This window comes from Mus musculus, chromosome 10, assembly GCF_000001635.26.
Source record: "Mus musculus strain C57BL/6J chromosome 10, GRCm38.p6 C57BL/6J".
NCBI lineage: Eukaryota > Metazoa > Chordata > Mammalia > Rodentia > Muridae > Mus > Mus musculus.
The window spans coordinates 119,193,612-119,265,700 of NC_000076.6; the positions used below are offsets into that span (position 1 = coordinate 119,193,612).

The following is a 72,089-nucleotide window of genomic DNA, read 5'->3' on the forward strand; positions in this document are numbered from 1 at the left end:
TACAGGTTGGAGAAGTGGCTCAGTTGTTAAGAGCACTGACTGCTCTTCCAAAGGTCCTGCGTTCAATACTCAGCAGCCACATGGTGGCTCAAAAACATCTATAATAGAATCCGATGCTGCCTTCTGGTGTGTTTGAAGACAGCTACAATGTACTCATATAAATAAAATAAATAAATCTTTTTTAAAAAGATTAAATTACTATGCTTAAGAGATCTGTCAGACAATAAATGTCTCTAACTCTAATTCAGTTCTGTGTCATCAGGCTGGAGATGCTTTGTAAGACATCAAAATGATGGTGCCAACTAGGCACTTGGTTCTACATGGCTCAGATTCAGGGGAAAAGAAACAAATGGAGAAATAAGTAGTGGAGACATTAATTTCAGAGTTATAGGTATACAGGCAATATGTAAATTACTAGGAGTTGACTGGCCCACAAAGGGAGTATGAGTCCCAAAGTCTTAGTCCTGGTATGTACTCACCACCGAGACAAAGTGGTGAGCAACAAGGACCAAGCAGAGAGCTGATTAGTGATCTTTTCTGACCTGAATGATGGTCCCATGAATGTATTCTCTTTTTGATAATTCATTGAGCCATAACTCATACTTAGCCCTATGTATGCTATTCTTGAATAAAGTTTTAGCCCTCCTTTCTATTCCTTTGCTTTTTCTGCTCCCCACTATTCTCTCTGGAATCATAGAGACATTAACCACCTCAAAAAATTTTTTGACATCCCTACAGTTTCACTTTCTTTCAAGTCTGATTGACTCTTCTTCCGAAAATGTGGCTAGCTTCAGAACTAAGGCACCGTAATTTTTCCTTTTTAAATTTAAACTTAAAATTTTTTTTATCTGTGGTGTTTTGTTTGCATGTATCTGTATCCAGCACGTGTGCCTCATGCCCAGAGAAGCCAGAAGAGGAGAGCATCAGCTATGCTAGGACTAGAGTTATAAATGGTTGGGAGCCACCACGTGGGTGCTGGGGATTGAACCCAGGTCCTCTGGAAGAAAAGCAATGACTCTCGCCCATTGAACCTCCTCTCTAGGTATAAATACTGAATACTAAAAGCAGCTTATCTGAGACCCCACTATTTAAGCTGACATGGAATTCAGTCTCATTGTTATTAATGGTGGCGGACAAGGAGTGCTCCTTCTCTCTGTCCAGGCTCATTATTTTCAGTCTTCTGAGGAGCTAAGGGGCCTTTCCTCAAAGTTTGGAAGCCATAGGACTCACAAAGACTAGCCAGAAATCCCATCCAGAGGCTTAGCCATTGGGTAGAAGCAATGAGCTACCTATCAGCTGTGGGCAACTATCTGTGACGGTTAGATGTGGTTTGCCAACTGATTGGATCTAGAGTCAACTAAGAGGCAAGCATCTTGGCACACCTGTGAGGGATTTCCTACAGTTCTGATGTAACTCAGTGGGGAGTGGGGGTTGTCCTTGTGTCATTAATACACACTCATTCAGGACATCCCACTGGCCCAGTGTAGTTTCATCCGAATCTCTGAGAAAATCTTGGGTTGGTCTGGCTTCCCACAGCCCAGGCATAAGGAGGTCCAAGGGAAAAGCTTGTGCTCTTTGCCTGTTCTCTCCCCATCTTGTTGGCAAGTTCATCTGTGCCTGCCACCGCTACACTCCTTTGCTGACATCAGAAATGAGCTTCTTTGGCTTCTCTCCCGCATAGACCGAAGCCTAGCGGCTCTTCAGGACTCTTCTGGGCCTTCAGCACCACATTGGAAATGCTGAGGAGACCAGCCTCATGGACGGAGCCGCTCCTGGGTTCTCAGCCTCTCCTCCAGGGTAAGGAACACCAGTGTTAGACTACCCAGATTACACCGTGTAAGCTGACCTCAAATGCTTTTCATATATGTTCACTCCACTGGTTCTGTTCCTCTAGAACAGATTAAGACAGCAAACCATGGTCTGCTAAGATGGCTCAGAGGTTAAGGACCTAGGTTCTGTTCCTAGCACCCACATGAAGGCTCACAACCATCCTTAACTCCAGTCCCAGGGCAACCAGTACACTCTTCTGGCTCTGTGGGCACCAGGCACACATGTTACACATACATGCAGATAAAATACAGAGACAAATACAATAAATTATTTTTAAAAATGAACACATAAACCTTAAGAATGGAGAACTCTGCGAAGCCCAAGTAGGTAGCCATCAATCAGTAATCAATCACGATCAAAGTAGGCAGTAATCAAAGCAATCAATCAAAATCAAATAGGTAGTAAATCAACAACATGATGAGTTTAAAAACAGCACAAAAACCTGACCAAAGGTCATGACCAGGTGCCACACTTCAGCAGCAGAAAGTCACTTTGTTGTTCCATGAACAAATTTGTTATAGGCTAGGGGTGGCTGTCACGGGGTTTCCGCCCATCTTTCAATTCCTTTAGTCTCCTTATGGTAGATTTGGCTGTGGGTAGCAGAACTGATAATGAAGATTTAGATCCATAAGGCAGCTCTCCAGCAAGAACCAGTGCCAAACCCCCATACCTGGAAACTCAGTACTTTTGCTAGGTTCAGCACAGGAGAGGGCTAGTAAGTCTTGGTGGGACCTCTAGGTTAGAAGGAAGGTGGAAGCGGCAGTTGTAATACACGCGCTCACACAGGAAAGGAAGGCTTTGGCAATGCCCGGACTCTGCCCTGGGGGAGGCTTTGCCAGTTTCTGTGGATCTGAGGTACCAGGATCCTTTGTCATTGATACTCAACAGCTCCTTATACACACTCCCAAGGTTTCCTTCAAACCCCACAGTAATGGAAATAAAGGCTGCAGTTTCATTGGTGAAGTGAGGCTGGGTTTGGAGGGGAACGGTTAAATGGTAACACTTAGAGGAGGCATCTGCAACCCAGTGAGAGAACAAATAACTGATTTATGACACCAGGAAGACGCCAGGCAGGACCAAGAGGATGGACTGCAGGCCTCTGAGTTTCCGAGGAGCTAAAGCAATGGCAGAACCTGACGGATAGAACAGTGCATTAGTTACTTCTATAAACACGCTATAAAACATGGCGGTAAACGTTCTGAGGACGAGCCCTGTTAAGAGGGGGAAGCATGGCGGCAGGCAGGCAAGATGGCCGGAGCAGGAAACTGAAAGCTTACATCTTCAACCACAGCAGGAAGCAGAGAGCAAACTAGAAGTGGCTCGAGGTTTTGAATTTTCAAAGCCCTATCCAACTGGCAGAACTTTCTCCAGTGAGGCCAAATCTCCTAAACTTCCCAAAATAGCACCAACTGGGGACTAAGTCTTCAAATGACTAAGCCTCTAGGAGACACTCTCACTCAGATTACCACAGGAAGGTCTTGGAGTTTAAGTAACTTCACATTCCCAGAGTGGAATGTCCGATATAGCTTGCAGAGGTTGGCTTGAAACCTACTGCATAACATGACTGTAGTTAATAATTGGTGCACGCCTTTAATCCCAGCACTTGGGAGGCAGAGGCAGGCAGATTTCTGAGTTCGAGGCCAGCCTGGTTCACAGAGTGAGTTCCAGGACAGCCAGGGATACACAGAGAAATCTTGTCTTGAAAAACCAAAAAAAAAAAAAAAAAAAAAAAAAGAAAGAAAGAAAAATTGTTAAGTTTCAAAATTGCTAAGACTGAATTTCCACAAAGAAGTGTTAGAGGCAATGATGTGCAAGCTTTAATCACTTTATATGTATATACTACAGAGTGCCAGGTGCCTATTAAAAGTCACCCTGCTCATCAGCACATACTTTGCCTCATCTCCCTCCCTTTATCTCTCCATCGCTTAGTATACACGTGTATATACGTGCATTATGTACATATACTGTGACCATACATATGTCATTCTAACTTGTCAATTTATGATATTTACAAAATCAGGACAAAAGAAATAAGGTAAAGGTTAAAACCACTCATGGGTATGGGATGTATGTACCCTAAGCATGTTAGAAAACATCCAAAGCGCTGGTCCTCTCAGGGGGACCATTGTTTTGTTTACTTAAAAAAAAAAAAGGTACCCTTGAAACACACTGGCGAAGAAGTATTTGATGTAGACAATCAATTTCCACACTTGTGTTACTGGTTTAAAAGAATGAACGAAACTGGTAAGGGGTACCTTGGAAGGCAAGGTGGTTTAGGCTACAGTGGTGGTAAAGGGAGGCGGGAGATGTGGCCAAGTAGGAGCTGCCTATCAGGAGGGGGATGGAGGGTCTGTAGTAAGGAAGCTGGCACTCTGGAGTAGAGTGTCCACGTTTAACCATTCTCACGGCGCAATGGCAGGCAAGCTGTTCTCCTCAACCTTCAGAATTAGCTACTGGATGGCACAGACCTGGCACTCTGCAGGAGTGTGTCCACATCTAGCCATTCTCACGGCGAAACACAGCAGACTGCTCTCCCCAACCTTCGGAATTAGCTACTGGATGGCGCAGGATTAGCTCACCACCAAAACCGTGGTCGGCTGCGGTGTGATTAATCTGATGGGACTCACTTCTCATTGGCCTCTACTGCAGTAGCCAACATGTCTCAAAATGGTGTGTTTTGACTATCCTGGGTCCCAAGTGCGATGGGAACAGATCTCCCCCGCCAACCCCCCACCCCAAACTGTCTTGGTTTAGTTACCCGCTCCCTGTGGTACTCCGGCAATTTCCTGCCTCTTTAGACTCGCTCTGCAGCCTTTTCCTAGTTTGCTAGTGTCCCTGCAGTCAGACTCAAGGACTCCATCATCTACCACCCCAGACTCACTACTCCAGTTAGCTACACTGGGCTCCGGAACTTACCATGCAGATGGTTGTGCCTTTATGCTTTGGCTGATAAGGTCCTGTTACATGCAGTCTCTCTTATGCTTGCCCTGATCCTCAGGCTAGAGCCTCTCTGCCCTAAGCCCACACTTTGCCTTCCCCACTACCCTGCTTTTACTACTATCTGTATGTGGCAGAGCCTTTCAACTGATGGCCCCTAACAGCAACAGCAGGAGTTCCTTTCAGAACAGCCATTTCTTTAATGCTCAGTCACTTTGTGTTGACTGTATTTATGTATGTACAGATGTTCGAGCATATGTGCACCACACCCCGAGCATATGTGCACCACACCCCAGAGCTCTCTCTCCGGCTTTCTTTTGACTCTCAGTGTAGGCTGTGTGAGAGCCATGGCAGCATACATGGCAGAGTGGTGCTCATCTGAGCTTCTGGGTTTTTATTTTGTAGAGATCTCATATTGGAATGAAGCAGTAAACATGGTTTAAATGTAGATTTTATTTTTAAAATGTATTTATATTTAGGGGGTGCGGCTGCCACGAACACTACGATATGCTATGATAGTATTCCTGTGGAGATTAGAAGACAACCTGCCAGAATTGTGTGTCTTTCCACTATGTGGATCCCAAAGACCAAACTTGGGTTCAAGCAGTCCTGGGAGGGAGGGGCAAGTGCCGAGCTATCTGGAAGCCCTACATGTAGATTTTAAAAGCAGAAAACCACTACGCAAGAAAGTGTTCAAAGTTACCAAGGCCAGTCACCGATCTATGGCTAAAATCCTGAAAAATTAACCTTATTGATCTCATTAATGAGCAAAAGGCAACTGAGTGATCAGAGCTGCTTATGCCATCCAAAATCCTTATCTAAAGTAACATTTTTTACTTACTGCAGTATAAATTCTGAAGGAAAACATGGATTTTATTTCTAGAATAAGGAACCAGGAGTTTATTTCCACATCTCTTAAGAAAGCCTCGCTTAGTTTACATATGGCAATGATTGCAAGCAGATACACGTCTTAACACTAGTACAGGTACATACACATTTAGCTGCCCTCATCTAAGCAAGCAGTTGCAGTTTTGTTTAAATGTGAAAAAAAAAAATCTATGAAACAAGCAAAGTAACTTTCCAGAGTAATAGCTTATCACAGACTAGTAAGACACGGGACCGCCATCGTATGATACAGAGTACAGCTCTATAGCTTTTCGTTCACATGTGTGAGCATTCCCAAGTCCCTCATGGAGCACCCACTGTTACCAAGTGCCTAGATAGGCTAATTCCAGCACTTCCGGTGCCTCATTGGTAAAGGGAAAAGAATTTTGTTTCAAGTAAGTTTTTCCTTGTCTCTCTCTTCTGAAGACCTGAGCAAAATAACATTACCGAACCACCCCGAGATTTGTTCCTAGAATTTAAAGGGCCGAAGACTCCATCACAGAACCTTAACCTACTAAATAAAATCTGACTCTGACTCACTGATGCCCAACAGCACCTTCACTGGTTATTAAAATGCCCTAAGAAAACCAAATCCTTCGGGGGAAGCCAAGCCACCTTTCTAACATACAAAGAACAAAACCATGTTACTAAAACCCCACAACATGGCACAGGTCTTCCCAGAATCTTCACTGGTATTACTAGGAAACCAAGCTACTCACACGCATATGTGGTTTCACTTTTGTGTTCCTCCTAAAAAAAAAAAAAAAACAGCTTTATCTGGTGAGCTTTGGACAGCTGCTGGCACTGGTCCACTGTGGTCCATTTTATAACCAAATGTCAATTCCCCGCCCCACAGAGATTAAAGACCATAGCTTAAGTTAAGATGAAACATCAAGTAAACGCTACAATCCCAATTTTACTTGTTGCAACTTTTAACTTTCGCATCCAAATATCAAAAACGTAACTCTGGACAACTTAGACTCACACACATGCACACAAACACGCCATTTTGAGAAAGGGTCTTGCTATGCAGTTCAAGCTGACCTTGAACTCATCTCCTGCCTCAGCTTCCTGAAGAGCAGCAGTCAAATTTGATGTGGGCAGAAAATATTACTCCAATTACAAAGCATTCCTATACACTTTATCATGTAGCTAACACGGCTCTGAAGACATAGGAACAAATTAGGTGAAATTAAATAACCTCAGCAGTTGAGGGTTTTCTATACTTCAATATTTTGAACTTCAATCATGGCTTCATGTCTGAGGCTGAGCTAGATACAAAAATATCAAAACATCCCATAGAATTATTTCCCTGTGTTATTGTTTACCCAAGGAATGTAAAGACTAAGGAGGACTCATTTGGTTGTTTAATTATGATTAAATTATGTAAATATACAAACATTTAACAAAACCATCATATTCCAATCTTTTAAGAATTCTAACTGCTAGCAGTTAAGCAGCCTTTAGATATCACTAATAAAATATACAATTAAAATAGTTGCATTCAATCCTACTAACTTTATAAATAACTTCTTAGGTTAGACTTCTTCATGTCTAAGTTTAATAAGACAGTCTAAACCCCAAACGCAATGTATACTGAGCTTTCTTTTTAAAAACTCCATATAGTTCTAAAGTAATCTCAGCACATTCCTAAGAATCGCCACCAGCTTGCTCCCTCGCACTACTGACTTCTAGGAACCGCCTGGGAGAACTGGCAGGCAGGCAGAAGCTCGACCTTCCTAGCATGTGTGGTGGTGGGTCTGCTGCTTCCAGTCCAGATGTGGACCACATCACCACAGCATCAGTGTGGCTCAGCACTGGAGCCCCTGAGCCTTCTTCTGATGGCCTGTGTATAGACGTGTCTAGTTCCTCGGCTCTGTATGTATAGGTAGTGTGATACTTTAACCACTAAAGCAGGATTTTCTTCGTACAAGAATTTAGTGACGTAGGAAAATGAGTTGACTTGCAAGACTCAGAAAAACAAAGTGTAACATGTAACCATGGGGTAACCAATGAAAGTTTAGGGGCTTAACTGTAGGTAATTAACTAAGACAGTCATGGAACACAACAATGTCAAAATCTGTTCAGTCCCAGAGCTTGTGCTGTAACCACTGTGAGAGCACATCACATAACCCCAAGCCGAACTTTATCCACATCTATACCATAGCAATGCATAGTGCAGAATATACTAAAATAAATTCCTATTAGTTTTGTGCAAACTATGGTATAAAATTATCACCTGCCTTATTTTGCCATGGCACCGATTTCATAGAATAAGCCAGTGCATAATCCAAAGCCTCACCAGCACCAGTCAATGCCCTTGGTTGGCATCACTGTACAATCAAAGCCAACAGCCACAGTCTGCTCTGACCGGAACAAGCAATTGTGCATTCGACCTTACGGCAGTCCAACGGTGCAGCTTTCAAGCTGAGTTCTTGAAACCGACCACTCAATTTAACAACTGCCTCCCTCCAATACATGTAAACTACGTTGTGTGCACAGAAAGAAGAGTGCTCTTATTTTTGGAATAGCTAGCTCTTCCAGGAACACCTCAAAGATGGAGGCAGTATGCAAGGAGCTCACAGAATGTTGGATACAATTTCAACTACAAGGGAAACAATTGCAAAAGCTTTGCTGGCCCAGCAAATACTCAACACTTACCAAAGACAATAGGTAAGTTAGCTCGCCAATGGGCTGGGGGAGGTGAGCTGTGACTCAATTCTAAGAAAGCTTTAGCTAACAAAACCAGTGATGAGCAACTTGAGAAATTTCTTAAAAACAAAAACTTAAACGCACAGGTGAGGTTTTTGTCCTCCAGTAACAACTGCAGATACTCAACAAGAATAAAACAGTCTGGCTTTGAGAACACGCACGGACACTGTGGAACAGAGGAAAACCATAAATGTGTGAGGTAATTTATAATAGTAAGAAGTTGCGAATTGCTGTGACTTGATTTGCTGGAAACATCCGTAAATTCACACTGGCAGTTAGAAAACCAGATTCAACATTAACTCCTCTTTCACCAGATAATATTTGGTGTGCAAAAGTATCTGAAAAATTGCACTACTGCTTATTTTAATGTGTATTGTGAAGAATCTGTACATGCTGTTACAGACAAGACATAGTTGTAAACCTGTTCATGCAAAAGTCAGTGTGCACAGGGATATTGTTAGGCCGTATACTTAGGTGGTGCTTCAGCATCTTGGCTAAGATGCCAATCTCTCTGAAATATAACATATCTTAAATGAATACTCTATCTGCCAGGTAAAAATCATTTTATGTCGCTGAAAGAAGAGGTTGTACAAGGAAAGAAACATGGTCTTCGTGTTGCAGAATTGATTTTAAATGAGAGAATTTACAAAACCAAGAAATCCATGGTCATAAAGTTTTAACATTTTAATCCTACACATTACAGGGCAAACAGATACTGGACCCTATTTCCACATTTCATAAATCCAAGCTTTAAGTTCCCATTTCAAATGTTGCCCTAACCACTAAAAACATCAGTGGCTTTACAACCTCTGGCTTATGGAAATACAGACTTCTGAAGTAAAAGCTACAAAAACAACAATGGAAGAAAGCCAAACAAACTTCCCGGGAAGGAAAGTAAAGTGGAACATCGTGAAGCTCTGGACACTTCTCTCCCGTGGCTGTGGTCAACCTGTCGTTCAGTGCATTGTGCGGTCACATGGAATGGTCCTCACGGGGCGCACACATCTAACTCGTGTCCATTGATTCCAAGTTGGTGGACGAAGAATCTTTCTGGATACTTTCAAAGATGGCTGCCAGCTCCGGGTTGGAGCTGATCTGTGACTGGAATTCACTCATAAGAGGGCTCTTCTCTGCCTCTGGAATGGTTAACAAAGCCGCCACTGCCCTCATGGCAGACCGCTTTAGCTCATCTTGCTTTTCAAACTCCTGCTTTACAGAGTTTGCCTTTACCTGCAATACAAAGAAAACTCAGGTTACATGCTATAACAGAACAAAGTGCATGAAGAGAAAGTTCCTAGTGAGTAGGAATTTTGCTACTCCCTCACAGGCCCAGAAAGCACACGACACTTCAAGTGCGGGTATATCAAACTTCAAGACACCAGTTGTCTCCTAGTAAGGGACTAGTTCACACAAGTCTTACTATATATAAAAAGACTGAAAATCCAGGCCTACTTAGTTGAATCAAGTTGACCCTACCAAGAATCCAAGTACTTAGATTAAATGTATCTCCTCTGAACACCAAACACTATTCCCATGTATGCCTTCATATAGTTACACTGATTAAAGCACAATTAAACAGGTTTCGTTTTTAAGGTCCAAAGTCCGTTCCCAAGACTCACTTCAAGCACTTCCCCTATTGAGCCAGCTAGGATCCTCTCAAAAAGAATAGAACGTTTCATTGTTGAAGCTTTTATTGTTGAATCTTACCCACATTACTACAGACTTCAGGCTACTTTTTACTTTCATGTCTTCTGTTTTTAATCCTGTAGATTTTTATTTGTTTTGCCTGAGTTCACACGAGGGAGGAAAACAAGTTTATCTGAGTCTGACTTATTTTGCTTATCACAATTATTCCAGGTCTACTCATTTTCCTAAAAATAATTTCACATTTTTAATAGTTAATTTCATTCTGTATGTATGCTTATATATACACACACATACACACATATTACATATCACACTTTTTATAAATCCATTCATCACATGAACACCTAGGTTGACTTGATACTTGACTACTGTGAACAGTGTTGCAATAAACATGGTTCCATGCATCTCCACTTCCTAGAAGCAGGGCGTGTCCTATGTCATGGTAGGTAGTTCATGCTGTTAACTGTTTCTGAGGATTAGCCATGTGGGACTGTGAAAGGCAGTCTGTGTTTTGGTCAAGCGAGGCTTACTCCGGAGACCCAGTAGAAAACTCTACAAGGGTCAGAACAGTGATCTACATACCCAGACACAGGTGCCTGACATCACAAGTCCTCAACTCCATAACCCTGTGACTATTAGTCACGTAGACAATGTCCCAAGCTCCTGGTATTCTGGGACCCGCGCCTTGTTCTCCACTCTGCTTCCAAGCGACAGTCTCGCCTCCTCCAAAACCCGAAGTTGGTACTTTGCTCCCCCAGCCCCACAGTGACTGCCCCCATAGAGCTACTCCTCAGACAGCAAGGCCTGCCCTAAACTCTGCTTCCGCAGACGGCAATGCGTGCTCTGAGCTCTCTGCTTCCTCTGTCTGCCAGCCAACACACGGTTTCCTGAGGTCCCTGCAGGTCAAAAGGCAAGATTCGAGTTCTCACACTGGCTAGCAGGCTACCACCGGTTTGGCTAGAAAGCCTTTCACTCAACCCTCTATGCTTATTATATTCCTTTGAGCTTTTCTTCAAGATTGGACTTTCATCTCCTGCTTTCCAAGAAAAAACAAACGGGGAAAAAAGGAACCTGTTTGCTAAGAGCACCACAGGCTCGTGGCACAGCAGGCCCCTCCCCCTCCACCAAAGCCTGCCAACGCTGCCCCCAGGGCTTTGCTTGCTTGCCCCCTACAGGAACACCTAAACTGTGCTTTTCAACACAAAAGTTTCTTGCTTCTTTATTTAAATGCTTATTTTCCCCCTAGCATTCGAGATATATGTCCAAAAAAATCTTTCAACTTGTTTAAGATTTCCTTTCAAAAGTCATCTAATCTACTTCCACAGGTCAAATCAACTATGCTGATTACCATCATTCAATCCTTAATTAATATCCAGTTTCCTCTTACAGACAATCTGCTACAGCCTATCCCAGATACACAATTAACATGGTATTTTCTTCCTCAGCCATCCAAAGCAAACTTAAAGGATGCCTTCCAGGACTGAATTCCTTAAACAACCTCCCTTTTCTAGGATCCTAACAATGACCCATGCCCATGCCGTGGTCCCAAGCAAACCATTGCAGGCTTGATGCTTGCTCTCCACCAGATGAAGACACCCCTGCTGGCCCTCTACTGTTGTAATTACCCTGCAGGCTTATCCCCACAAAAGACAAGGACAGTGCCTGCAGCCACAGATCCAGAGACAAGTCTACCTGTAAAATTGAACCAAGATGTACATGGTAGTGAGTTTTAGCTAGAGTCCTGCTCAAACAGAGGAGCTCAGCTGAGTAACTGCAGGTCAGCCTGTGGTGCACTTTCTTAACTGATGACCGGCGTGGAAGGCCCTGCCCACTGTGGGCGGTGCTGTCCCTGGGCAGGTGTGCTAGAGTATCTAAGCAAGCAACGTGGGCAAGGCAGGGAAGCAGCCAGTAAAAGCAGCATCCTTCCGTGCCTTTCCATTAGCCTTAAGAGCTCCTGTCCTAATTCCCTCCATGGTGGTCTATAAGCAATAACATGAAATAAAAACCCTTGTCGCCTCCGCTTGGTTTTGGTCATGCTCTGTTATCACAGCAATAGAAGCAAACTAAAACAGGATGGGATTGAAGCAGTAAGAATTTCCCAACAAAGAAAACCCACGACTTTAAGATACACTTCTGAATTCTGGCAGACCTTTGAAGAAACATCAATGTTTCTTAAAGCACCAAAAAGGGAAGATACTAACAAAATTAATTTGAAAAGTCTAGAGAAGGACTGGGGAGATGGCTCAGCGGTTAAGAGCACTGACTGCTCTTCCAGAGGTCCTGAGTTCAAATCCCAGCAACCACATGGTGACTCACAACCATCTGTAGTCAGATCTGATGCCCTCTTCTGGTGTGTCTGAAGTCAGCTACAGTGTATTTATGTATAATAATAAATAAATCTTAGGGCTGGAGCAAGCAGGGAAAAAATTCAATTCCCAACAACCACTTGAAGGCTCACAACCATCTGTACAGCCACAGTGTATGCATACAAATAAAATAAATCGAAAGAAAGAAAGAAAGAAAGAAAGAAAGAAAGAAAGAAAGAAAGAAAGAAAGAAAGAAAGAAAGACAAGAAGGGGAGGGGAGGGGGGGGAGGGGAAAGAATACACTAGGAACTCAGAATCATAAAGCACCAGAAGAAGGAAGTTTTCACCTTTTCTTCTTGTCAGTTTTTTCTTTGGTTTGTTTTTTTTTTTTTGAGACAGGTTTCTCTGACCCGGAACTCACTCTGTAGAGCAGGAGGACTTTGAACTCACTAAGTGTAGACCCACTTAGCTCTGCCTCCAGGGCCTGGGATTAAAATGAGCACCACCACTGCTTGGCTTTGTTCTTATCTATATGGAAGTTAACTTAATGAAACAAAACCAAAGCCAAACTTCCAGTTGGTAGACATGGTGGCATAAGCCTATAGTCTCAGCATTTCAGAGACAAGGCGGAGAGTTCAAAGTCAGCCTATCTAAAGAACAAGATACTGCCTCAACACTCCCTTCCCTGGACTCAGTCATAAATATTTTAACATCTTATCTGAGTCCATTTCCACGCCCTCTAATTCCTATGCCAATGTAGCCTAAATTGATGCCGAGCAACAATTACCTTAGTTGTACACGTAGCACGCAGTGGCTCAACAAGTCGGTCCAGCCTTTGTAGTACTGCACTTGGACAGAGGGTAGACAGTCGTACCAACATTAAAAATGTTAGCATCTATTGGAATAAAAAAAAAAAAAAAGCACATATTTTTTTTTTTCCTAATGACAAAACCCCACATTCTGGCACACTTCTCTTAAATAGAAAAAGTGGTTACTATGCCAATTAGAGTACTATCTCAATTTAATCTGCCGCTCAGAATCTGACTCATTCCAACCCTGAAGTGAGTGCCAGGGAAAGCCCAGCCTACCCTACAAAACTAGTAAGGCTGACTGCACATCACAACACCCAGGTGGGAAGAATTTTAAAATTCCCATTCTTTGGCCCCATCCGTCAGACATGTTATTTCATCTGCAGGGAGAAGACAGTAAACTTGGGATTTCTGAAAAAGCTAAAGGACTCAACGCATTAGAAACGTGACGAACTGGAAGGAAAACTTTATAGAAATTTCCTTCTCAGCAAAGTTTGGGAGAGCATATGATTATCATTACTCAAATTCGTACAAGACCCCCCAAAAATGTTTTCAAAATTCTTTCTCCTTGGACTATAAATATGTAGGATTGCACCATAAACAGTGGAATTAGGGTGCATGGCTCAGGTAACTGTGCAGCAGCCACTTTCCCTCTGCTCGGCCACAGACCCCATTACAGAGGATCAGGAAGGGATAGAGCTCATTTCCTTGTTCTCAAGTCTCTCATTTACTGACCTATTTGCTCAAACATAACTAAATAGGATAAACAGGAAAACAAGACATAGCTCTAAACCTAGGAAGCAACATGACTCTGTTCTAAGGCCTCTGCAGACTGCAGTGTATCTGAAAGGACAGGGCTCCAGGTTGGCCTCTGACACAACTCCTGCTTAACAGGGCTCGTCTTGTATTGAGCAGGTAAACAAAGGTTAATACTCAGCCCAAGAGATTTCATGACATCAAAGGGAAAGTAAGAAAACTGGTGGCTAGCTACTCATCAAAATGGGCCTGAAAGGATGTGTGTGATTCCAAGGCAAAGAATATGGGTAAGCACTATTCATGAAGGAGGCTGGAAACGAATCTTAAACATTTGGGATCTACATCCCTTCCTTAGGTAAAAAGAGGTTTTGGCTTTCTCTTGTGTATTAACCAATGCAACTGCTTTTGTCTGCTTCTGCACATACATTTTGTAAGATGAATTAATTTTTCTTATACAGCTAAGTAAATTACAAGCATAAAAGTTGTTTCATCAAAGTTTTAAATCATTTTACCAACATTCACAAACATCTTACCTTAATATCATAATGGTCCTTCAAACCATCTTCAACATGATTTAGAAATTCAAAGATATCCAGTCTATCAAGACAGCTGTCTAGAAGTGTATACATACACTCAAAAGCTGCCTTTCTAATGTCTAGACCGTCATCAACCGTGTGTTTAAATGGACCCATTTCTACCTGTTAAAACAAGAAGGGACATGCAAGCGTGTGGCAAGGAAAAGGTAAGTGCGGGGGAGTGATGCAATCTAGCACACTCACCTCTCTTATAAGTTCCTTCCTAACTTTTGTCTCATTGTAAAGATGTGGAAGAACTGAGTCCAGAAGGTCCCGTATCAGTGATGGCTTGTTATGGGCCGCAGAATTGAATGTGACCAAGGCCACTCTTCTTACGTTCAAATCTGGGTCTTCCAAAGTTTTTAGAAAGTCACCTGAAAAATTGTAAGAGAAACAACCCAGTCATGCCAAGTTTAAAACACAATCACAAAGTGTTCTTCTCTAAACTGTCTTAGTTATTGTGGGTATCGCAGTTATTTCTTCAAGGAAAATGAAAAGGGGGGGGGGTGTCACTGAAAAATCAGACAAGATTAAATGAGGCCAAAAAATATATTTCAACAGCATGGAAATAAACTACCGGTGTTGAATGTGTGCACATTTTTCATTGATAGTCACTCTAGGCACCAATAATGCAGAGGATAGAGAGCAGGACCTAAGGCTGAGTTCACTATTTTTATAATAGTTAATAAATACATGAGTTGCCCAGAAGTGATGGAGTCAGTAGCCGACAAACCTAACACCTCAAAATTCCTTATAGTTCTCTAAGAGCAGCAAGAAGCAGAGCTCAATACAGACTTGGCAGGGATACAGTTCAAAGGATGGAGAATCACATCCTAACATTATTTGTGTCTTCACTAAGGAACATGGGAATTAGTAAGAAAATGGGAGTGTAATGAGGAGTCTACAACCCAACAGGACAAATGACAAATACAGTATCCAGCTACTGTAAAACCAGAATTTTAAGTCTGCTATTTTGCAAATGTGCAAGAAAAAATGAGAATGTAAAATTCCGTAAGGCCACAGAGTCAGATCATTCCCTGTGTTAACAGTAAAGCCTTGGACAGGTACTTTATTCCAGTCCCTTCGTTGTTTCCCAGTCAGCATAGGAAGACACCCCGACCACTCAGCAGAGGAGGAGCATGCGCTCTGTTGAGCAGCACAGAGGCTGCAGGGCACTAACTAGTCGGGCAATAACTAGTCCTCGTTAGAGGATCCCATCTCATCACCAACCTCTTCAGAATCTCAGGGAAAGGAGGGGGCTACAGGGAGCTGACAAACAGGATTAGATGAGGAACACAGACCCCAAGGACCGCACGTTGGTAAACTGAATGCCGAAACCCTGACAACTTCTGCAGGTCTTTCCCCATCCTGACTTTCATAATACAAAAGTTTAAGTATATCTATGCAGACAGTAAGGAGGGACTAGACATCTGCTCACATAAACTATTTCTAGGTCCTAGTACGACCACTCATCTGTATCTCTGCTGCCTAGCTCTGAACTTTTATGCAGTTCAAAATGTTCACTACCTCTGGCCCCATTTCCTGCTGAAGAAGGCATGGATCTACGTAGCTATATCCCTATAGTCTCCTCCCTTGTACCAACACCGTCCTTAAGAAAACACAACTTCTGCCTGGCAGGCCTTTAATCCCAGCACTCAGGAGGCAGAGGCAGAGGCAGGCGGATTTCTGAGTTAGAGGCCAGCCTGATCTACAAAGTGAGTTCCAGGACAGCCAGGACTATACAGAGAAACCCTGTCTCGAAAAACCAAAAAAAGAAAAAAGAAACCACATCTTCCACCTGGAGGGGTTTGGATTAGCACTGATACTAGGGTAAGCAACGCTGAGAACCTTAACAAAGCTTTACACTTTTCCAAAGGCACAGGCCTAAGTGTCATTGCCACTCACCTATGCAGTTCTTCAACAGTGGATCAATAGGCTGAGGATGATCAGAAATCGTGAACTTCACAGCTGTAACCACCGAGCTCCTGGCATATGATGACCCTAATCAAAACATATTGCAATTGCAAGTCCATTGCTATGCACTCCCCAGTGACCAGGAAATGTCTTCAACAGTGTAAAACCATCATTGTCCCAACCTGCTGTCTTCTAACTCTCAGGAAACAGGACCTAGCCCTCACAAAATGTTAAATACACTATTTTAACTCTTTTATTATGAATTATTACCTATTTATTCTAATTGGCTAAACACTGACAAGTCAAAAGTATTTTTTTTGCCTTTAAACTCAATAATTTTTGCAATTTCGATATAAGTATATCCAAGATCTTCATATTAAATTCAAGAGTTGTCTTTTCTATATTTTAAATAAAAAAACCAGCAACATTAAAATGCAGCTAGCATAAAGAACTAGATAGCACTTATTTAGACATTACCCAATTAGACTTCATTGCTCTGAGGAACAAAGTACCTCCAAATATCACTCCATATTATAACACATGTAAGTGCTTTCTCATCACACACATGGCTTTAAACATGTTTTAAAAAAGCAGATGGTAATTCCTCATTAGGCATCTTTCAAGGCAACTAACTATCAAGAAACTTAGAGATGACCAATTCTTGTTACTCACCTGATATCAAATACCCTTTAAGCCGTGGGAGGAGAGTTTCAGGATCAATAAGAGTGAGCTTCCCTAGACATTCAGCCACGACATTCCTGGTGCCTTCCTCCGCACACTCACAGTGCTTTAGCAGCAAGGCCCAGATGTTCTCAACATATGGCTTAAGGCCTGCCACCGATGCAGAGCTAATGATCTCCTTCAAAGAGTGAAGCAGAAGATACTGCCTTTTGGGCTGGCTGGTTATTTCTTGCAGTACAAAGGGCAGATACTCAGGAAGGTTGCCTACACTAATGCTGCCTAATGCATAGGACGCAGCTGATTTGACTTCTTCACTAGGGGATGAGAAAGCCTCTAATATTACAGATTTTAATTCCAACTGCCCACTTAAGTCAATATGGTGTCCAACTTCTCCAAGAGAAAGGAGTGCTAAGAGACGAATGGAATCTGTAGACCTTGAGTTCTTGACATCTTGAATAAACTGACCTACTACGGCGGGTCCCTCTTTAGGGCAAGCTCGAGTAAGGGCAGCTACACATTTGGCAATGGAATAATAAGACTGCTTATGAGTGAGAGCAGTGCTCTGAGAATAAACTGGACCCGTTAGCATGCGCAGCAAGTCCATGTACCCTAGATTGTTTGTTCCAGTGACAACCAGAGCTTGGAAAAAGTCTAGCATGGCACTGAGCGCTCCTCCCTGCAGTAGAGGCGATCTCACAAGTCCAATCAGTTCATTGAGGATAGATCCGCTTATCTTGGACAGGGAGGAGGGATAGACCTTGGCCAGGGTGGTGAGGAAGCTGATAGCCATCTGCGACACGTGCATATCGCTCTCGCTGATGAGGGGGGGGAGCTCATCCAGAACTGCGTCAATCATGGCGGCCGTCAGGCTGTCACTGTAGTTCTTAATGAGAATATCCAGGGCAGAGAGGGTCCCCAGTTTCAAAGCTCTCTGATTTTTCCTGAGGAATGAAGCAAGGATGGGGACTCCCTCTCCCAGCACAGGCCTCAGATCTATCTTCAAAGGTGACCCAGCAATCAGGGTCAGCGCTTTGACGGTCGTTAGCCGGGTAATCTCATTCTTGAGTCTCTCCAAGAAAATCTGTAGGGTATTTGATAAATCAGGACCCAAATTGTCTCCAAGATTGCAAATAATCTGTCCCATACAGGAAATAGCCCTTTCCTTGACTTCTTGATCAATGTCAGCTGCTTTTAAGCGCTTAATTGTGCAGGTGAAGAGATCTTTGATGTAAGGCGTTGCATCGAACGAAGAGGGCTGGTCTAGAGGACGGATCACTTTGACAAGCTGCTGAGTGACAAGAAGGGCTTCTGAAGTGATCTTGTAAAACGGGTCTCCCACACAGGCCACCACCGGAGGGACCAGAGCCTGAACATGAGGATGGAAAACTTGAGGAGAGTGGTTACAGAGGATGACATACAGACACGACAGCGCATCAATCTTCAGGTTTGATGAGCTGGACTTATCATTCAGTGAGAAAATGATTCCTGAAAAGCCAATAAAACATCTAATCATTTCTATGCACTTTTCACAAAGAATTAAAAGCCACCCTTCAAAGACTTAAATTTTCTATCTGTATTTTATTTCTAACGTGGGAGAAGCATAAAAATCTATAGAAAATATTAAATCCCTTTTCTTACAAGGATCTAACTTCATGTGTTCAAAATGGTCAAAATAAGGTACAAATTATCACAAACTTCTCTTGTAAGTGAAACATTTATTCAAGCTTCTGTAAGTGCCACAAACAAACAATGAATAATAAGTACCCAAAGACGCACCTGGTACCAGTACAGGAATGTGCTGGGTTAGTGCTCCCGGCAGCACATTTACCAGCTCAGTTAACATGTTAAAGCAACACTGTCGGGTCTTCACACTCTTCTCTTTCATCTGCTTGTGCAGGGCTTTAACAATGTTGGGAACCTGCAATCATAATACCGTCACGTCATTAGTGTGCTGACCCAAAGGGACTTCCTCCACACACCTGCAACGCCTCAGAGAAACTGAGCACAGGAACTGACCTTTGACCACATTTCCAGCTCAGCTATCCACACTACTCAGACAGGCACAAGTACATGGGAACCAAGTTTCAATCTTGCACACACTGTATACATTCAGTTGCTGTATATACATTTGCTTGACAGCTTCAAGAAAGTACAGAAAAACTTCCTAACAAGCACAAGTCTCCACTGATTACAATAATTTCCAACCAAAAATTTAAGCAAAATAATTTATAAATACAAAAAGAGTAGAGAGCAAATTGTGGGAAAACAAACAATCAGCAAACAGGGTATTTTTTTTCTTCCTTTTTTAGTTTGCTATTGCAATAAATGACACCATACCTCAAAGGTACAAACAGCAGGGGTAAAATTCAGATATCTGATCTACATGTTCTTATGTCTAGCAAACCTAAGGTATAGTCTTTACTAACAAGTCATAGATACAAGGCTATTAACAGGGACCCTAAAAAAACTAATCACGCAGTAACAAAGTAGAAGATAAACACTCTTTCCCCAACACAGATAACTCTTACAAAGAAAACTGATCTGAGAAATAGATAGCAAAGACTCCTCAGGCTTCCTCATGGTTCTACTAAGCAACTTCTCTATGCTCAATCAGTGCTTCTATATCTGTCTATTTGTCCTCCATGTTCTATTATCATCTATCAGTCTATATCTGTCTTCCTTCCTTCCACCCACCATCCATCTACTTTAATACCATCCTATAGTTTATAAGTAATGGTTTACAACAGCCAATGGTTTCCAAATAATATGAAACCCATTAGCTTTGAGTTTCCCTAAATGACCCTGCACTCTCGTTTCTCCCTGAGAACAAGTTGTAGAGCATCGCTGCTGGTGGCGGCTTTCAGCGCATGAGCACACACTGACCTGACTCTGCAGCATTGTTAGGGGCGTGTCTCCCTGCTCCATTGCGTCAGGGTCACACAGCCAACTTTGCACTGGACGAGTTTGTTTCAGAAGAGACAGGTATGCATGAAAAACATCTGCCTTTACATTTTCTTCCCGCTCTTTAAATCTGGCTATCAGCGCAGGAGAGACAGTCTTGTAGAACTCCGGGAGCATCTCATGCCGTGTGCTAACTACAGCGTCCAGGCACTTAGCAGCCGCGCGTCTCACTTTCCAACTCATGTCGTCATCGTCACTATATTCATCGTCACTCCCTAAAGGGAAGGTTCAATGTGGGACAGGCTATTAACGGTATACAGAGTACATAACTCAGCACACATTGAGCTGGTATTCCTAACCAAGACACTTAGTTAAAACACCTTTGCATCTGCAGCGTTTGTGACAGCCATGACTGTTTTAATAATGAGCTGTGGCTTGCTTACAATCTTCTCAATGAATCTGTTTAAACTCATAAATTCCTCAAGCACTGAACCCAAGTCAAGACTCAGTGGAGAAAAGAAAAAAAAAAAAAAATCAACCAATGGGCATTTATATAAGAAAACCGACTACTTATAGACCTAGTAAAGACAATAGTTAGGATTAATTCTTTGTGAGAAGAATCCTGTCACTAGCTTCATACATAGCTTTTCATTGAATCTTTTATGTGCTACTGGAACAAAAACTTTTTTTTCAACTTTTTAATCAATCTGTGTGGAGATCCATTCTTCATTAAGAAAATTAACATTAACAACAACATCTAACAACAATCCTATTGAGATGACATCCAAAGAAAAATGAAGCATTACAGGTAAGATTTAGTAGTTAGAGATTAATAAGAAGCAGACCAGAAGACGGACAGCGGAGAAGTATGGTACACGAGAGCACTAACAGCTAAACACCTGCAATCATTTGCGACCTTGTCCATTACTGCACTGCATTCAAGACAGAAGGGTAAGAAATGACTTTAATAATGAGCGAGTGTCTGTGTGAGATCTACTGTGGAGAGAATGGGAAACACTTGCTGGAGTAGACTGAGGTGGCTTAAACTACAGATTTTATAAGTTATTGCATAAATTTACACAATCAAATTTAAAACATAATAACAGCATTTGGGAGGCAGAGGCAGGCGGATTTCTGAGTTTGAGGCCAGCGTGGTCTACAGAGTGAGTTCCAGGACAGCCAGGGCTACACAGAGAAACCCTGTCTCGAAAAACCAAAAAAAGAATAACAGGCATCCTACCAACCCATATACTCGTTAATCTACCCATTTAGATATAGAATTCCTCCAAACCAAACAGTGTAGCCATCCCCTTGAAGCATTCCTACCAGGCAGTCTGACTTTAACCACATGTTTACATTATTCGTGAGCATTAATCAGGGCCTCAATGCAGGATCTATCAATACTAAGCAAACTGCTCTGAGTAGGTACCTTTAGATCATTTTTTAAAAAACCAAATGCTTTATAAGAAATATAAAGAGTAGAATGGTTGCCCACTACCATGTCCAAGATTCTAGGCTTGAGCATCACAAACAAGACAACCCCTAAGGAACAAAACCAAGGTACAATGGGCATCCTCCCTACCCTAAGCCTGACTTCGCTCAGGACACAGGGCAGCTCCCGTGTTCCATCTGAATACCTTGGTCATCGTCGTCCCCACCGTCAGCATCCATAGCATTCTCATCTTCATCTTCATCATCGTAATTGTAATTTGGATCATAGGTAAGGTATTTTAGACAAATGTTTATAATGGTAGAAACATGAGGATAAACTTCTTTAGGGCATCTAAATATAAAGATAAGAACGGCTTTAAAGGACACATGCAAACTGTGCTTCCCTGCCTGCCTCAGTTATTAGCAGTAATAGCAAAGTGGTATCTCACCACAACTTCTGTCCCACGAGCTTCATCTTTGAAAAGATTTATCTTTCAAAAAATATTTAATTTTAGGATATGCATTCCACACATGTACCATACACCTATTTTAACTATATTGTTCAAGTGGGAATAGTAAAATTTTTACTGAGCATTCATTTAGCATGGTCTTCTCTCACAATATGCTGAGAATCAATGAAAATTCATATATGCCCACAGAGTCAAAATTAAAGGAGTAATTTGTAGTTCTTCATAAACTGGACAGAAATAAATGTCAACATTTACAATTTTCAAAAGCTGGCATGACAGCTTGTGACGCTTTCTGCTGACTCCATGAGTGCCCATGATGCATACACACACATAGCACAAATATTTACATCTATTTTTAAAATGGCTTGTCTATAAAAATGCTTCTTTAAACCATGACGTAAAGGACAAAGTCCAGCCAAAACCACTGAGGATCATCAAGACAAACTATCACGGTTCTGGCATTTCGCCCCAGAGGTAAAAGTGAAGGAAAATGTATGACTGTTAAGTTCTAACAATGCCAAATGCTTTCAAAGTAAATGAGGCTACTATATAGGCTACTACTATTTAATGAGAAAAACACACATACATGAAACCGTATATGCTATTTCTCTTTGCTTACTTAATCTTAGTAACTAGTCTATTCTTAAGAAATAAATAAAGAGATCTTAAAAACTTACCTTCTCACAAATGATTCAAAAGCTTGAATGCAGTATTCTCTTAATTCATCATCATCTACATTACAAAATTTTACCACCAAAGGAATTATCTTTTCAAGGTATTCACCTAGGAAAAACATACTGCCTCTTAAAACTACACACTTAAAACAAAACAAAACAAAACCCAGTTTAGTACAAAACAATTTTAGGGGCCAGAGGGCACAGGTGCCTGCACAAGCCCAGAGGCCTGAGTGTGAATCTGGAAACCCATGTACGACATACACAGAATTGAAACAGAGACACCTTTGAAGCACTTGACAATGGCTTACCTATTCTATGGCCAGCTTGCCTACTAATAGCAGCAATACACTGTATGTAGGTCCTTGTTGTTGACATGGAGTCATTTTTGGACAACTCTGACAACAGATGTTCAATAAGGTCTACAAAAACTATATTTCCGCAGCTCATAACTAGGTGGCCAAGAGCAATAATTGTTCTTTTCCTCACTGCAAGTCTAGGGCTGGTCAGCTGGGGAAGCAGACAGGTCAGAATTGAAGGGTGGAAATTAACAAGCAGTCCTCCTTGCCTTAAAGGAAAAGAAACAAACAAAAACAAGTAAGTGTAACATGCCAGAGCACTAGCAGTATGTCTAGACTCTAAACAAACTGGGGAGAGAAATCAGAACTCACAATGAAAGAGAAAAGCCAAATTCTCACTATCCCCTGCAAAATCCTAAGCTAAATGGATAGATCTGAGGTGTGTTTCCCCAAATAACCCCTAGGAGTGAGGCCCAGATTACTACTACAGGCCAGCTAACCAAATGGCTGGCAAAACACCAAATAAAACCAAACACACAATGATCTTGTCACTTTCCTCCTTCCAAGACTTCAATGTGTTTTGTCTAGAGTCTTGTTTCCGAATGCCTACACGTCCAAAAGCCTAGCATCCCTTCTCCCTTCTTCTCTCTGGTTCTTTCTGTCCATCTCATACCCAGTTTTACTGGTTCACCACGGCCAGCTTCACTTAGTCTTGATTCTGGCCTTTCCATTATTATCTCCTAGAGCAGAAATCTACTAAGTACTCTATACTATATGACAGGGTACTGAGAGCCCCTCACTGCAGATATTTAATATACACACATTTTTCTATATCAAAGTGCTTAGCTATTTTTCAACTTAAATTAACTTTAAATACTACCCACAAGGACTCATCATTATTAGAAACAAGGATACACTGAAAGCGAAGAGCCCTAAAAGGTTTATTTTCTCAGGAGTAGCTCAAATCTATTCCTCAGCTTGCTGCCATAGAAAGCAGAAGAGCAACAAATGAACAGAATCCAGCCCTCCTACCCCAAACACACAGCATAAACCTGACTTCTAAAGGGTGGCATGTGCTTAGCTGCAGACTTGTGACTTCCAGTAAGGCACCTCTTCACTTAAGCAGGTGAATGGATGGAACAATAATAAACAAACTGCTAAAAGAAAAAAAGATAAATCACAACATTTTTCAGAATCAAAAAATGTCTGTGATGGGCTGGAGAGATGGCTCAGCTCTTCCAGAGGTCCTGAGTTCAATGCCCAGCAACCACATGATGGCTCACAACCATCTGTAATGGGATCTGATTCCCTCTTCTGGTGTGTCTGAAGAGAGCAATGGTGTACTCATATATATTAAATAAATCTTAAAAAAGAAAAAAAAATCTGTGATGCATCTTACATTTTCTTTACCTCCAACCACGGATATCTAGACCAAAGAAAAATGTCAATAATGACCATAATATTTGTAATACACCCACTACAAAAACACCATGTACACTTACCTGCTCAACATGTCAGCCATGATATCCAAGGCTTCGAGCTGAACAGAAACATCTTCCTGCTTTGCTATTGCACTGGTAAGGCGTCCAGTAATCTTTTTACATACATTAGCAGCTAATGCAGAGCCTGCAAGAGTAAATAAAAATTTCAAGTGTGTTAAAATTCATATACACATTAGTTGCCAAATATTCAACAGGCTAAAATTCAAAGGCATTTAAGAGATCCTTGCTAAGAAAAAGAGTTGAAAACCTCATTAAACCTGACCACGAATCAGAAATTAATAGCTGTGAAGGGGTCCAGGAAATGTGACAAATAGCACTATTCAAGTCTTGCCAGGAAGTCCTGAGTGGCCACTGGCTAGGAAGCCTGCAGTGTTTGGCAAACAAATGTCTACACTGAAAGCATCACAACTGTTCTGTTCTTGAGTTCTCTCTAGCACAGCCTGAAGCTCTGTTGAGTTTGCACTCCAATACTTACGCAGTTGCTTTAAAAGAAGGAAAAAAATAGGTTTACGCTTCAGTCAGTCACGTGACCAAAGGGTAAGCTGTTGTGTGCGCGCAGGCTGCACCCCTCACTTTAAAGTAGGTCATGTTTTACAAAAGCCAGGAAAGGGGGAAGAGGTAACTCACTGAGAAAGTTAGAATCTCAATAGTTAAAAAAACTATTTAACTATCTTGTAGAAACCAACTAAATGCATCTTGCATGAGGGAAAAAATGAAGACCGTGTGCAACAACAGGAAGGGAGAGCACTACCCGTCGTTACTCAGCCTGCCTGGATGCTTCAACAGAGTCAAGCAACACTGGTATGCTCTGGCACAAACAGCACACCAGTATGAGATGGAGAGAACTGTTTTTCCTCTTGTGGTGCTAGGGATGGGACCCAGGGTCTCATCCGCGGTGGGCGTGCTTTATCACCGAGTCACATTCAGAGCACCCTCCAAACTGCTTCAAACTTTAACCAAACAGGAAGTCAAAGCTCTGGGTGGTGACTTAATCTCTGCACATTTCAACTGTATGATTTTTAGACTAAAAGAAGCAACGGAGAACAGAACTGATCATAATGATCGACAATCATTAGTATTTATTAATGAGTGAGACAACACTCACGTGATGTTACCAATTTAAAATCCTCCCACAGTAGGGATAGGACCATTTCCCTCATTCACAGTTAGGACAGTAATTTTCAGACTTCTAAATTAAATGCAGGTGTTAAGTCCAATCGCACATTCACACGGCCTAGGTGATTCTGGCAGAGGCCCGAAGTCAAAATAGTTAATGAATTATCAAATTTATAGAATATATATATATATATATCTCAAACTTCTATATATCAAATTTGATAATTCATTAATTATTAAATTATCGAGTAACTGGAAAGGACTGAAACTGAATTAAAGCTACTAGTAAACTGAACAGTTTCAGAGCTAGGCCTTAACTTTTAGAATTTTATACAATAAGCTTTTATAAACCAAATCAAACCTAGAATTACAAACTCATCAGAAATTGGTATTTGCTTATCCTTTCCCTCACTGCAGAGGCTACACAGCGAACACCCTGCGAATTCCTTCAGAACCGACACACAGTACACTTAATAAGTGGAGAGGACGTATCTCCACGTGGAAAGGAAACAAGAGAATCCACTCTTGCTCACCACTGGAAGCTGGCGGAAGTTCTCCAATTACTGTTTTCAGGCCGATGCTGGAAATGTCTCGCAGCTGCTCCTTGTCAGAAAGCATGTTGGTGCAGAGGGTGTCCACGATCGTCTCCACTTGGTACTCTTTCACTTTACTCACCAAAGGGCCAAGGCTGTGAGACAGACAGACAGACAGACAGACAGACAAGGGAACACTCTTAACGTCTGGATAACCACAAAGCAAAAAGTACAGCTATCAATCTCATCTAGTAACAACTGTCACTGTGGCTCCCTGTCTGTCATAATGACACATAAAGAAGCATGAAGGGTAAGTGACTGGCGCAGCTCCTTGTGGTTAGTTTCCAATGGTTCCCTACTGATTTCTAGCAGAGTAACTTAAGACAATTTCTAGCCTGCTCACCAACCCTTCACAGACACACACACACACACACACACCTCAGCTCTAATCATCAAGGTCTGCTCCCAAAAGCATTCTCCTATAAGGAAAGGTCCATTCACTGTTGCACTGCCAACTCTGACCTTTCCTGTTCTAGTTGCTTTTAATTTCCCATCTAGAATTTAAAAGCATAGTGAAAACTTCTAGACCTATTATGTGCTCAGAAAGCATGTTGCACAACTCTGTTTTATTCTGTTGATGTTTCTATATCACTCCTGCTATCCAAACCCCTCCTCAAGGATACAAGTCCTGCCCAACACTCTAACACACAGCAGGCATCGTTGGGATATGAATAGTCCTCAAGAAACCACTGTTATTCAAGATTCATGATGAAGAAGGTACAAACGGTATAACTGAAGATTAAGCCGGGGAGGTAAAAACTCATCTAAGTATGGAATATAAAGGCACTATTTTACAATTTCCTAAAACTTACACATTCAATATTACCTTTCACCAGGGCAGACTTAACACATTATAAGTCAGTTTTCTCTGGTAGCAGGCCTTCCAGAGATAATTAGGAAAGAAGACCACTTCAATAGCTCAACCATACTCGGCAAGCAACCCAAGCAAACGAAAGGCCAGCAAAGGCCCTGAGCCTTGGTGGGAACAGGGCCTGGTATGAGGATGGGAAGGGCAGCGATGGAGGGCAATGAAGGGCAGAAATGTGTCCCTGTTTACAAAAGGACAACGCTTCTAATGGAGGCCAGAGAGATGGCTCAGCTAAGAAAATGCTTGCTCTATGCATGCGTGTGTACACATGCACACACACATCACACATAGAAAATAAATCCATTTCATGTCAGCAATAAACACTAACAAACCGTATCTCCTTAAGAACAGTAAATACTACTTTATATTTTTAAAAACTTCCTTTCAGTATGCTGAGGAAGCGTGCCAAAGTGTATACACGTGGTGTTACCGGCTAAATGGAGATCCATATTGCCGCTGATATTGTTTACATCTGTATCGTCTCTGGTGCTCTGGTCTGAGTCACCTACTGCCTGAGGGGGTCTAAGATTTCCAAGCGGGGTGATGGTTTGGCACTTCTCTTTAGTAACACCAATTTTCTTTGCATGAATTTTAAAGGTATATGCTGTTAAAGATGAAATTACTGATATTTGTTTAAACAGTGAGGAAGCCTTTATTCAAACTCAGCAGTCAGTTGTGGTAAGTGTCAAGATCATTACAGCAGGGGAGAGAGCTTGGATTCACATGTGAATAAAGTCCAGGTGAGGATTAGAGCTAACAAGCAGAAGGAGGAATTAGGAGATGGGAAATAACATGGGAGGAGACATGAGGAAGGGAATTCTTACTCACTGATTGGCCACGAATGCATGCCCAGAAGAAAGGGGGCAGGAGGAGGCACTTATTGAAAAGAGGACCCTAGGGGCCTGGGTAAAATTGGGACACCTTAGTCAGTGATTAGGCATAATGGAATGGAATGGAATCTGATGACTTCTGGTGTGTCTAAAGACAGCTACAGTATACTCATATAAATAATAAATTCTTCAAAATAAAAAAAAAAAAACCCCACTGTAAAGATGTGTTTAAAGCAAAATTTATGACTATGTGTGTTTAGGTTAGATAGAAAGTTAAAAGGTAAAAAAGAAAATTCCAAAGAAGCCCTAACAAACAATAGAGAAAAATCAGCAAAACCTAAAATCCTCTCTCTGATGAGAGCTCAAATATAATTAAAGAATTGCAGAGGAGATGAAGCCGTTGGTCCGAGCGTGAACAATGGACTTTGGATCCTTGACAACCATACAGCCCAGCAGAGGACAGGGCTGCCCTGCTGGCCATCTGCAGTGGAGCCTCTCAGAGGAAGGGTGAACAGGCTAGCAGGACGGGCAGCTCCAGGGTCAACTAAGAAACTCTGCTTCAGTGGAGAGTGATCTAGAAGGCAGGTGATGACAACCCTGACCAAGCCCAGCAACAACCAGGATTTAAGGAGAGATGCAGCACTTAGTAACTATTAAACACAAAACCCAAGGACGTAACAGAGCTAATGCATCAGCTATGGGCGGGAAGCTGGGTTCTTCTCAAACATCCCCAGCTTCAGCATAATCGGCTCCCAAAGGAACACTCTGGCATTTTAAAGACAGAAACTGACAACTGACTAAAAACAGCAACAAGGGCTTTTATATAAATACTCAGAAAAAAGTCCTGATAAGAATTTATTATACATCACAGTACCAAAAGGCAAGCCTTGCTCTCAAGAGGCATTTGACAACATCTGTAGACATCACTGTCATCTGGGAGAGCAGACGTGGTCCTGGTAAACAATAAAAATGGCCATGGATGCTCTCCCCCTGGCCCCCATTCAGACTGATGTGGTCTGAGAGTGAGCAGCAGGTAGAAAGCCTTCAGCAATGACAAGACGACAGCATAACACTTTTGTAAGAACGGACAGATGGACCATAGAGCACGGACGCCGGAAACACACACTTCTATACTCGGTTCATTTCTTTCAAAGATGCCAGGTAAATTCTGCATTCAACTCAGTGGGGAAAGGATGCCATTTCCCACCCACAGTGAGGCAGCAGCAGCCTACCACATAGGAGGAAGGGGACAGTTCCGACTTCATACTTTCCACAAAATTAGTTCCACACAGATCACAGAACTAAATATAGAAACAAAAACTGTAATGACTAGGAGAGATCTTTGTAAACCAAACCAAGTATTTCTTAGGACACAAAACAATAACTAGAAAATGAACACTTTATAAGTTAAATCAAACAAAAAACAAAGGATCAAAATTAACAGTCATCAAATTAGAAAATATTTTCATAATAAATGTGTTAACGGATTAATATAAAAACGTTTTAAAAACCCTACAATTTGATAATAAAGATAAGCCCCATTCCAAAAGCTGGAAAAGCCCATAACCAGAGGGTCTGCACAGGCCTGCACTGGGCCTTCTGCATACTTACCACAGTTTTCTGTTTAGTATTTGCATGGGACTCCTGAATGGATAAATGAGTGGGTTCCTGGTTCTCGAGCCTATTCTCAGGGCTTTTATTTTTCTGTCTCGTCTAACTTTGATATGATGGTTTTCATTTTTTATTATACTTTATTGTTAAAAAAATTACATATTAAAAAAAATAGCTGTACCAGCATAGAAAGAAAACCCCATTACCTTAGTGAAAGTGGAGCCACACACGCAGCTGTGATAAGTTTCACTAAAACTCAGAGAACACCCTGCCTCTGACGCCTCCTGAAGGGCTTAAAGGCAGCAATATCACTGTTCAGTCATGCCCAGTGTGGGATGTCAGCAATGTCTTCACAATTAACGAGGTTATCTGTTCCTGTGACCAGCTAACTGGGCAGAATAGCTATGCAAGCACTAATAGCACTACTCACCCTAACATTCTTGGGGAAATCCCTGATATGTGGTACCCTAGTCTCAATAGTAACGTGATGTAGTTTGAGTCAGTCTGAGCCTCATTTCTTTTTAGTGTTATATTTAGTCAAAATGCATTATCAGGCCGGGCAGTGGTGGCGCACGCCTTTAATCCCAGCACTTGGGGGGTAGAGGCAGGTGGATTTCTGACTTTGAGGCCAGCCTGGTCTACAGAGTGAGTTCCAGGACAGCCAGGGCTACACAGAGAAACCCTGTCTCAAAAAAAAAAAAAAAAATGCTATCAGTAATTAGACTATCAGGATTAAGTCTGATACGTTTTCAGATTTAGTTAATGTTCTAGAATGGTACTACAACTATCTACTAAAACTACCCACTCTTTCAGATTTCAGGAGTGGTGGATTGAATATGCTTGGCTCAGGGAATGTAACTATTTAAAGGTGTGGCCTTGTTGGAGGAAGTATGTCACTGTGGGGGTGGGCAACAAGCCTCCTCCTAAACACGTGGGAGACTTCTAGCAGCCTATAGAACTCTCGGCTCCTCCTCCACAATGCCTGCCTGGACGCAGTCACATTCCTGCCTTGATGATAATGGTCTGAACCTTAAATTGAAAGCCAGCCCCAATGTTTTACTTTTAAAGAGTTGCCTTGGTCATGGTGTCTCTTCACAGCAGTAAAAGCCTAAGATAGAAGTTGGTACCAGGGACTGGGGTATTGCTGTGATAGGCCTGACCATGGATGGTTTGATAGGCCTGACCATGGATGGTTTTGTTTGGATGAATGGGAATTTGGGGACTTTCTTTTTTTTCCTTTCTCAGCTCACTCCTTTTCATTAAAATGTTCTTCTTAAGAGTGAATTTTAGCCGGGTGTGGTGGCACACACCTTTAATCCCAGCACTTGGGAGGCAGAGGCAGGTGGATCTCTGATTTAGAGGCCAGCCTGGTCTACAAAGTGAGTTCCAGGACAGCCAAGGCTATACAGAGAAACCCTGTCTCGAAAAAGAGAGTGAATTTTAGTAACTACATAACTGAATTTATACCAGGCTGTTCTGAGACTTCCTTTATCAAAGTAATTAATCTAAATCTCTTCACCATGCCAGCCTTCTGTTTGCCTTTGGAACAAGATGTAGAACTCTCATCTCCTCCTGTATCATGTCTGCCTGGATGCTACCATGCATGCTCTTGCCTTGATGATACTGGACTGAACCTCTGAACCTGTAAGCCCCAATTAAATATTGTCCTTTATAAGAGTTGCCTTGGTTGTGACGTCTCTTCACAGCAGTAAAACACTAAGTCTTTAAAAGGGATTTGTGGAAGACTTTTTAACCTTTCTTTTGGGTGGCAATCAAGTTCTGACATTTTTTCTTCATAAAGTGCTCAGCCACTCATGGATAAACCATTTTTCTCCAAGAATCAGTTATTATTTAGTCATGACCATGATTTTTGTTCTAGCATTTCCCTGATGATTAAGGATGTTGGACATAATTATGTGTGACCTTGTGAACTTGATAGAATGAAGAAGGAACCTCAACTGACGACCTGCCTTCATTTGAACTGGCCTGTGGGCAGGCAGCGCTATGGGCATCTTCTTGTCACCTGACGTCAAGGGTTGGCCCATGGTGGGCAGCAGCATCGCTAAGCAGATCATCCGCAAGCAACTGCCTGGCTGAATGAGGGAAGAAGCCGAATGTGACCTAAGAGAAAGCCAGCCTTCAATGGAGCTTCATCTGACCTTTCCTCCTTAAGCTCCTGCCTTGAGTCCTATCTTAGCTTTGCTCCACGATGGACTGTAACCTATACGGAGAAATTAAAACCTTCCAAGTTGCCTTTGGCTGGTGACTTATCTGCTTGTATCCTAAGTCCTTATGGGCATAAGGTTTTTACAGTGTTAGGGATGGCTAGTGACACACATGCTAAGCAAGAACTGGACCACCAAGTAGCCTTCTCAGCTCCCCTAATCTCTTCAATGTAAATACAAACACAAGAGATTATCAAAAGATAAAAAGATTACCAGGCACAGTGGTGTACACTTTTAATCCCAGCATTTAAGAGTGAGAAGCAGGTGGATCAAGTTCGAGGCCAGCCTGGTCTACAAATCAAGTTCCAGGACAGCCAAGGATACACAGAGAAACCCTGTCTCGAAAAAATGATTCAGGTTCCTATACCAATCATTTGTATATCCTCTATCATTTTAAATGTTTTTATAATATATATATATGGAAGTGTGTGTGTGTGTGTGTGTGTGTGTGTGTGTGTGTGTGAGAGAGAGAGAGAGAGAGAGACAGAAAACAAACTGTGGGAGTTGGCTCTCTTCTTCCACTATGTGGGATCTAGTGATTTCATTCAAATCTTCAAGCTTGACAGCAAGCACTTCTACCTGCTGAGCCATCCTGCCAAGCACACAGCACCTGTTACAGACCTGTCTTAAACTCACAATAAGTCTCAGGGTGGAAGTCCCTACATCAGCCAATGATCTCTCACCTTTTACAGGCCTTTCTTATAGACAGAAATGTAAACAGCTAGATGAAAACAAACTTGAAAGTTGTATACAAACCCAGTAAGGTAATAACGGAACAATGCTTTAAATCAATTCCAAATGATGTATACAGTGACAAAGAATTCCACAAAGGAACCATCAGTTTCTAAAACTTAGCACCCGCACATTAAAATGACTTAACTTGTTCATTGTTTGACTGCAATACTGGGGAAGGAGCTAGGATGTGGCATGTTAGGCAAACCTCCAACCTCTGGGCAATTCTTCTAGCTAGCAGTCCACTTCCTTACTAAATTGCCTGGGTAGGCCTTGAGTCTGGCCATCCAGTCTCATTCTTTGGCCTCCTGAGTACCTGGGAACACACGCACGGCTGAAATTGGTTCAAAAGGAATTTGCTAAGAACTCAAACTAAAACAGCCAAGATCCTATCTCGCAACAGTGCCTATGAGATGAACACTGAGAGACAACTGCAAATCCTGCGACTTGAGGTAGATTCTTTACAATCCCAATATCATCCTGAATTCACTGATTTCAACTGCTGTCTGCCATTTACTCCCGTGGCTCCCGTCTGTCTGTCTCTCCCTGAACCCTCTTTAAGAAAGGAGCTTCCTAACTAACCTCTTGCTAGTTTGCAGCATGTGATCCTCCTGCCTCCTGTGATTTCAGGGATGCACACAGTCTTTACTGCTGCCATCTTTAAGATTTAAGTGTTGTTTTTCAAACACAGACCAAAAATCATGCACTGCGCAGTTTCTTCATTTCTCTCACGGCCTTGTTAGAGGAAGAGCTAAATAACCAATCTCAGGAAAGGCTACACTAACAATTTAGATTCTGCTATGGAAACATCCTGTATTAATCATATGGAACCAGTCAACATTTACTAGTAATTTAAAAATTCCAGGAAAGGATCTTTACCAATCCTAAATCTGATAGGGGACTAATATCTAATATATACAAAGAGCTCAAGAAGGTGGACTCCAGAAATTCAAATAACCCCATTAAAAAGTGGGACTCGGAGCTAAACAAACAATTCTCAACTGAGGAATACCCCCAATGGCTGAGAAGCACCTGAAAAAATGTTCAACATCCTTAATCATCAGGGAAATGCAAATCAAAACAACCCCGAGATTCTACCTCACACCAGTCAGAATGTCTAAGATCAAAAATTCAGGTGACAGCAGATTCTGGCAAGGATATGGAGAAAGAGGAACACTCCCCCATTGCAGGTGAGATTGCAAGCTTGTACAACCACTCTGGAAATCAGTCTAGCGGTTCCTCAGAAAATTGGACATAGTACTACCGGAGGATCCCGCAATACCTCTCCTGGGCATATATCCAGAAGACCGGGGAGGGGGGGGGGCGGGGGGGGGAATAGGGAACTTTCAGGATAGCATTTGAAATGTAAATAAAGAAAATAACTAATTAAAAAAATTTTCCAAAAGCAGCTTTCTAGAAAAGGAAGCGTGTATCAGCCTTAGAATACTACCAGCTTGTAAGGCATGAGCAAGGAGAGCACGGCTTACCATTTGACAGCTAAGTTCTGCACTTCGCCATTTTTATCCTCCAGCAACCTGAGAATCATCTTCACAACTTTCCTCTCGCTGTCATCGTCCAGCTTGATAGAGTCTTTCTGCAGCTCTGTCATCAGGTCGTTGGTCGCCATGAACCTACCAACAGTTAACAGTTGCAATTTAAAGCATTGAAACACCAATCTTTCATATTTAGTGATGTTTTATTTTGCAAAATGAACATAGTATATTATAAAAACTCAACCGCTACAAAGAAAAGGGTAAAAGAATATACTTAAAAATAGACAGGCACTTCAAACTTTTATTTGTACTTTTATGTGTATGAATGGCTTTCCTGCTTGCACGTGTGCCTGTTGGATCTTCTGAAACTAGGGTTACAGATGTCTGTGAGCCATCTTGTGGGTGCTGGTCCTTTGCAAGAGCCACACACATTCTCAACCTCTAATACACTTCCCTCCTCAGCCCCTCCCTCCGACAGGCGCTTGAAAGTTCTAACAGGCTCTCACATCAGGCACTAACCAAAATTATTATCCCCAGATCAATCTTAATTTCAAATCTCCTAAGACTTGACTGAATGTTCTTCATTCTCATTACCTATAGTACTTTTGTGAGGTGCTGGAGAAAGCGCCATACTCTTTGCATGGGATTTTGATGTTATTTACAATAACCTTAACCACAAATATTAAGAATACCTTCCCTGGATATGATGAATGTTGAAATGGGGGATTACTACACTACAAATAACTGTAACTATATATAAAAATTACTAGTTACCAAAGTATATTATCAAAATGGTGAAGAAGTATTCTAGAAAGTTGCTCCACCTGAAGTATTCCTCCTTCCCCTCGAGTCCAAGGGCAGGGGCTGGAGATAAGACTCAGTAGTAAAGAGTACTTCCTGGACCTGGGTTTGGTTCCTGGAAGTTACTTGGCAGCTCACAACTGTCCCCAAGTCCAGTTCCATAGGATCGGACACCCTTTTCTGACCTCTGAGGGCATCACGCACAAATGTAGTACAGACATACATGTAGGCAAACAGTCATACACTCATACACCCCCCCACACACACACACAGAATCAAAATACAAAAACTTTACAAAAGAACCACAGACAAAGGAAAGTTTAAAACCAAACAGACTGAGAACAGTGATGTATCATTTGATCTCAGACTTAAAAGGGTTGAATATTCCGTAAAGGAAAAGTGTTAGGATTCCTCCCCTTCCCCATCCAGGTTAAGGAAAATTTGATTGTTTAAAATGAATGTCCCTGGATATGGTATAATCACATTTAAAGAAAGCACTAAGAACTGCCTAAAGCCAAATCAAGTTTCTCTACTTCCTGATTCTCAACCATGAAAATAGTCTGAAATAGCACATACTTAACATCCTTTTTCTTTTCATATGAACAAGATCCACTTAAAAAACAAATACCTTTTTCACACAGAAATACCAAAATCTCTTTTAACCTAAGAAAGCCAACTATAACTGTAAAGAACTAGAACGATAATCAGACAACATGGTCAATAAGCTATGTGGTAATGGTGGCAAGACAATTTGGTAAGTGGTTAGTAAGTTCATTTTAAGGATAATTTTAATAATTAGTAATAAAGAGGGCTGGTGTGATGGGTCAGTGGGTAAGAGCACTTCTGGAAGGTCCTGAGTTCAAATCCCAGCAATCACATGGTGGCTCACAACCACCCGTAGTGAGATCTGACGCCTTCTTCTGGTGTGTCTGAAGACAGCTACAGTGTACTTACATATAATAATAAATAAATCTTTAAAAAATAATAATTAGGAATCAATATTCATTTAACAATGTCAGTTTTAAACTACATAAAAGCATGTAATTCAATTTTTGTCAAGTTCCATCAAACTGCTAAAACAAACCCTTACGTTCACACTGAGACAACAGGAGGTAAGTTAGACAGGTAAATTTTGAAGCTCTTCCCAGGATAAAATAAAAGAACAAAACAATATTAAAATCAAAGTTTCGATTAATATTCTGAAGTGGGAAACTGCATTACACATTCTAATATAGGTATAAAACTGTCCTAGTCACTGTTCTCCTGCTGGGAAGAGACACCCCGTCCAAGGCAACTCTAAGAAAAGCATTAACTAGGGGCTTCAGTTTCAGAGTGTGAGTCACTATTACAGAGGGAACATGGCAGCATGCACGCAGTTTTACATCCTGATCCACACAGGCAGAGAGAAAGAGACTGGATCTGGCTTTTGAAACCTCAAAGCTACCCAGTGTGACACACCTGCTTCAACACGGCCACACCCCTGATCAGCGAGGTCCTTTCCAACAGTTCCACATCCTGGCGACTGAGCAGGATTCACATAGAAAGAAGCTCATGGGTGTCATCCTAAGTCAAACCACACCAAGCCTCACAAAGATACAGTTACTGCCGCCGTGTATACAATACCAACTGCCCAGCTCAGTAACGATCACCATCAACCTAAGCTAAACAAAGTAGACAATCCGAATAACAAGGTGTTTGCCATGCTGGGTGCCACTGGATACAAGAATGGATACAGTCAAATAACAAGGTGTCTGTCTGTTCTGATGATTCTACTAGATAAAAGAATAGATACACTCTTTTAATCAAAGGCAAAGATGACACAGTCTTCTCACAATTTTTTTCAAGAGTTTATTAGTTTTATCTAAAGTTCCAAATATACTCATCTTACTAAAAATAGAAAGCAGCCCAGCATGTCAATGCACAGCTACAGTTACTAATTTCACAGGCGAGGCGAGTTCCCAGGTGTAAGCCTAAGGACTGTGCTTAGCCCGTCCCGTTTCTGTTAGTCACTCACTCAGTCTACTTCATCTTCTGCATGCTTCAGTAGCTCTGTCAATTGGGAGGTGTGCTCAGAAGGAGCAGGGTCAAAGTCACACTCAGCTCAATGAGTTTGAGACTAGACAAAGCTACTTGAGATCCTGTCTTTCTTAACAAAACAACTCTTACTCTGACTATCCAAACAATCACATCAAACAAGGTCTCTGCTAGTTGAGATGTGAGATCTCAAGAGCACACGGGGAAGAGGGGAAGTACTTCTGGAACTTTCTCTTTCCCTTTGGGAAGGGTGGAGGAGGGAAGTGTAGAGCACCTCTTGGAAAGGGACTGCCTGGCTGTTTAGGCTGTTCAATGTGCTGGAGCACAGAAACAAGTGGAGAAAAAAAATTCATGAGAGATAATGGAAATGCAGGCTAATGCTGGAAATGGTCCCAAGTAGTCAGTAATCATGCACTGAGAAATCAACATACCAGGCATTCTACAAACTGGGATAGGGCACATAGGCGCAAATCCCTGTTGTTTCAGAATTTACTGCACAATCTAGTAAGGGAAATTAAGTTGTAAAGCTCCATATATGAACAAGCATTTGCATAATTATGAACTGACATAAATACTACAGAGTAAAGCAAGAATACTGAAGATGGAGAGATGGTTAGGTGGCCAAGAGCGCTTAGCCATCAGGACAGAGTCTGGATGCCAGCACTCACCCACAGCGGGTGCCTCACAACTGTTAACTCCGGCTCCAAGAGATCTAATTCCTTTTTCTGGCCTGTACAGGACACCCCCACCCCCAGACACATGCTTATGCATATCCCCCCCCTCTCTCTTACACACACACACACACACACACACACACACACTCACTCTCACACACACATTTAAAAATTTGGAAGAAAGGACCACATCCAGATAAGATGTCCAGAAACAGGAATAAGGATTTCACAAGAAAAACTGACACATAATGAGAAGACAAAATTATTCTAGAAAGGGGGAAAATGATGCCAGGTAAGCAAGAGACACGAACTTAAAAGATCTGTGTAACAGTAGGGCTTCAGGTTCTAGACTAAGTGCAATGGGAAACTGCCAAAAGGCATATGGCTAGCCGTGCCCTCGAGAAGAACCATCACAACAAACGCTTTGGAAAGAGCCAATCATTAGTTAGCTGGACGAGAGACAGGTTCTGACAACTCCTGAAGCTCACTGAGTGACTGACAGAAAGGGAAGGGGAAACAGCCAGCCCTGATTCCTGAGGCTCGCTCCTTACACAAGTGAATCCACTTGTTTTGATTGGTTTTTTTCTTTGTTTGTTTGTTTGTTTTTCTGGTTTTTTTTGTTCTGTTTTGTTTTGTTTTTTCGAGACAGGGTTTCTCCGTATCTCCCTGGCTGTCCTGGAACTCACTCTGTAGACCTGTAGACCAGGCTCAGAAATCCGCCTGCCTCTGCTGGGATTAAAGACGTGCCACCACGCAGGCTGTGAATCCACTAGTTACTTAATAACTAATACTTAATCCACTAGTTACTTAATAACAAGTACATAAGTACCCCCTTGCTTTGCAACAGACAGCTGGAAAGTGATCCAGCACACACCCTCCACTGCAAGGGTCCAACTCCTCCTGGTTTCAACTCCATACCACTAACAGCTCTCTTCCCACACTAGAGTCTTGTGGTTCACAGTTACACTTTCTGTTGATGGTTTGCTGTTTAATATAGCCCCCATGCATAACTGGAAGCATATCTAACATTTCTATATACAAAAGGGTGTGGGGTGCCTCCTGGGAAAGTGTGCTAAAAAATAAGCTTCATTCAGGCATATATTGAAAGTGCTATTGACCACGCGTTCAATGTTTAATCAACTATGGAAAATATTCTTAAACTTAAGTAGACATAAAATTATTAATATTTTAACTAATGAAAGCACAGGAACCAAACTTCATAGTCTCCTTATAAGCAGTTGGATCAGGGTAGCATCCATCTGTTGATTCAGACCTGAGGGACTCTCCCAGAGCATGTCATACAGACCGGCCAGCTCCTTGAACTTGAACTTAAGAGGTGAGATTAACAGTTGTTCAGACTCGATTACGTACAGGAATAAAGGACATGCTACAGGAGAGAAAGAAAGAGGACCAGGACTTAAGACTTGAACGCGAGAGCAACTGATCACATATGCGTCCCTGGTCTATTCTTTATTCCAGGGAGGAAGAACAAAAGTTAAGGGCCGTGTCAGTCACAGTGCAGCCAGTGGTAACATCAGGCGACTTAAGCACGCACCTCACACCCCCATGACAAAGGAGCAGCTGCTTAACTCTCCTGACTGGACGCGTGTCCAGTCTTAAGCAACGGTAGTGGACAACTATGAAGTTAGCACAAACTGAGCGGATGCTTCCGTCACCTAAAGCATATTGTTTTCTTGGACTTAAACAATTTCTAAGAACATTCAGTGCAGATGAGGCTATACAATAAAACTATGAGATTCTCCCTCTTGTTAAAGAGTGGATACCTCCTAGCAATTCAGCTTCCCATTGGTTAGGAGTGGTCTCCCCCAAAGGTTTACTGAGATGCAATCACAGAAATGTCCTCACTTTCTGACAACACCCAATTTAAAACTTCCTCAAATAAATAAGTCCCTTCCAGCCGCCTCTTACTGAAGACCCCACAGCTTTAGAGAGGGTAGATGACAGCAGGGATGTCATTAGAAACGTTCAACTGTGCTAACAGTACTTAATATAAACCAGAAGAATGAAGAAAACGTATACTAAACCCATTACATGAGGAGACTTGGGACTTTTCAAAGAGTGACTGTAATAAGCTCAGATATCAAATAAGAAGTTTGGAGTTCAGTGTAGTCAATCAGAGTAAAAAAGAAGCAGCTATGATTTGTAGGGGATTCTATTAGATAGAAAGTGAATGAAGCGCTAGAGGGATGAAGACCAAGAGACTAATTTGAGAAGTATTTCCCACAGGACTACAGGAAGGCTGGAGAAGAGCTGCATCCAGGTGCTATTCTACTTGCAATCTCCAGCAAACATTAATTTAATAAGCCAAAATGAGGATAAACGTTGCTCAGCTGTTAAGAGCACTGACTGCTCTTCCAGAGGTCCTGAGTTCAATTCCCAGCAACCACATGGTGACTCACAACCATCTGTAATGAGAACTGATGCCCTCTTCAGGTGTGACTGAAGACAACTACAGTGTTCTTATATATAATAAATAAATCTTTAAAAAAACGAACAAACAAAAACCCTGGTTGCCTCTAGGGCACACACACACAAGATGGGAGGGCAAAGATAAAATACTCAGCATAGTACTATGCAATTACCAAGTGAACAGAATCTACCGGCAAGACAGTTTACTCATGTGGTCACTAAGTACTTAGGGGTGAGGTGGGGTAGGGTGTGTGTGTCTATGTGTGCACACACGACAGTGTGAACACTCGCACCAGCATGAAGAACTCACATCAAGCTCTTTTCACTGAAAGCTTCTTGAAGAGAATGTACTCGTTCCAGGTAACAGCACAGAGAAGCAGAATCCTGACGTTCAATGAGTAACTGGACCCTTAACTACAGCAGCAATCTAGGTGCCTTAGCTGGAATGCGTGATCTAGCAATCAAGTAGCTTTCAAAGATTTTTCTCATACATTACTACAGAGCTATGAATGAAGCTGGAATAATCTGTCTACATGAGCCAAACTAATATTTGCCAATTTTGTCAGTTGCCTATACATGACATTCCTTTCTCTCCCTTCCAGTACTGACCTCCAGTCACAGCAGATCAACATCAACATACAGGAAAGGCAAGGAAACTGTAACCATCACCTGCCTTAGAACTCACAAGGCAACCAAGATGGTGATTCTTTATTTATTATTATTATTATTATTATTTGGTTTTTCTTTTGAGACAGGGTTTCTCTGTGTAGCCCTGGCTGTCCTCCAGCTCAGAAATCCTCCTGCCTCTGCTTCCGAAGTACTGGGATTAAAGGCGTGTGCCACCACTGCCCGGCTATTTCTTGTTATTTTAAGGTGCAAACTCACCTTTCAGCTCTGCAATAAACCCTCAAGTCCCTCTTACACTCTTGAGAGCCTAGGAGTTTACTAACCTTAAAGTTTCCAAACAGAAACATCTGCTAATATTCAAAACACCTTAACAAACTTTGTAACAAATCACTATCAGCATCATAAATCATTTTTAAATTCCATCAAGCAGCATGAAATTAGTTTTATAATGGTTTCTTGACGGGATTTCTCAACCTTCTTCCGTCTCTAACCTTGGAACTTACAGCCATTTAAGCATTACAAGCTCTCAAAGGAGCCAGCTGTCAGATGAACTAAGAGTGCTCAGGTAAGATCAGGATTCCCTGGGCTGCTTTTGCTGTAGCAGATGTAGGCTCAGTCCCCAGCACCTACACAGTATATCTATACTCAAACACCTGCAACTCTAGTTCCAGGGGATCCCGTATTCTCTTTTGAGGTATGAGGGCACCAGGCACACACATGGTGCACATACACACATGCAGGCAAAACATTCACACACGCAAAATAGTCTAAACAATTAAAAAGGGCTGGAGAGATGGCTCAGTGGTTAAAGAGCACCCACTGCTCTTCCAGAGGTCCTGAGTTCAATTCCCAGCAACCACATGGTGGCTCACAACCATCTGTAATGGGATCTGATGCCCTCTTCTGGTGTGTCTGAAGACAGCTAGTGTAGTCATATACATAAAATAAATAAATGAAAAAATTTAAAACAATTGTAGGCCCCTATTCTTAAGGATTCCATGAACCAATGACTATCCAGCTATAGGGCAAAATATCCCATGTTTTGTGTCATGTGTTTTCTTTTCTCTATCAAATAATTTAACTAGCAAGACCTCACTGAAAGCCCTCCACACACATGGAATCTCTTTGTTTTAATGTTCTCTGTCACTTACTACCTACACCTACATACTGCAGAGATGATTTAACTCTTAAATAAGCTTTTAACCACTCTACAAGCAGATTTTCTGGGACTAAGCAATAACAGCCCAAACTTCTCAGAGCTCTGCTAAAGGATTTCAACATCTCATCAACATGAATTTAGAAGCAATTGAAATTTAAGACCTGACTCAATATCCCTAAGTCACACCCCCAGCACAGAGCAGTCACCAGGAACTCAGGCAGAGACATCCCAGCTCTACTTAGCTGACCTCCTGCAGCAGATCCTTAACCCGATCTCAGTTGCCGTACGGTACCAGGTCATTATCCACTACACCAGAGAGAAGGATAAATAAAACCAAGCAGCTAAAGCTCATAAGAACCGTAAATATTATTATGCAAACAATAAGAGCATTTTCTCTTTTGTTTGGGGTTTTTATTTTTGTTTGTTTGTTTGTTTGTTTTGGTTTTTCGAGACAGGATTTCTCTGTGTAGCCCTGGCTGTCCTGGAACTCATTCTGTAGACCGAGCTGGCCTAGAACTCAGAAATCTGCCGAGTGCTGGGATTAAAGGTGTGCGCCACCACCGCCCAGCTAAGACCATTTTCTTAACCTCTTCGTTCTGTGCAATAGTCTGATCCACTTATAGTAAGGTATATGAAAATGCGTTGTCACAACCAGTATAATCAGTGCGCTTATAAGCCAAGTACCGAGCTTATCCATACCCGAGCTTCCACTGTTTTATCTACAGAATCAGATGATGGCCAACTCTATCGGCCCATTTGTATCCTGGGTTCTTGAACAAACTCCCAATGGTCTACAGACCTACATAACTAGTTTCTATGGACACATCGACTCTAGCTTCTATGGAGGAGTGGTGTCTGAGAAGTAATGAGAGCTGCTCCAAAGCACGCTGACAATGAGGGATGACTTATCTTCTAGAGGTTCACCTGAATTAGCACTCATTATTTTAAAACATCCTTTCCCCAAATCAAAGCAAGTACAGGTGCTATCCACCTTAGACACGGGACACACAAATGTCACCTCGTTCACTGGGTCCCTTTGCTTCATTTAGTCACAACATCAGCAATAGCTTTCAGAACACTAAAATTAAATAGATTTTTTCTTCTTTCTTCCTTTCTTTTCTTGTTTTTTCTTTTGTTTTGCTTTGGTTTTTTGTTTTTTCAAGACAGGTGTATTAGTCAGGGTTCTCTAGAGTCACAGAACTTATGGATAGTTTCTAGATAGTAAAGGAATTTATTGATGACTTACAGTCGGCAGCCCAATTCCCAACAATGGTTCAGTCGCAGCTGTGAATGGAAGTCCAAGGATCTAGCAGTTACTCAGTCTCACGCAGCAAGCAGGCGAAGGAGCAAGAGCTAGAGCTAGACTCCCTTCTTCCAATGTCCTTATATTGTCTCCAGCAGAAGGTGTAGCTCAGATTAAAGGTGTGTTCCACCACACCTTTAATCCCAGATGAAAGGTGTAGCCCAGATTAAAGGTGTGTTCCTTAAACTCGGAGATTCAATCTTCTGGAATCCATAGCCACTATGGCTCAAGATCTTCAAACCAAGATCCAGATCAGGATCTCCAAGCCTCCAGATAAGGGTCACTGGTGAGCCTTCCAATTCTGAATTGTAGTTCATTCCAAATATAGTCAAGTTGACAACCAGGAATAGCCACTACAACAGGGTTTCTCTTTGTAGCCCTGGCTGTCCTGGAACTCACTCTGCAGACCAGGCTGGCCTCGAACTCAGAAATCTGCCTGCCTCTGCCTCCCAAGTGCTGGGATTAAAGGCATGCCCAACTAATAGATTTTTTTCAATTAAATGATTTAAATTCCACAAAAATATCTTTTAAAATCCTAAAGTTTATGCTTAAGTTTGTTTACCTTTTCTGTCTTAGTGAACAACACCGTTACCAAAAAAGACCTATACTCAAGATTTTATAACTACACATAATGCAAACCTCTTATAAGTAAAAATATAATCTCAAGTTAAATAGATTCCCCAGGACCTCCCAATTTACAGCAGAGTCATAAAGGTTTGTACCAGGCCAACTCCTCTGTATTTCACCATGAGAATAGTCTTTCTTCCTTCTGGAAACATTGTCTTTCCTTACAAGCATGTCCAAGCTTTTGACATTGTGGCATGACATTGCCACTTACAGAGTTCATCCAAGAAAACCACACACGTCAAAAAATATCCTAGCCTCACAACTTTGTGCTGGGCCACACTAACAGCCATTCTGGGGCCATGGGTGCCTGTCCCCAGTACTTTATACATATTAGATATCACATAATGCTACTTATACTTAAGTCTGTCTACAAATCTTCTGTCAATTTCAAAGCATTTAACCACAAATCAGAACTAAACTTCTAATGGCTTTTAAAAATGATGTGCCTATATAATGAAAATATTAAAAAGCTCAAATGCGCTACTTTATTTACTCTTCAAAAATGTTTAATATTTAATGTACAGAGTGCTCCCATCCCAAAGAGTTAGATGGCTGAAATGTAATTTACCTTGCCTGCATGCATGTCTGTGTGAGGTGTTGGATTTCCCTGGGACTGGAGCTACAGGCAGGTGTGAGCTGCCATCTGGGTGCTGGGTATTGAATGGGGTCCTTTGGAAGAGCAGTCAGTGCTCTTAACCTCTGAGCCATCACTCCAGCCCTTTATAAAAAATGTAATAATGTTAAGTTCAGGGAAGTTACTGTTACTAAAGATAACATTCACCAAATTCTAGAAAGGTGGCATAGTTTTGGCAGTGCCTTGGCTCACTCTAAGGTAGAAATCCCCGTAATTTGGCATCAAGGCATCCTTATTTCTTTCATAGTATTTTCAAAACAAAAGAAAAACCCAGGTGTACACTTTTTTTTTTAAATGGGAAATTACTTCAGTCAATAGTTGTATATACAGTGTCACCACATGAAATAATTGTAGTCTTTCAAAAACAATCCAAGAGTCTGTAATTAACAAAACTGCCTCCAAGCAAAAGTTAAATGGAATCAGAGGGGAAACTCAGCACTGCTACAGGAAGACGGGGAAGACACCCCCAGGGAGTGACACCCACACCTTATACAACCGAGAGCTTACAATCCTGGCTGTTTCATTCATTCATTGACAACGTCAACTGTGAGTGAGTGAGCAAGGATCCAGAAGGAACCAGGCTCTCCCTCGTCCTCAGCAGTCTAAGTGCAACCCCCTCCACCTTCACCTGGAGATCCAACCCAAGCTTCAAAGTGCTCCCGACAAACACGCCACTCTCTCCCCACATCATCCTCAGGGGAAACTTTTTTAAAAATGGAAATGTAAGACTCAGAAACTCCATAGGTAGGTAGGTATACATACATATATATCAAATTCTTGGTGGTTTGGAGTCAGAGAAACGACCCTGTATGTAGTTCACTGCGCACTTATGACTTTACCTAGGAACAAAGGCATTATTTTCCCCGGAGTTCCCCTTTCACCAGTGGGAAAATTGCTTCAGATAGGATTTGGACAAACCTTCAGGTGTTAAGAGTTCACAGAACAAAAACCAAGCTCCTAGACTAATTTTAACCAAAGATTACTTGTTCTTTAGTCTAAATGCACACAAAACTGTACTATGGCCCAAGGCATTACAGAGGAAAACTTAGGTATCAAAAAAATAGCCTTTTTTCTTTTGACAGAGGGCTTATTTGTGAAGGATTAGGCGTGGTGTGTGTGTTAACAATCAGTGTAGCATGAAAAAAACAGACGAGGCGACTGTGTGAAAATATAACACCTTCGATATGCACGGGACTAAGAACCAATGGTCCAGGTCTTGCAGAACACAACTCTATGATTAAGCTTCATGGCTCACCAGCCTCTCTTTTCAAGATTGGTTTGCTTGGCAATCCAGCCCTCTGGCCATGACTCTGTATAGGGATGTGAGACCGAAACCCCAAGATCCTGCGTGGCTTTCACTCGGCCGGAGAAAAGTGACAGGGATGCTGGCGGGAAAACCCTGCAGGCCAAGTTTCCCCCCCACCAAGCCGGGCTCCCCTCCCCCTTCTGGCCACCTTCGCCAAAGAGAAGGATCCAAAGAGAAAGTATACAATCCAATCAGCGAAGGCCTCGGAGAAAGTTGATCGTGGCACCCATTTCCCATCCGCGGGAAAAAGCCAGGCGGCGGCTGAGTGGCTGGAGAGCGGCAGCTTGTCCCCCAGCGCCGGGATGGCCTGGCGCCTCGGGAGGGCCGGGGACTAGGCCCGGCCACCCGCCCGCCCGGGAAAAACTCCTTCCCTCCCGCGCAGCCCGTGCCTTCGGGCCCGGGCGCTACCTGGGACGCGTCCCTGGGGGTGGACAAAGGATGCGCCAGGGACGCCGGGACGCGGACCAGCCCCGGGCGGCCAGAGCGGACAACGGCCTAGCGGGGAGATGGGGGAGGGGGTGGCTGGAGACCCGCCGGACCGAGGGGTGGGGCAGGGCCTGTCGCGAGGCCCGGGCGGCGGCCGCCCTCCACCTCTCCCCCACCCCGAGGTGGGGCGAGGGTCGGATTTCAGCCTCACCTGAAGTCCTTGTCGCTGGATGTCATTTTCTCCAGCAAGTTGGAGATGTGGTACGAAGCGCTCGCCATGTTGCCGGCCTCGATCCCGCCTGCTGGCTCAGTGGCTGCTGGGCCCCGCGGCCGGGGCTCCTCCTCTCCTTGGCGGCGGCGCCCGCTTCCAGGGTCGCACCGCGACGCGGACTGGGGAAGGCGCTCCGACGCGACGTCCAGTCCCCGGCCAGACGGGGATGGGGAGGGGAATGGCTGCCCCGGGGGGGAGGTAGGGGAGGCCGAGAGTGAGTGACGGGGACGGCCTAACGACGGCGCTGCTCGCGGGGCGCCGAGCTCATGGGCGGCGGGACGGACGGCTTGGGCCTCGCCGGGAAGCCAGACACTTGCGTTCGGGCCGCCTCGCTCCCACTCCCTCCGCACTCGCTCCCTAGGGCAAGAGGCCAAAGCCCGCCTCCTTCGCTAGGAGGGCGGGGGCGGCCGACGCAGGGCGCTGCGGGGAGGCGGGGTCGGAGGTCACCGGGGCTGCCCGGCGCACTCTGCGCAGTCGCGGTTTACAGGGACGCTCCCGTTGGCCCGGCCGGCTGTCTGTCTTCGCACGGGCCGCCTTTCGGGCGGAATGGCAACGCCTCGAGGGGCTCTTCTCGCGAGACCTTAAAGCGACGGTTAAAGGACGGGCAGTGAGCGTCCAAGGCCGGAGTTCTGCAAACGCTCCTTGCTCCTCCCTGCGACATTAAGAAGGAAGGTCTATGCGTTTGAAAGCGCGTGGGGCTTGTGGGTGATGATGCTAAGAGCTGGCCTGGAGGCCAAGGGGTGCAATGGAAAAATGAGCTCTCTTTCCGAACGGTACGCGTGGCCGAAACTGTCCCCTAACAACCATGCTGTATGGTTGCCACGTGAGAACTACGACTCCCACAATTCAATTGGGGACACACGAAGGACGTGATTGGCTCTTTGAACCTGGAGTTTCTTTATTGGTTCCCGTGGTCGGAGAGAATGCTGGGATTTGCAGGCAGGCAACGCGGGTTATGCTAAATAAAATCTTTCCATCGGCGTGTGCTGTTTCTAAAGTGTCTGTTTCCCTGAAAACATCGCCCACTCCCACCCCCACCCCCGTCCTCATGTTGTTTTGGGCAAGCGCCTTGCAAAATTCAGTGTTTTGGTAGGGGCCTAGTCGAACCTTAGTACTAATCTTTGCTCCGCTAAAAGGCCTCAGGGCCACAGTTTGGACGTAATCCTTTTATTCATCCCGGAGCCACTTTTTTTCTGTTCCATTTAGGTCCTAGTAAGGATTCTCTCCCAATGCCAAACATGGATGGTGCACGCCTCTAATCCCTGATCAGTAGAGGCAAGTGTAGGAGAGCCTTGTGGGTCTCAAGTATAAAAGCTAGCTTGGTCTCTAAATCGAATCCTAGGCCAGTTAGGGGTATCTAGTGCAAACCTGTCGCAAATAGGGGAGGTGGTGGGGAAGTATCATTGCAGATTGTGCTCTGAGCCTACATCTTTCAATAGTCGGCTTCTGTGCACTTAGTTATGAAATCTAAGTTTTCCTATGTGCTCGGATACACCAACACAACCACCAGAGATCAGAGGTGACATGTACAACTGTTTGTTTACTCTCCAAGTTTCCCTAACCGTTCAGTATTTCACAAATAGCCCAAAGAAGAGTTGGAAGGATCAGAGATTTAGGTTTGGTTTGCTTTTCTGAGATAGAGTTTCTCTGGGTAACCCTGGCTGTTTTGGAACTCAATCTGTAGACCAGGCTGATCTCAAACTCAGATCCCCCTGCCTCTGCCCCCCTGCCCCTCTGACCCCCTGCCCCCCTTCCCCTCTGCCCCTCTGCCTCTGCCTGCAATATTAGGATTGAAGCTGTGTGCCACCACGCCTGGCTAATAATTTGTTTATTTTACGTGCATTGGTGTAATTCCTCCATGTGTATCTGTGTGTGGGTGTCAGATCCCTGGAGCTCCAGTTATAAACAAGTGTGATCACTGAGGGTGTTAGGACTTGAACCCCTGGTCCTCTGGAAGAGATGCTCTTAACCATTGAGCCATCTCTACAGCCACCTCCTCCATAAATCTGTAAAATAGCTCACTAAGCCGGCCGTGGTGGTGCACGCCTTTAATCTCAGCACTGGGGAGGCAGATGATGGATTTCTGAGTTCGAGGCCAGACTGGTCTACAAAGTGAGTTCCAGGACAGCCAGGGCTACACAGAGAAACCCTGTCTCAGAAAAAAAAAAAAAAAAAGCTCACTGATTCCAGATACTCCCAATCCCAGCAAAACTACCTGATTTTCCCCCCCTTATTTGCTACATTCACCAAATAACAGTATCTAAAGAACTATTACAAAATATTGTTTGGGCTCAGAGCACATTTATTGCCGCCCCCCCCCCCCTTTATCGTTAGTGGGCTTTGTGTAGGCTTTTTCTTTTCCACAATGCCAACCATCTTTCGTTTTCACCAACTCTATCACTATTAGGCTACTTTTCATCAAACTTTATCATTTCAGCTCCAGTTTTCATAAGCTGGGGACAACTTTTACACAATATTTAATATAAACCCCCCGACATACACAAGCAGAAACGATTCAGAGACAGCTGCATCACCAAGGCCCACCCAGCATGGGCGACAGCTCATGAAAGCTGGGGAACCTGGAGCACACTGCACAGCTGCAGGCAGCTCAGTCAGATGGAGAGTGTTCTTTGCAAGTGACTCTGCTCCAACCTCTTCCTGGCACCCTGCTAGTTTCTTCCAGGTAGTCATCTTTTTGCAGCCTTCCACTTCTCGGCATCTTCTTTGCAGCTCATCTTCCTTCTTTGTTTGGGGGGGGAGGGGGGTGCGGGCACTTTCTGCTTTTGTTGCTTACTCTGGTAGGGAAGGGGGTGGGCTAGTGAATCTGTTCAGTTTCAGGAACTTCCTGAAGGTATTTTGAGTTGTTCACATTCCTGTTTAACAAGCTTCCTACAGGACTGAACGTTTTAATCTCGGAGGAAGCTGTTACACAATTTGGAGTTCATAGATTCAGCTAGATTGGACGCTAGTAAACGCCAGGAATCCTCCTGTCTCTGTTTCCCCAGGACTGGATTACAGTCCAAGACCAGCCCAAGATGTAAGAATTTTATGTGAATTTTAATACAAGATGGAGATGAGTGTTCAAGTTTAATGAGCATGTCCTGTTCCTTGTGCTGTCACCACTGTCTCCTGTGTCCTTGTCACAGTGTAGGTGCTCCATGTTATTTTGTTTTGGTTTTGGTTTTTTGGTTTGTTTTTTTTTGGGGGGGGGGGTTGGTTTTTTTTTTTTTTGTTTTTTTTGTTTTTTTGTTTTTTTGTTTTTTTGAGACAGGGTTTCTCTGTATAGCCCTGGCTGTCCTGGAACTTACTTTGTAGACCAGGTTGGCGCCCCAAACTCAGAAATCTGCCTGCCTCTGCCTCCCAAGTGCTGGGATTAAAGGCGTGTGCCATCTCTGCCTGGTTAGCACTCCAGATTGTTAATGCTGGAAAATGTCCCAATATCTTCAACTGCATTTTCCTCAAAGTCCCATTTGAGCCTTCTGTTCTGATCTCTGCCTAGTAGTAAAATTCTGAGTTTAGCTTAATCTAGACTGACTTCCTATTGCAGCCAAATCTACTTTGGCAAAGGGATTAATTTTTTTCCTTACTGTTCAGTTGAAGAGGTATTCCATATTTGTAACAGTTGCATTCACTTTCCATCTTGAGACAAAATGTGTGAGATAAACAATTTAAAAGAAAAAAAGTGCCAGGCAGTGATGGTGCACGCCTTTAATCCCAGCACTTGGGAGGCAGAGGCAGGCGGATTTCTGAGTTCGAGGCCAGCCTGGTCTACAGAGTGAGTTCCAGGACAGCCAGGGCTACACAGAGAAACCCTGTCTGGAAAAACAAAACAAACAAACAAAAAAATTATTTTGACTCATGATTCCATAGGTAGAGGAAAGGGTGAGTGCTGTCTTCGAGGACATCCCAAGGGATATAACCTATAAGCTTTGTTATCCTGCGGTTGTTTCACCTTCCAAGAGCATTAGTCACCAACCTTCACTGACTCTGTAGTCAAGACAGGCCTGAAGCTGTGATGAACGTGAGATCCTGATTAAAGAGATGAGTTCACTCGCATCCCCTCTCTGTCTCACGTCTTCTCGCTGGCCTTCCACCATTTTATGATAGAAAGCCCTCCCACCTGCTGAGGCCACAGTTTAGGAATCCCTGCCTCCGGAACCACAAGACTTCTATTGCTTGTAACTTGCCCAGTCTGTAGTATCCTGTTATAGGCCCCCCAAACCAACCAAGGTTCTGGTTTAGACCAGTGGTTCATACAACCATTTCCTTCTGCTTCTAGATCCTGTAGGGCTGGGAGTCGACTGCAAAAGGAGAGACGAAAAATTCTTTGGTCATGGCACAACTTTATCCCCGCTGTTCATGCTGTCACTGGCAAACACCCAACACCACGACCCTTGTGAAACGCCAGGCTGCGCGCTGTTTACCATTGTGGCTGTGCACTGTTTAACGTTGTCTCGGAGATCACCCCACTGCCCGTTCCCCCGTGATGAACTCTGTCTGAAAACATCTATAGGCCTGCAGGTGGCAACAGCACTCCTAAATGGGAAACTTCAGATCATCGAAGCCGGATGTACTTAGAAGGATGCGTCCATGTCTCCCACTGGGAATCCATGAGTCTTCACTGCACCGAATAGAAGGGATGCAGAGCCCTGCCTAGTCAGCCTCGCCCCACCCCGCCATGTCTCTGTATTTCTCTTCTGGAAGAATAAGGAAGCGGTCGCGCCCACCAACACAAACACACTCTTTGTTATTTGATTTTTCCTAGCTCCATTTTCAACCACAATGTCATCCCCCTGCTACCCCGCCCACCCTTAGTGACTTCTGGATTGACCAGAAATCTCTCTGGAACCTTCCTTTCATGGAGAGCTTTTCATTTCCTCCTTGGTCTGTAGTTGACATCATTATTGTTTATGTAGTGAATAGGAAAAGAGAGACCCAGCCCTTCCAGCCCATCAGCTGTTCTTCCATTTCCTGGAACATCCACTCTCCCTGTGAAAGCCCCAAGGATAGGGGGCACTGGTGGGAGGGAACACTGCCTGACTATAGACTGGTGTTAAAAATATGAAGATACATGTAGCATGGTGGCCCACACCTTTAATCCCAGCGTTTAGGAGGCAGAGGCAGGCAGATCTCTGTGAGTTCAAGGCCAGCCTGGTCTACAAAGAGAATCCAGGACAGCTAAGGAGATCTGTCTCCAAAAACTTGCATATATATGCATGTGTGTATAAAATATATTATATAAAAATATTTGTTATATATAACTAAATAAATTTGTTATATAAATTATATATAATATACATGAATAAATATTTATATGTGTATAAATATATTTGTTATATAAATAATATTTGTTATATATTACTAAATAAATGTGTTATATAAATTATATGTATGTATATATGTATGTATATATGTGTGTATATATGTATGTATGTATATGTGTGTGTGTATATACTAAGATACATATACTAAGTTACATTACCTGTAATATTTTCAACCCTGGGACTTTTAAGGGGACTGAAATTCCCTCATTTTACACTTGTGTGGAGGAAGTGTGGACTGTGAACGTATAATAATGTTGGTATTTGATACCAATGATTTTAAGAAAGGTACTAGGACCGGGCAGTGGTGGCACACGCCTTTAGTCCCAGTATTTGGGAGGCAGAGGTAGGCGGATTTCTGAGTTCAAGGCCAGCCTGGTCTACAGAGTGAGTTCCAGGACAGCCAGGGCTACACAGAGAAACCCAGCCTTGAAAAAAAGAGAGAGAGAGAGAGAGAGAAGGAAGGAAGGAAGGAAGGAAGGAAGGAAAGGAAAGGAAAGGAAAGGAAAGGAAAGGAAAGGAAAGGAAAGGAAAGGAAAGGAAAGGAAAGGAAAGGAAAGAAGAGAAAAGAAAGGAAGGTACTAGGGCTGGATTAATCTACCTACTATCTGACTCCTAAATGATTTCCTTGGCTTATCTTCCCAACCAGCTCTCTGACTGTTCGCCATCTAGAGACCAGGCAGGTAAGATAAAATGAAGTCTAATCGAAGCCCACAGGTTTTTCACTAAAGCGACCCTAATATGTCAGGAGACAATGAAAAGAGTCCATTTGTGGGCTTGCCACCCTTCTGCCCTTGGGTTTCATTTCCCAAACTGTAACCTGCAGTGAGCACGTTTCATAAAACGTTAATAAAACATTGTTCTCTTGTCCTGAATTCATTCCCCAGTCCCATAAAAAACAACACGGAAACCGCATTTCTATCTGCAGTCTATGCTGTTGGCGGTGGCAAAGGCTGGCAAGATGGCTCAGTGGGTAAAGGAGTTGGGCGGTGAGTTCCCTCCAGATGACACACATAGTGGAAGGTGGAAGCACACTTACAAGTTGTCCTCTGACTTTCATGTGCATGTGACTCTCACAAGTGCCTCTCCCCCACATTATTATTTTTTACTAAAAAACTTAGAAAACTTTTATTTATGGGATGTTTCACAACATTTAATATACAAACGTGTATCCTGAATCCCAGAGAGAAACAAGGAATACCCAGTGCCAGATGCTGGACATATTTGAGCACAGTTTAAAGCTGTAGCTATTTATCATCTCAAGGAATAAGAACACACCATGTCATTCAGTTTTGAAACCATTGTTCTCTTGATATTTTTCTCTAAATTGAATGCTGAATTCTGATGGGTAGGAGATCCTTGGAAGAAAATTAATCCAAAATATATTTTTAAACATAATCTTCTACCAAGTAAATTTGGTTGTCATGATTTCCTACATTTGTTGTGAATTGAGTTAAAGAAAAGAGAGCTCTATTTATTAAAGTAGTTATTAATTTCCTAGATAAGAGGATGTCTCTCTGATTGCCAAAGCAGATGGGTTAAGAGAGGAAGAAAAGGGCAATTTTGATTTGTGTTCGGGAGCAGACAGCTTCACACTCAAATAGACACAAGTGCTTCCTGTTATGGATCATTCACCAATAGTGAATTCACCCTAGATGTCAAAAGAAGCAAAGGTATTTAAGACTAGCGGTCAAGATTTATTTCAAACGGATGGGAAACAACCCAACAGCTAGTTTTTCCTATGATCTATTCTCTACCAAACAACTGCTAGAAGCTCTTGGTTAATTTCTAGTGGTCCTCTAAATCAAATGTAATTGCTATTCTCTGAAGGAATTATTCTCGAGGATGTGGAAATATATTTGCGGCATATTAGTGGAAACTACAGAGGTTATTTATGTCCTTAAGGGGCTCCCTCAAATACCTATCATTCCAACGTTGTGTGTGACTTTTATGTCAGGATTAGCGATAAAGGAAACGGCATACATTCCTGTTATGAATTACTAAGAGAGTTCTTCTAGGATGCTTAGGGCAAATACAATTAAGACTGTACACATGTCCGGCTTGTCATTGCTTTGGACACAAGGACACAGAAGATCTGCTAGAATCCAGCACATGTGAGGGTTTTCTTCAACCATAGATACTGTGTGGATGATGCCCCATCCTGTTGTTTAAAAATATATTCTTCTGCCTGGAGAAGTGGCTCAGTGGTTAAGAGCACTGACTGCTCTTCCAGAGGTTCTGAGTTCAAATCCGAGCAATCACATGGTGGTTCACAACCATCTGTAATGGGATCTGATGCCCTCTTCTGGGGTGTCTGAAGACAGCTACAGTGTACTCATATAAATAAAAGGAATAAATCTTAATACACACACACACACACACACACTATTCTTACTACCAAATATGAGTTTTGACTTTTTGAGAAAAAGTGTTAAGGGACACTTACAGAGAGATCATCATAAACCTGCAGATAGGGAAGTTTTAAACTTACACCAAAGGAGTCTGGAAAATAGTAATTTTTTAAAAAGATTTATTTATTTATTTATTTATTTATTTATTTATTTATTTATTATGTATACAGAAGAGGGCACCAGATCTCTCCAGAAGCCAGTGCTCTTAACCACTGAGCCATTTCTCCAGACCCCGGAAAATAGTAATTTAATAAAAGTAAATGTAAAGGAATAATAAAGAAATTGAGTGCCCCCCACTTCTACTCTCTGACAGGAGACACAACGAGGCCAGCCGACTCACACTCCTGTTTGTGTGACTTCTCCTATAGTGATGGACTGAATTTTTGAACTGTGAGACAGAATAAACCCTTATTGAGAGAGAGAGAGAGAGAGAGAGAGAGAGAGAGAGAGAGAGAGAGAGGAAGGAAGGAAGGAAGGAAGGAAGGAAGGAAGGAAGGAAGGAAGGAAGGAAGGAAGGAAATAGAGAAAGAAAGAAAGAAAGAAAGGAAGAAAGAAAGAAAGAAAGAAAGAAAGAAAGAAGGAAAGAAGGAAGGAAAGAAGGAAGGAAAGAAGGAAAGAAAGAAAAGGAAAGAGAGAAAGAAAGAAAAAGAGAGAAAGAAGAAGAAAGAATGGAAGGAAGGAAGAAGCAAGCAAGCTCATAACTTCCATTATGGAGGGAAGTCAGGAAATGAAGCAGGACAGGAACTCAAGCCCGGAAAGAAGCTGGAGGTGGGGCTGACACAGAGGCAGTGTGGACTGACACTGACACAGTGGAGGGGTGCTGCTTACTGGCTTGTTCCTTGTGGATTTTCTCAGTTTGCTTTCTTAGACACCCACAGGACCACAGTCCAGGGGTGGCACCTTCCACAGTGGGCTGGGACCTCCCATATCTATCACTAATTAAGAGCATGTACCACAAGCTTGTCCACGGGCCCATCAGGTGGAGGGGTTTTGAGGTTTCCTCTTCTCACATGAGTCAAGCTTGTGTCAAGTTGATATAAAACTAGCCAGCAACCATTTATATACATGAATTTGGAAAACAGGCACGTTCCTTTACCATATGGCCTAAAGAAAACACTATGAGTTACCACTCATTGCACTTCCGGGGAGTCATAAACACGTGTTAGTTCCCAAAAAGCCACATTGGTTTTCTGTGGTCTACTTAGTTTCAATCTTTTTTTTTTTTTTTTTTTTTTTAAAGATTTATTTATTACATGTAAGTACACTGTAGCTGTCTTCAGAAACTCCAGAAGAGGGCATCAGATCTCGTTACAGATGGTTGTCAGCCACCATGTGGTTGCTGGGATTTGAACTCTGGACCTTCGGAAGAGCAGTCGGGTGCTCTTACCCACTGAGCCATCTCACCAGCCCTTAGTTTCAATCTTAAGCCATACCACTATCTAAGATTAGTGCAGAAGAAAAATATTTATTGATTGAACTATTACTTTTTATCACTTTAATCAAGCTCTAAGACAAGGGAAAATGCCTGCAAAGCTCATTTGAAAAGGGACTAGAATTCATAGAATGTAATCAGCATATACAATGAAATAATAATGTATGAATCCTTATTTTTTTAAGATATGAAATATGTTCAGCTGGATGCATCAAAAAAGAAGCTACAGGAGGGAAATAAATACCTATGTGATGCTAATATATACTTATTAGAATAGCTAAACTTGAAAGTTGAGCATACTGGGGCTGGCGAGAGGGCTCAGCAGGTAAGAACACTGAATACTCTTCCCAAGGTCTTGAGTTCAAATCCCAGAAACCACATGCAATGAAATCTGATGCCCTCTTCTGGTGTGTCTGAAGTCAGCTACAGTGTACTTGTGTATAATAATAAATAAATCTTTGGGCCGGAGCAAGCAGGGACTAAGCGAGCGGGGCTGACCCGAGTGAGAGGGCAGACGTGAGAAAGCAGGAACGACTGGAGCGAGCAGAGGTACTAAAAATTCAATTCCCAACAATCACATGAAGACTCCCAACCAACCATATGTACAGTTACAGTGCACTCATATACATGAAATAAATAGATACATCTTTAAAAAATGATCTATTAATAACAGTCCCAAGTTGGAAAGAATCCAAAATGTCCGCCAAGAGAGTAACACATAAATTAATTATACCATGCAATGGAGACTTTGCTGCAATGAAGAGGGATGAGCCGTGAGAAGAACACACCACAGTGGGTGAATCTCAGAATAACTAGTGGGCATCTGGAGAAAGGCAGAAAGCAATCGTACTGGCTGGTTTTGTGTGTCAACTTGACACAAGCTGGAGTTATCAGAGAAAGGAGCCTCCCTTGAGGAAATGCCTCCGTGAGATCCAGCTGTAAGGCATTTTCTCACTTAGTGGTCAAGGGTGGAAGGGCCCATTGTGAGTGGTGTCATCCCTGGGCTGGTAGTCTTGGGTTCTCTAAGAAAGCAGGCTGAGCAAGCCAGGGGAACCAAGCCAATTAGCAGCATTAGTCCATGGCTTCTGCATCAGCTCCTGTCTCCAGGGTCCTACCCTGTGTGAGTTCCTGTCCTGACTTCCTTTGGTGATGAACAGCAGTATGGAAGTGTAAGCTGAATAAACCCTTTCCTCCCCAACTTGCTTCTTGGTCATGATGCTTTATGCAGGAATACAAAACCTGACTAAGACAGCAATAATTTACAAATCTACTCGCTGATTGTAGATAATTGTAGAAACCTCACCCTAATCTGTAGAGACACAGAACAGCTCAGGAGCTGTCGAGGAGATATGGTGGAGAGAGAGCCTAACCATTAAGGAGCTCCAGGATAGCTGGAAATGGTAGACATGTTTATACTTTAATTTAGTAGTGATTGCACATGTGTATACAGATGTCAAAACTCATCAACACCTATACTTTAAAACTATATTGCTTATTGGACATCGTGTTTCAATAAAGCAGTCAAAATAGTGAAAATAAAAACACGTCACTTGAAAACGTAATTATTTAGACTATGAATGTCAAAGTGTCTGTGATTTTCTTTTATGTATGGCTCTCTCCCAGGAGAGAGTATTTGATCTAAGACGTATGACTAAGTCGTTGCTAGACCTGAGGGTGTAGCTAAGAAGTGGAGTTCTTGCCCTAATCATATGCACAGGCCATGAGTTTGAGCCCCAATACGGAGAAAACATCTTTAAAGTGAACAAGTCATTGCTGCCCTGTTAAATGGTCCACACACGTGCACACACACACACACACACACACACACACGTATTATCAAGTACTTGAACATAGAGTGACTTTTGCTGTCTGTGTTCTAGCCATATTCTCAGGCACTCCAGTGCAGCTCATCTTGGCTCGTGTGGTCCCCTTCTGTTTCCTATAGCATGCTATAGTGCAGGTTGATACAAAAATCCCTCCTCTAAATCACATTAAATCTGCATTCATTCAAATGCTCGCTAAATGAGAATAATATTAGTTGTATTCACTTTGTAGAACTACTTGAGGCTTAAAGGAGAGAGTTGTAAAACACTTGTCACAAGGGAAGTGCTTTATAATTGTTTTGGTTTTAGAAACCTCAATTAATTTTTTTTCCAAAAGAGTAAGTCTACTTCTCTATTAGCAAAGGCTTCCCCCTGCCGTAGATTTACAAATATTCCAATTTTTTAATATAGGAAAGATTGGGAAACATTTAAGATTTATATTTCATTATTTTTGAAAATTTGCCTATTTGGTTTTATGTGCATTTGTGTGTGTGTGGAGTGAGAGTGTGTGTATGTGTGTGAGCGTGTGTGTGTGTGTCTGTGTGTGTGAGCATGTGTGTGCGTGTGTGTGTGTGTGTGAGCATGTGTGTGTGAGCATGTGTGTGCGTGTGCGTGTGCGTGTGTGTGTGTGTGTGTGTGTATGAGTGCAGGGAGGTGCCTGTGGAGGCCAGAAGAGGGTATCAGATCTCCTCGAGCTGGAATTACAGGTGGTTGGGAGCAGCCTGATGTAGATACTGGGGACCCAACCCAGGACGGTTTGGTCCTCAGATGAGCTGAACAAGATCCTTGCTACTGAGCCACCTCTCTATCCTCAGCTACATTATTCTGACACCATTTTCTTTTTCATTTGAATCTTGCTGGCAAGTGAAATCTGGGTTCGTTGTCCTCCCCACTCTTCCACTGTTTGTGTGGTAGTTAATAATCTTCAACAGGCCGGGTGAGTTAGACTAGTTACTTAACCTCAACATGCCTTAATGTGTTTTGCTACAATTGGTAATAATAATAATAATAATAATAATAATAATAAATAATCTAATTCTCTGTCTGTTAGCCATGAACTGAAATTGAAATTTCTCATTGCCACATCTCAGGTCCACTGCTCTTCCTGTCTTTAGATTCCTCTAAACGTTTCCACGCCTGGGCTGCGCTCTGCTCGTCCCACTTCTCAACCTCCTCTCTAGGTTCTGAGTCAGTACCTTGCCAGCATTTCTGAATGGCTTTGGAAGTTCGCGGGTCCGTTGTATGTTACCTACTGTTTGCCGTTGTCTCTGGTACGTGGAAAGAAGCCTCTAAACGGAGCAAGAGTTTATTTAGTTCTCAGCTTTCAAGGGTTCAGTCGTGATCCACCAGCCCTGTAGTAACGGCCTTGTGTTAAGACAGAATTCCCGGACAGATCTTGGTTGGTTCAGAAAGCAGAGAGAAATGCATTTGATAGAAGGGACCCTTCCAGGACATCTCCCTGGGGACCTCTTTCTGTCAACCGTGCACAAAGTGTACCACATCCGAACAATCCATTCAAGTGTGAATCCCCGAATAGACAAATCCACCGCAGAGGTCAGAGATCTATTGACCTAAGCGCTTCTGAATACCCTCCCTGTTCATGTGTCAGTCAAGCCTGGAACACATGAATGTTCCAGAATCAGTTCAGATTTAAGCCGGGACAACCCAGAATAATCACTTAAAAATATGTATATTTAAGGCCAATAAAATATATATGTTCAGGTTGCCTCCAAGACCTTGGGGCTGGACATATAGCACAGTTGATGAGTGCTGGCCTCTCCTGAACAAATCTCAGGGTGTCGTCTCTTAATATGTGGGCTGAAGATGAGGGAAATATTCCTAGGTATTTATTTATTTATTTATTTATTTATTTATTTATTTTTGGTTTTTCGAGACAGGGTTTCTCTGTATAGCCCTGGCTGTCCTGGAACTCAGTTTGTAGACCAGGCTGGCCTCAAACTCAGAAATCCGCCTGCCTCTGCCTCCCAAGTGCTGGGATTAAAAGCGTGTGCCACCACCACCCGGTTTCCTAGGTATTTATAATGAGAAAAAAAAAAGGCACTAAGAATTGCAATCTTGCTTTTTGTTAATTTTCTTGCTCACCTTGGGCTATTTTACCTTTTCTCTGAATCTAATCATAGAATTTCATTTCTGATGATCTTTCCGAATATCCAAGGTAGCTCAAAATGTGCTAGAGTTTCTGGTAGCGACTGGGTTTTGTGCAGACTTAGGCATCATGTCAGCCACACCTTAGCTCATTTATTAAAGAAACAGAACGGAACGGTGACATCCCGGAGAATTCACTACACCTTACCGTTAATTCATTAATCAACACTTTGGGAAATGTCATTCATCAAGCACTCTAATTACAAATCCACATAATTGCACTTGATGGGACTTCTCCGTCGGCAACATCATCCCTTATAAATCTTCCGCAGAGAAAAGGAACACATCAGAGCACTTTCTAAAAATCAAGATGTATTATCCGCCTATCTAAAATTAGGCGGGGGCTGGAGAGATGGCTCAGTGGGTAAGAGCACCCGACTGCTCTTCCGAAGGTCCAGAGTTCGAATCCCAGCAACCACATGGTGGCTCACAACCATCCGTAACAAGATCTGACTCCCTCTTCTGGTGTGTCTGAAGACAGCTACAGTGTACTTACATATAATAATAAAATAAATAAAATTTAAAAAAAATGGCCCCGTGGGCTTATATTAAAAAAAAAAAAATAAAATAAAATTAGGCTTCTCTGGAGGATGTTTTTTAGTAAATCCTTCCTTCTGATCACTTCCCCCTCTTTTCCTGAGTGCCCAGGAAAGCCTCAATTGCTCGCCCTAGAGTCTTGCTCTTGCTCATCTTCACGTTGCTCTCTCTGTCTCACAGTGTGTGGTTTTTCCCTACTTGGAAGATTTCTTTTTCTAGCTCTCAACTTTAAACATCTTTTCAGTTCTCTCCGAATTCTCAAAGATTATCAATAGCTACTTAGTCACCACCAATATCTACAGATAGATCAAACTGCTGGCACCTTTGGTACCGACTACACAGACCTTGGAATAAGTTGAAGGTGGACACAGTTTACCATGTTATGCCTCTGATTTCCCATTTCCTCTCCATGATATTGTAAGATCCTGAACCTTGGTCAGTGGTACTTACTTTGAGATGCCCCCGACACACCAAGACACAGATCAATGCAAAAGCAAGAGGTTTATTTTCTGGTTTATTTCGGGGTTGACCTTCAATTAGTCCCTCAAGGCGAGTGACTAGAAGGGCCTCCCCGCTCTTCAAGCCCCCCCCCCCCATGGCTATTACAAGCAGTTTTTTTTTTTTTTAACTTTTTAGGGGCACAGGTTACATCAGCAAGGTTACAGTTCAAACTTATTGACTGAGCATTATTGACCTTTAAATCTATTGGCTAGCAAGCATGACACACATTTGAACTCTACCTGGGACTTTCCAGAGGGTCAGGTGACTATCAGTCAGTACATTCTGAGAATTTATCACTCAAGAATAATCCTGTGGATGTAGAATGGAACTTGGCCTAGCCTTGACTCCAGGCAGGAGGGGGAAGCTGTAAGGAGGGTGTGGGACTGGAAAACCCCTCAGGGTCCCTCAATATTTTCCTCTTTCCGGGGTGACCATTAACAAAGAGAAGACAGAAGTGACTTGCTTCAGAAGCCGGTTGAGTTAGAAAAATGTGTGAGTCAACTTTGTTGTAGCCAATGCTGGTCTATTGCTTGCTCCTTCTATACTACTGACCACTCCTTCCTTAGTTCATAAGTCAAAGTGGTTTTTAAAAAAAATGTTTTGGAGATTTAAAAAAAATTTTTATTGATTTATGTGCTGGTGTGAGGATATGTGCCAGTGTGTAGTGCTTACTGAGGCCAGAACAGGGTGCCAGATGTCCTGGAACTGATTTTCAGGCCATTGTGTGCTGCCGGACATAAAGGCTGGGGTATAAATTCAGGGTCTTTGCAAGAACACCCTTGCTATGCTCTCCGGTTGAGTCAACTGGACAAGCTGAAAGGCTTAAAAGTCACTCATGAGGCAAAAGAGTTTCAAGGAAGCTCTCCTCCTGGAGTCTAGTATTCTCTACCCATACATTAATTTTTCATTCCCGAGTTCCATTACCGTGCTAGTCTAGAGTATGGATCCACGTGCTCTCTTTCAGTATTTTCCTATTATAAGTGCTCTGACATGGCTAAAGCCTTCTGCCAGTGTTCCAACAGTCCAAGGGCGTCCTTGATCAAGATCAAGGGTTTAGAATTCAGCAAGATTGTAAAAGCTAAGTCACTCCCTTACACAGGAATTTACCATCACTTAGGAAGAAGGAAGTTTCAGACCAAAGGAGAAACCAGAATAGATACTATAGCAGAGTTACACCCATACACACGTATTTACAATGGCCTAAGGGGAAGGTGGACTATACAAGAGACTAAAATAGGAACTATGGCAAGGACGAGAAGCCCTTGACCCTGGCTTCTAAGATTAGTGAATTTTAGGTGGAGCCCTTGTTGATCCCAGCTGTTATCAATGTATTCTATCCTGGGTGGTTCCTGTTAGACCTTTTGTGTTTGCATTCCTCTGTTTTATGTAAGATTCCGGCTACCTCAATTGTACCTTGTGAATATGTCACCCAACTTCCTTATTGTCCTCTGCATAAAAAGTCTGATGCTTGAGTTGTAAAATGACACTCAGATTCCACACGAACTCTCCTGTGTGTGTGTCTGTTTGTCGCTCATCCACGCTTTGCCCACCCGCGACGAGAGACCCCGTTCCACGCAGACACAGGGACCCAGAAGGTCTGCGGCACACCCTCTTTTTTTTTGTTTGTTTGGTTTTTTTGTTTTTGTTTTTGTTATTTTCGAGACAGGGTTTCTCTGTGTAGCCCTGGCTGTCCTGGAACTCACTCTGTAGACCAGGCTGGCCTCGAACTCAGAAATCTGCATGCCTCTGCCTCCCAAGTGCTGGGAATAAAGGCGTGCGACACCACGCCCAGCTAAGAACAGACATCTGTCCACACTCCTGAGCCTTTTTTCTTGAGGTGGGCATTTCCCCAAGCCTCTGTGTGCTCTTAGCATCTCTTCCCATGTTCCTTTTGATCTCTGCAAAGTATTTATGTTATCAGCGTTAATACGGAGAAGATTTTCTTGTGTAGTGTCTTCTTTTTCGTTTCTTTTTCTCCATAGACTTAGTCCTCAATGATTCATATCTACGGCTTTGTTCTTGCTTTCTTCCATGTCACTGCTGATGTAAAGTGAGCAAATGCTTTTTGCAAGCAGAGTAACTATTTTAGATGTTGAGGCTGTATGGGCTTTATTGCTCAGTCGTTCTCAATCTACGGGTCTCGACCCCCCCACAGAGGCTTCATATTAGATATTTATGATCCGTAACAGTAGCACAATTACACTTATGAGTAGCAATGAAATATATATATTTTTTATGCTTGGGGGTCACCACAACATGGGGAACCGTATTAAAGGGTCACAGCATTAGCAAGGTTGAGACCCACAAAATAATCTCTCAACTCTGCGATTGTAGCACAAGGAGCCACAAAGAACACTGCTCTGCAGTGGTGGCTCTCACCTTTAGTCATCACTCAGGAGGCAGAGTCAGGCAGATTTCTGAATTCAAGGCCAAGCCTCATAGTGAGTGGCCGAGAGAAACCCTGTGTTAAAACTACACAAGACTACAAAGAGAAATCCTCTTTGACACAGAGAAACCCCGTGTCAAAACGAACAAACCCCAAATTTTAAAATATAAAGGTATTATTAAGGTATGGCTAAGGGGCTTCATGAAAGCTGGGTTTAATTCTCATGCAACCTATTACTTGCTAACAGTGCTATATAAGAGAGCAAACAGACTCTATATATCATAATCAGTGAGAAAAAAAAGGTGTTATTTTTACTTAGGAAACTTTGAAGTGACTTTTTACAACTGTTTTGAGATTGAGCGTTTCCTTCCTATGTCTGCATCAGAAAGCCGCCTACGGGGACATTAGGACATTCCTGAGAGTCGTCCTGGATAAAGCTTTGTACCCTCAGAGCACACAGCAGTCCTCTGGTCTCAGCGTCCCCTCTCTTTCAGGCTGGCCTCCAAGCCATGCCCATCCTCCCCACGTGACTGTGCCCGGCGTTTAGGAGAGGATGCCTCTCTTTCAAAGCATCTGCGATGGTCTCATTCCAGCCAGCAGCTCTCCCTGCCCAGGCCTTGGTGGAAATTGGAAATATTTTTTCTGGGAGGTTTCGGACAAGCAGGATTTCTGGTGGCCTGCCCTGATACCGTAGAGTTCTTGAGAAGAAGCCCTGAATTTCTTCCACGGAACTATCTTCTATTTTTAGGGCACATCACTGACTGTCTATTGTGAATTTGGAAACAAAATCAAATACTGATAAAAATGTAGATGTAGACTATAAGATGAGCACATTCCTATTGTCATTTTTTAAAAAAAAGATTTATTTATTTTATGTATATGAGTACACTGTGGTTGCGCAGATGACTGTGAGCCATCATCATGTGGTTGCTAGGAATTGAATTTAGGAGCTACCTCTGCATGCTCCAGCCCTAACAATGTAGCTGTCTTCAGACACCCCAGAAGAGGGCATCAGATCTCATTACGGATGGTTGTGAGCCACCATGTGGTTGCTGGGATTTGAACTCAGGACCTTTTTGGAAGAGCAGTCAGTGCTATTGTAATTAGATTGTTTTCCTTTTCCACTTGGGTATTGTTTTCTTGCTCTTTTTCTTCATTTCCTTTTTTTTTTTTTTTTTTTTTTTTGAGACAGGGTTTCAAAAAAACAAAACAAAACAGAACAAAACAAAACAAAACAAAACAAAACAAAACAAAACAAAACAAAACAAAACAAAACACACCTTGTGTAGCCCTGGGTGTCCTGGAACTTGCTCTGCAGACCAGGCTGGCCTTGAACTCAACGAGATCTGCCTGCCTCTGCCTCTCAAGCGCTGGGAATAAAGGTGTGGGCCACCACTGCAGCTACACTCTTGCTTATTAATATTTTACATTGGAATAGAATACTGTAACTCATGCATCTTCCTCCCATAATACTTCCCAAAGTCTTTTCCTTAAAAAAACTCCAAACTGGAAACTCCTTTAACCCCAGCACTCGGAAGGCAGGTTCAGGAAGATCTCTGAGTTCAAAGCCAGCCTAGTCTACAGGAGAGAGTTCCAGGATAGCCAGGGTTACACAGAGAAACCCCCTTTTCAAAACAAAACAAAACAACCCCCCCAAACTGTATTTAAAACGTCTAAGAGCCAATCCAAGTAAATCATCATTGGGTATAATAGCAAACACACTCAGGCGGTTTGGTGCCTGTAAACTCACATTATCAAACACTTGGGACTGTCCGCTTCTCATTGATGTTGTGCTAAGACCTGTATCAGCTTTTCAGAGACCCCACTTGTGTCAGTGTAACTCATGAGACGGAAGAGGAGTGTGGACTTCAATGCTATACAGCTATGCATTACTTATCATTATTATTATCATTTGGATTGATGCTAAAATGCTACAATGTGAGGGGGAAGAGACTGACTCTGAGGATACCCCTAAATACTCATCATAAATTAGTGAATGGGGGCTTTCAAAGATGTGTGGAGCTAGCGAAAGTGGAGCTTAGGTAGGGGCTGGGGAAGAGGAAACTGGAAAACCTCTCCAGCTCCCCCCAAAAAGAAGAGAAAAAGCCTCTTGAGGAGAGGCCCCTCACCAAGGGAAATGAAAGAGGCTTTGACTGGAATTTTTTTCTGTATAAATTTTAATTAACCTTTAAAAGAACCACTACATGATTTATAAATAAAACACTTAAAATTTAAAATCATCTGCCCTGCATGATTTGCCTTAAGCGTTCAGTTAACACAATTGCTATTTTTATGGCTTAGTAGAAGTGTGCCTTTGCCAACATCTGCTGTCACCTGAGTTTTTGATCTTAGACATTCTGACTGGAGTGAAGTGGAATCTCAGTGTTGTTTTGATTTGCATTTCCCTGATGATTAAGGATGTTGAACATTTTTTCAGGTATTTCTCTGCCATTCGGTATTCCTCAGGTGAGAATTCTTTGTTCAGCTCTGAGCCCCATTTTTTAATGGGGTTATTTGATTTTCTGGAGTCCACCTTCTTGAGTTCTTTATATATATTGGATATTAGTCCCCTATCTGATTCAGGATAAAACTCAGGTGACAGCAGATGTTGGCGAGGATGTGGAGAAAGGGGAACACTCCTTCATTGTTGGTGGGATTGCAAGCTTGTACAACCACTCTGGAAATCAGTCTGGCGGTTCCTCAGAAAATTGGACATAGTACTACCGGAGGATCCTGCAATACCTCTCCTGGGCATATATCCAGAAGATGTCCTAACCGGTAAGAAGAACACATGCTCCACTATGTTCATAGCAGCCTTGTTTATAATAGCCAGAAGCTGGAAAGAACCCAGATGCCCCTCAACAGAGGAATGGATACAGAAAATGTGGTACATTTACACAATGGAATACTACTCAGCTATTTAAAAAAATGAATTTATGAAATTCCTAGGCAAATGGATGGACCTGGAGGGTATCATCCTGAGTGAAGTAACCCAATCACAAAGGAACTCGCACAATATGTACTCACTGATAAGTGGATAATAGCCCAGAAACTTAGGATACCCAAGATATAAGATACAACTTGCCAAACGCATGAAATTCAAGAAGAACGAAGACCAAAGTGTGGACACTTTACCCTTTCTTAGAAATGGGAACAAAACACCCATGGAAGGAGTTACAGAGACAAAATTTGGAGCTGTGACGAAAGGATGGACCATCTAGTGACTGCCATATGCAGGGATCCATCCCATAATCAGCTTCCAAATGCTGACACCATTGCATACACTAGCAAGATTTCGCTGAAAGGACCCAGTTATAGCTCTCTCTTGTGAGACTATGCCGGGGCCTAGCAAACACAGAAGTGGATGATCACAGTCAGCTATTGGATGGGTCACACGGCCCCTAATGGAGGAGCTAGAGAAATTACCCAAGGAGCTATAGGGAACTGCAACCCTATAGGTGGAACAACAGTAGGAACTAACCAGTACCCGGGAGCTCTTGTCTTTAGCTGCATATGTATCAAAAGATGGCCTAGTCGGCCATCACTGCAAAGAGAGGCCCATTGGACTTGCAAACTTTATATGCCCCAGTACAGGGGAACGCCAGGGCCAAAAAGGGGGAGTGGGTGGGTAGGGGGTTGGGGGGTGGGTATGGGGGACCTTTGGGATAGCATTGAAAATGTAAATGAGGAAAATACCTAATAAAAAAAAAAGTGTGACTTTGTTGCTTCTGCTTTAGAAAACACCCAGGTGGATGTACTATGAAGATGTAGTGATGGAGAATAGCCCAGAGTCTATGCAGTGTCCATTCACTGCTCCTTGTAGTTAACAAGGATAATTTTTAAAATAATCAGGAAAGTCTACATATTAGATTCATCTCTATCCATACAACTTAACCTTTGTTTTGTTTTGTTGCTAAATAGATATTCAAATTTATATTGCAGAACCTAAATGTGTTTTATTGCTCTCTCTCAAACTGGGTTTAATTTCATTTCACAGTTTGACAAATAGCTTAGAGATACCTGGGAAATTCTTGTTCATAACTGGATACAGTGTCTCCAAGATGCGGAATATCATAGCAATCGTGTCTCAAATGTTTCTTGATCTTGTTTCTAAAAACTAAATACATTAAGATACTTGCTGCCAGGTTTGGATGAGTGTTCTCCGCAAAGCCTTGGTCTCCTGAATTTCAGGGGCCCTAGGAAGGGCTAGGACCTTTTAGAAATGAGTCTTTGGGGGATATGTTTTTGAGGAACACCGAGGACCTTCAATCTCTCTCCTCGCCTCCTTTCCTCCCTTCCTGTCTCGTTATTTTCCCCTTTCTCCCCCTTCCTTCCTCCTTCCTTCCCTTTCCTAGTCTTTCTTGTCAGGAGATATATCTCCCGCTCCAGCGTGCGTTCCTGCCATGCTATTCTGCTCACATCAGAATCCCAGATTGTTTTTTCTATCTTGGATGGAACTCCCAGAGCCATGAGCTAAACAAATATCTCCATAGTTCATAAACAGCCCATGTTATGTGTTTCATGAGACTAATGGGACAGCTAAAACAGCCATCCACCATGGGACCTGAGAACTTCAAAGCAAACCCAGCTTAGCCTGTACCTGTCAAACTTAGTGCAGCAGTGAATTAAATCATGGGGTGGGACACTGGAGGGACTGCCATGGAAAATCATTAATGTTTAGCAAGAAAACGTAAGACATTTCGTTTTCTCATTTTGAACATTTCTTTTTTTTTATATATACTACTTTCTTACCTCAATACAGGTGTGATAGTTACATAAATTACTATATATATGAGCAGATGTGCTAAATTATTTAAACTAATATGGATGTATGAGTAATTAATAATATCTGAAAACATTGGTCTGGATTAGTATCAAGTGGCATCCCTCTTCTTGCCTCTTCCTAGTGGGTCAGGGACACAGCCTGGCTTTTCTCATTCTGTAGATCACAAGTACAATGGCAGACACATTTGTCAGAAACTTGCCTTGGCTCTGAAATTCTACACAAGGAGTGTCTCTACCCACCAGGTCTTGTTCTCTGAGCACCTTGTCAAGGGCAGTTACATCACTGAATTTGGGCTAGCTCACAGTGTTGTTTGATATAGCTCCCATCGGAGATCAGGTGTATAGGCTTAGATCTCTCTCTCTCTCTCTCTCTCTCTCTCTCTCTCTCTCTCTCTCTCTCTCTCTCTCTCTCTCTCTCTCTTTGGTTTTTCAAGACCGGGTTTCTCTGTGTAGCCCTGGTTGTCCTGGAATTCACTCTTTAGATCAGGCTGGCCTCAAACTCAGAAATCTGCCTGGCTCTGCCTCCCAAGTGCTGGGATTAAAGTCATGCATCACCACTGCCCAGCTTAGATTTTTCAAAACCTACTTTAATAAGGGTTCTTAAATGCTTTAACCTGCCTTCCTTCTAGCCCACCACCCACCAGAGGTGGTGGAAAAGAAAGGTTATTAGGATATGGGGGATGTGGACCCGCTTAGGAAATAGTTCTTTGGAGCAAATCCAATCTGCCTCATAAGGATATGTGTGTATGTGTGTGTGTATGTATGCATTACACACACACACACACACACACACACACACACACACATATGCATTTCTCTCTGTGGAGTCACCACAAGTGGAGCTCAACAAGGCAAATGTAAAGCGAACCAATACACGCATGTCTTTAGCAAAGAATATTGATGCCAGGCAGAGCAAACCAAGGCTCAAGTTCCCCGAGTCTGTGGGGTCGTATGTATTTATATTCCTTCACCTGTCCTTTCATGTGTTTGCTTTAGGAAAACATCCTTTCGCCTGTGTCTGCTTCAGCGAAACATTCCTTCACATCTCTGCCTTAGCAGAACACCATCTGATACAACTGACTTTCCAAAGAAACCATCAGTTTCCACTTCAAGGTAGAGTTAGGAAGCAGAACTAGAGCTTTATGTTTGCTCATCCTTGTAGGTATTTGTTTTTTAATGGTGACCTGCTGCAGGATGTTTGATCTAATTGTGAACCCCAAGATGGTGATCTGGAAAAATCATGTGGTGTGGCTCAGCGCTAACACATGCCTTTAACTCGAGAGAGCTTTTTATAAACAAGAGCTCAGTAAAATCAATAATAATAGGTCAAGAGGAAGAGCAAGCAGGAAGTTGACAGGGAGTGAACATAAGAAAAGCCAGGAGAGAGGAAGAAGGCTCTTTGAGTTGAAGAGTATTTAAGACATTAAGAAGGAGCAGAAACGTTTTCCTTCTGAGACACGGGTGGAGTTGGAAGGTCAGTTGGGCACACCTCTGCCTCTCTGGGCTCGCAGGCTTTCACCCCAGCTTCTGGCTCCTGAGTCTTCATTGGTAAAATCCAAGTTTGGGATTTTGTTATAAAAACAACAGTGACGCACGCATGTCCGTTAGCGTTGGTTTAGCATTGGTTGTAGAGGGCATCTCTGAACTGTTTTGATTCGTCAGCTTGAGGTTAACAGTGGCGGGTACATAATGGTGGCCTTATGCTGAGAGTCGAGCCCCGCTGGCATGGACAAAATAATTCAGGATTTCATAGAGAAATTAATGGTTAAGAGTGACAATATTTATTTTGCCTGCTGTAGCTCCAGAAGAGAGAAAGAAAAGGCCTCTTAGTGGAATACCCTCACTAAAGGAAGCTTTGATTGATTTTTTTTTCTAAGCAAAATTTGATTAATGTGAAAACTGTTTGAAAAAGACTGCGTGTTGACATGGACTATATTACAACACAGTTCACTAAACCGCCTCATTTTTTTTTTTTTTTCCTGCTAAAGGACTTTGTATGGGCCCAGGGTCACCCAGGGTATTAGCCACTTTTATGCTGCTATTTAAAACAAAACAAAACAAAACAAAAACAAACTTAAAACCGGGGAGAAAGCTCAGTCAGTAAAGTGGGTGGCACAGAGCGTGAGGAGCCAAGGCTCATCTTCAGCACCCGGGTAACAACGCTGGCACAGTTGCACACACTCGAAATCACAGAGTGTAAGAGGTGGAGACAGCCATCCTAACCTAAATGATGAGTCCCAGGTCTCCTGGGGAGACAACAAAGGTGAAGTGAATTGGTAGAAGGAAGCAGCCTTATTGGAAAGTGACTTCTAATTGAGGGGCAAAGTAACCAATCAGAGACAGATTTGACGGAATGCGCCAGCGTCAGGATACTCCCAACTCTCTCAAGAGAGCAGACAGGAAACAGACCAAGCAGGCGGGGGTGGGGGGGGGTGGTGGGGGGGGGTGGGGGGGGCAGTCGTCGTGGTGGTCGTGGTGATCGTAATAGTCGTCGTCGTGTCCCCCGCCCTCTGCCAGACAGGTTGTAGAGAGGACAGAGATCAAAACAGAGTGAGCCAGGGAATGAAAAGGAGCCAGGTGATTAGAACAGAGTGCTAGAGTTAGTTTGAGGCCAAGCAGAGCGTGTAAGTGAGAAGCTGAGAGAAACCAGATGGAATCAGTCAGCTTGGGGAGAAGTTTGGACAAAAATAGCTGAGTAGAACCAGCCAGTCAGAGTTCAGAGAGAGCTAGAAAGGGTGAGGTCATTCGGCAGGAACATCTGAGATGACACTTATATCAGGCGTACAAAAGAGACTGTTACACACCCCCAAATGTATTTACTTATGCATGTGCACACACACACACACACACAGAGCGAGAGAGAGAGAGAGAGAGAGAGAGAGAGAGAGAGAGAGAGAGAGAGAGACAGAGATATCATACATACAAAAGGCACAAAATAAAAAACAAACAAACCGGAAATAGGTAAGAAATTAAGTTTATTCACTATGTTGGTGGGTGTAAAGTTCAAAAGACACAGTGCCTGCATGTGGTCAGGGCTCTGGGTGATAGAGAAACAGAAAGAAAAATGACCCCATACAGGGGTCACAACTATCTGGTCAGGAGAGAACTGTTTCAGTCACTGGCATCTTTTTTTTTTAATGTTGAAGATGTTCTTTCTTTCTTTCTTTCTTTCTTTCTTTCTTTCTTAGATTTATTTATTTATTATATGTAAGTACACTGTAGCTGTCCTCAGATACTCCAGAAGAAGGCATCAGATTTCGTTATGGATGGTTGTAAGCCACCATGTGGTTGCTGGGATTTGAACTCAGGACCTTCGGAGGAGCAGTCGGCACTCTTAACCACTGAGCCATCTCACCAGCCCCAGTCACTGGCATCTTTATTCGGCCTACTCTTCTAAGATGAGAGCTTGCTACTAATTCTTCTTTAGAGTGGTGCCCACGTGACCTCATCACCTCCCATTGGGTCCCACTTCCTAGCTTGCCCTGACCTCCACACCACCGCACTGGAGACCAGGTTTCCTGCCCATAAACGTTGTTGTAACAAAAGACAACCAAACCATAACACAGTCACTACAGCGACTCGCAGTTCACTACACCAAACTTCCAATCACTGGAGTATAGTAGTAGGTGATTAAACATCTGTACCGACTTCTAGAAAGTACACTTATAGATTAGTTTCATGTGAATCCCCAAGCCAGATGAGTGATGGAAGAGCATTGCCCATGCCCTAGACCAGCTCTCTGAAAGCCCAGCAGGAGTGGGGCCACTCCCTACCACATCTCGGTCTACTCAACCCGAATGAGACAAAGGTCTCTAAGCGATAGATAGAGCCAGTTAGGCTTCTGTTTCCTCTGCTTGGGAACTGGCCTCTCAGAGACCACGTGACTGGCAGTCTGCCAATCTAATTGATGTGCTTGGAAAGTCTCCGCCTCCTCCTGCCTCTCCTCCTCCCCCTGCCCCGCCCACTTGGGTGTTTGAATTAGTGTGCCATTGACATTTGTCTGTCTTCAATCAGGTCCACATATGCAAATTAGGTGCGTTTTTTCTCCCTTATCCATTTCTTCCTCTCCTTCCTGACTGAAGCTATATAAAGCTGGCCCTGCCATTTCAATAAATGAGCTGTCCTGGGTCATTTATACCTACCATACTTACTGTCGTCGATCCGGGACCCTGCTCCTCAGCTCCTCCGCACCCTGGGACGGCCTGTGTACAACAACCGACCCACAGGCTCATAAAATATTTAAGTTCATTTCACAGTCCCAGCAACGTCCTTTCTCTGAAAACAGGGCACTGTCAGATCATCTTGATTAAACTGAGGGTTCTAGTAGACTGTGGAAGGAGGGGGGGCTATTAATTTTGGTTTTACTTTAAGTACTTTTCTGAGTGGCCAATGCTTTGAAAAATACATCCCAGAAGAGCCAGTCATCTTGCCTAATGAAACATTTAATGCTTTTTCCAATCCTGTTCTCTGATGTTTTCTTTGGAAGTGTAGCGCTGCGGACTCTGAAACAATTTCTCAGGTTCTTTTCATCAGGATGGGCAAGGGCTTCCAAAATATAGAAATTAGAGCTTACAGCCGTAAGTGTTTGGAAATCCAAGGTATAAAGGGAACTAATTTTCTTCCTGATTTCCAATTTCT

The 72,089-nt window shown here is 42.8% G+C and overlaps 1 protein-coding gene across 1 annotated transcript; it reads right to left on the reverse strand.

The window, feature by feature from the left end:
* Window positions 1-5,200: 5,200 nt before the first annotated feature.
* Cand1 (cullin associated and neddylation disassociated 1) lies at window positions 5,201-46,444 on the reverse strand. The gene is made up of 15 exons (NM_027994.1): window positions 46,030-46,444; window positions 33,792-33,935; window positions 25,979-26,133; window positions 24,330-24,453; window positions 22,840-23,096; window positions 22,532-22,637; window positions 21,591-21,736; window positions 19,936-20,228; window positions 18,829-18,970; window positions 17,044-18,537; window positions 16,363-16,458; window positions 14,662-14,831; window positions 14,416-14,580; window positions 13,105-13,212; window positions 5,201-9,594 (listed from the first exon to the last, which is right to left on the reverse strand). Exons 1-15 carry the CDS (start codon window positions 46,095-46,097, stop codon window positions 9,370-9,372), a joined length of 3,693 nt encoding a protein of 1,230 aa, NP_082270.1. The 5' UTR covers window positions 46,098-46,444; the 3' UTR covers window positions 5,201-9,369.
* Between the last annotated feature and the right edge of the window lie 25,645 nt (window positions 46,445-72,089).

What these genes read in the sequence shown, in the direction of transcription:
- Cand1 (NM_027994.1), bottom strand. Translation starts at nt 46,097, where the DNA reads ATGGCGAGCGCTTCGTACCACATCTCCAACTTGCTGGAGAAAATGACA. An exon ending in TCCAGCGACAAGGACTTCAG is followed by an intron (nt 33,936 to 46,029) that starts GTGAGGCTGAAA and finishes AACTGTTGGTAG; the next exon opens with GTTCATGGCGACCAACGACC. An exon ending in TAAAGGGTATTTGATATCAG is followed by an intron (nt 16,459 to 17,043) that starts GTGAGTAACAAG and finishes TGTTTTGATTAG; the next exon opens with GGTCATCATATGCCAGGAGC.